The sequence below is a fragment of the Porites lutea genome, chromosome 2 (genome assembly GCF_958299795.1).
Source record: "Porites lutea chromosome 2, jaPorLute2.1, whole genome shotgun sequence".
NCBI classification, from domain to species: Eukaryota; Metazoa; Cnidaria; class Anthozoa; order Scleractinia; family Poritidae; genus Porites; species Porites lutea.
Window position 1 is genome coordinate 48,701,902 of NC_133202.1, and position 70,146 is coordinate 48,772,047.

Consider the following 70,146-nt stretch of genomic DNA (forward strand, 5'->3'; position numbering starts at 1 on the left):
GATAAGTGATTTTAGATGTTTTAAATTAATTACTTAAATGTTTGTTGTCAAATTATCAAAAAAAGACACTTCAATATAAAGTTTTTGCTACAAACCAGCTCACAGTATGTTACAGAGATGTATTGAAATACTCTACTTTTATGGTTTTATTTTTTGGAAAAAGAAATGCAGGAACCATTGATTTTTTGTCCCTTATATTATGAAATAATGCATTTTAAAGACCAAGAGAAAATTTACCCTTTTGGTTGCTTCTAACTCAGATTTTGTCTCTGCTAATGTAATACTAAACCAACACCCTTGATATTAGCCCTTGATATTGTGCCACAGATGGAACTAAACTCTGGGTCAAGTCCATCTGCAAAACAGTGGCAAAATCCTAGTTCTGGGCCCCCTGTGTGTGTATCAGGATTAGAGAACATGCCAGGACTGGACCGTTAAAAATGCCATTGTCCATTTGCCAATCATGTTGAAGGGGAACTCAAAATGCTGGTAATTCATTTAGTGCATCAGGGCCCAGAACAAGGATATTAGAGCTGCTTCACGAATGTTACTAACCACGGTTAGAATACACCTGCAACACAAGCTACCTTGATATTTAACGTTCAAAATATTAGGTAGCTGAGATTGTTGAAAATTTGGAAGACTAATGTAGATGTCTTCAAGACTGAATTAACTTATGCTACAACATTGTGTCCCTAGAGAGGTAGTGTTATCAGATTGTGATTTTGTATATGTTGTAGTTCATTTTTATTTCAGTTAATTTTTATTTTTCCATCGTTTCTGGGTATGGTTATGTATGCTAATGAATTTAAAACAAAGGGAAACCAAAAATTAACTGAAATTAAAAATTAACTGCAACATATTGACACTAACATGTAACTCACCTAAATGTCACCTTTTTCTCCTTAAGTCGCCTAAAGTCGCCTTAAATCGCCTAAAATCGCCTTAAATCGCCTTAAGTCGCGCAACATTTTGACCAAATTTTCCTAAAGTCGCCTTAAATCGCCTTAAGTCGCCTAAAATTACGGCGACTTAAGGTCCCAGAGTAGGCCTACACTCGGGGAATGGCGAAGTGACCGGTTAATACAGGGTGGCCGCCTAATACAGGTTGCAAGAAACACAGTTCAAAGAGTTTGATCTCCAGTGCTGATCAGATCAGACGTTTGACCTCACATAGAAACAGTCATTTCCGGCTTTTTAGTGATTTGCGAAAATAAACAAGGAAATCAATTGTTGTACCTCGTGTGTTCAGTACATTATTTGAAACTGTATGAACAAGTAATTGACACCGTGTGACCATTTAATACAGGTCAAGAGAATAGAAAAGTCCCGTTGGGACTTCGCAAATGGTGACAGCGACCGCTTAATAGAGGTGACCGCTTAATAGAGGTCGAAATTACAGTACATAAAGGGAAGTAATTTTCGGGACTTTTAAAACTGACCGCTTAATAGAGGGTGACCGCTTAATACGGTGCCGCTTAATACGTTGTTCGACTGTATAATCATAGGGTACCCACGCTCTTCTTTTAAACTGCAAATGGAAATTAAATAAGAGAGACAATCTTTCCCGTTTTGTCCTATTCTTGAATCTACTGTGATGCCAAGTGAAATGGAAGTTGTTTTACGAGGCGAAAACTATGTTCAAGTCGACGGTTTAACCGTTGTTCATTTCACAATGCTTTACGTGGTTTGGCTCTCATTTCACTGTTAAAGTCACGCGCCCCGCCTTTTCTCTTTAAATCCATCTAGTTCTTATCTCATCCAGCGCGATTGCAAACCACGACGTTATTATAAGGGATTGAGACCAGACAAGAAAAGACTCTTTTGTGGTAAACAAACCATCCGTCAGCCCACAAACGGAGTAACCGATTGGTCAATTGCACAGCTGTAAATAGTTACGCGTCGCAACTAACTGCAAACAATATTGCGAAAGGATATCTTACAGAAGGAAACTGCCGTAAATTTCCTCAAGGGTAACGAATTCAAGGCAATCATACCAGATATAAAGAAAGTGTAATGTTCTATTTATAAATCGTTTCAGGTTACTCCGGCTCGTGTGCTTAGGTTTCGCGTGCAGTAACTTCGCAAAGAAAAATAAGAGACTGCTCGCAGTCTAGTCGTGCATAAAGCATTGTGTTATCAACAACGGTTAAAGCGTCGACTTTTCCCTGCTAGCATAGGAGTCTCACGACGATCATTTTTGCGTCGTCGTGAGAGACCTCTGCTAGCAGGGAACGTCGACTTGAACATAGTTTTCGCATCGTAAAACAAAATTCATTTCACTTCGCACCACAGCAGATTCAAGAATAAAACTAAAAAGGTAAAATCATATCTCTTATAATTGCCATTTGCAGTTTACAAGTAAGAGCGTGGGTTTCCTATGCCGGTATAATACACTGCCCCTTTGATGAACCTCCTATTGCTGTCGTCTCTCCCAAGTCTTGCCCTCTGTTTTCAGCCTCGTTCCACCTTTTGTTTGACTGCTCGCGCGCACTTGAATACGCAAAAATACGGTACGGGCTGTTTTGCAGTCTGTTATATGTATTTACAGATGTACAACTTAAAACCTAAATTTTCTTTCTCTTGATCAAAATTTTACTGAAATTTACCCCGATATCTCGAATTATCCGCTACCTCGAACTGTATTTCGTTCCCCTTGAGACTTCAAGTTACCGGGGTTCCACTGTATTTCAAGCGGCAAGCGCTTATTATGTTCGTCTGAAATGTCGACGACTTATATTACGGACTATTATTTAGTGAGTTCGAAAAGCCTTTAAACGTTTCTTGACCAAGTTAAAGAAATCACTCCTCTGGAGTATAAAGAGAGTATTTTTTTGTAAAATTAAAAAGCAAGAATTTTGAATGCTTTTAATTCTAAAATCGAGAGTACGAGATGTGCGTCAAAAAGGCCTGTGAGGGATTTGGAGGAAAAAATATGCATGTTTCTCAAGACGTGTAGGAACAAGAATCGTAAAAACTCACCTCCTTGAATGACTGCAACTATTGCCAAAGCTGTGAACGGGAGAAAGTTCATTTTTCACTGGAATCTTAATAACACGTTTGCTGATAAAATGTAGTATGTAGTCGATGAACCGACTGGACGCTCGACAGGGCGCTGGCTAACTCAGACTTTTTTAAAAAAGAGCGTGCTTGACATGTGCATTTTCATGTCAGCCAATCGTCTCTTAGTATAGTGACAATAGCATCTGTCTTACTGTCAAGTTTTTAGGCAAGTTGGAACCAGATCAGGTTTGCAGCCCAGGAGGGGGGGTTTGGGGGGGGGGGGGGGAGAGGGGCGGCTGCAGGGTACTCCCTTTTCGTTGGAGTTCTAATCTCGGTAATGATGACATCTGTCTTTGCAAACAGGTTAGCCTGCATAGCAAGCGTTTCCGCGCGAGTTCGTCGAGAAAGTTGCACCCGCTCTAACTTTCGCGCTATAACTCGACTGGAAACGCTTGCTACGCAGGCTATAAACAGGTATATGTTGCGTTTTGTGACCAGCCTCAGGTCAGGTCTGTAAACGGGTGGGGGAAATTACATTTTTCAGGGGCACCCAACGAGAATATAGCTCAAACCACTTAAACATAGCATTGTGAAACGTATTTTAGTATTTAAACGGTAGATATAGGCATATTTTTATCCCCTAAAAATTTTTCATCTGTTCGGATTTCCTAGCTGAAAGTCTAGTGATCCGAAAATTATAGGGATCAAAACTTACCTTTTCGAAAATTTCAGCCAGAAAAAAGGCACCCGAAAATTCTAGGTGACCTTTTCAGGGTAAAAATCCGTTAAAAATAGGCAATTTTACAATGTTTTAGATGTTCGAAAATCCTAGGAGAGGCAGGCAAGCAAGACATTTTACAACAATTGTTCCGAAATTCTAGATCTCAAATCGTCTTCCGAACAGATATTGTCCGAAAATTGTCGTTGGGTGCCCCCCATTTTTAGCTCATGGATGACGTAGTCATGCTGGGGGTTTTTGAAGGCACTCGAATGGCACTCGATCACTCACTCAGGCCCGTTTCAAACGTCGTGCTACTGCCGTGCCGAACTCAGTTGCTCTAATTAAATTCGACTTTACCATGGCAGCAGCGCGACGTTTGAAACCAAGTCGAGCTACTGCCGTAGCAAGGTTTACACGGGGCTACACGGCGGTGGCTCGACTTGGTTTCAAACGTCGTGCTACCGCCGTGCCGCACTCAATTCATAAATTAGAAAACATTAGAATACATTTAAAAGTTTGCTAAACTGTTTCTTTATTTTTATGTTTTGTTTTCGACAACAGGTTCTGGCTGCTTACAAAAGTGGAGCTTTCGTGCATTCGAAATATTATACCCCGTTCTAGAAAACGCCTCTGAAATGGATACCCCATTCTAAATCAGGAGCTTCAAAATCACGACCCCTTTGGGCGGAACATACCCGTATAGGTAATGTATGGGAGTACCCCCCCCCGGGGTCAAGCTACAGTCGAGCTAGCGTAGCACGGCAGTAGCACAACGTTTACACTTTACTCTTACCTCCCCTACTTAGTATTACTTTTGTTCCAAGATCCTTTTATGCATATGTTTTACATATTCTAGAGGGTACTAGACGTTGAAATAATTGAGCGCGGATCATTATTTCCCGATATTACTTGATACGGGAGAAGATGCGATCGACATGAGTGTGAAAGAGCTATCGAAGCCTGACGATGGGATTTCGTTCAGCGAAAAGCAAATGAGCCAAAAAACCTTGGCTTCAAAAAACGGTCATCGAATTGTACAAGGTCGGGGATCAACAGCAAAAAATGGGGTGGGATCAGGGATCACAGCTCCGGGATCTGGGATCACAAGCCGTGGGATCCGGGGATCAGCATTACAGTAAGGGGATCACGGATCCGGTTTTCCGACATAACAACAAAGACCACAAAATTCTGAAATGCGCCTTAATTGGAGGAACCCGCCAACATTTCTCAATTCAGTTGTATTTTTGCTGTTCACATTTCGATCTGTACTAATGCAATCCGATCTGCTGGACTAGCTTGTCTGCAAAACGCCTGACTCAGACTCCTGACACCCCGACACAGCATGAATAGGTATTAGCCAATCAATTCACTTCACTTCGATATATATTTAAACTGGCCATTTCTGATAACAATATTCGTGACAAAAGAGAATTAAAAAAAAAGAGATTGTGTCGACAACAACAACAACCAGTACATAGTAAAATAACGTAGCAGAAAAAACAGTGGGCACGATTTTGGTAAACAAAAGGGTCTGAATGAATGAATGAATGAATGATACATGTAACTTTATTTATACACGGTCAAAAACATCTGTCTAACATTGAAAATTAATCAAAATTGTCAAAAACTGTTTTACATATTTGCCGTGTGGGAGTACTGTAAAGCCACCGAAATGATCCCCAACCCTGAAATGATCCCCAAGTCGACCCCGAAATGATCCGCATTTCTCTTCACGTCGACCCCGAAATGATCCCCAATTAATTTTAGGAATGGAATGGTATCCTAGAACCATGGATCGTGCAAAATGCACAACATCATAACATAAGTTTCACTAATAATCTTCACTTGCCCACATTCTTTAATGACATTAATTTGGGATCGATTTGAGTGCTAGTGTCAAAATGTATTTGGCACGCCCGGGGAATGGACTCCGCATATGAAAGGGGTGGGGATGCTCGTCGTCGATCTCGCTTAGGGAGTGTAAATTTCGGATTTTGTATTGGTCTCACTTAGGGTGTTCTGGGCAAAATGCCATCATATTTAGCCGCGAAGGTCTCGTTTAGGGTTGCACGCGAAAAAAAAAAAAAATATATATTTGATATGTATATCTTTAATTCGTTTTATTTACTCTATTCAGATAACCCAAGTTTTCTCACTTGTCTGTGTTTTAACATGGTCTCTTTTAGGGGTCAAAAAATGTTTGGGCCTCGCCCAGATCAGTCTCCTTTAGGGGCTTAATTCAAAATTTCCGACGAGCATCCCCACCCCCCAATTTTTTTAAGTCTTCAGCTGGACTGATGGGGTCGCCATTTTACGTGGTCATTCGAGCCACGCGAAGATACACCGAAGGAAAGAAAAATTGTCTGACCTTTATTCACGAAAAAAAGTGTTAAGACGGAATCCACCAGGATATTGAGTAACTTGATTTTCAGTTGACAGAAATCTTGTACGAGAATAATTTAAAGCATATTGCGTTCTTTCTTACATTTTTCAAGGGCTAAAGATGTAATAAATCATCTGTAGTAACACCAAAGAAAATTTCTTATGGTAGCACGAGAAAATGAATGTTAAATTTCACAAAATTACATCCTACACATGAAATTTTCAGAATTTTTCCTGTGTAATCACAATTCTTGTGAAATTTGACATTCATTTTCTCGGACTTCCTTGAGAAATTTTCTTTGGTGTTACTACAGATGATTTATTACATCCGTTAGTCCTTGAAAAATGCAAAAATGAATGCAATATTGTTTGAATTATTCTGATACAAGGTTTTTGTCCACTGAAAATTAAAATTACTCAATTTCCTGGTGGATTCCTCCTTAAAGTGTCTCTAAAAATCCTGCGTCTTAAAGCGTAACGAGTTAAGTTTATGTTTTAAGCCGGCTTGTCGATGTTTGCTTTCTTTCAAGATGAACTCGAGGCAAGAAAATCGCTCAAAGATTTCCTTTTTACAGGCAAAACTATAAATAAATTTATATTTTTCGGAACGTCTTTCTTTCTATTTGAGGGGAGGAAATTTCGAAAGGCTTTTTAAAGTTCTCCGAAGCTTAAGCTGTATCACGGGACCTACTTATATTGGAAGCCCTGTGGAAGCCTTTTTAAATACAGGAATACACCGTATAGGCTAAGAGGCGAGGGTTTGAATTTGGAATTACCTAACTTTAATCTTAAATTTAAGAAGAATTCTTTCACTTATTCATTAACTAAGTTATGGAACAGCTTGCCTTCTCAAGTGCGTCTTTCAAGTGATGCTAATGACTTCAGAAGCAAATTGCACGATTGCAGCTTTTTAGAAAGTGTCTTATAACGCACGATTGTAGCTTTTAACTGTTTTTAGAACGAGTATTATAGTTTTCCTTGTCACGTTTTTAGTATGTGGCTTTTTAGTCGGTTTTATCTTTTTATATTTCATGTTTTTATTACCAAGTTTTTTATATGTATATATTTATTGAGATGTTTTTAAAATTGAATAATATTATAACATAGCCGTAATTATTATAGATTTTATTTATACACGTTCGTATTTTGAACGAGTTTTTTTAGCTCTTTGACGTAACGTGTTAAAATAAATGATTAAATGATTGATTTGATCAAACCTGATAGGGTAGGTCAGATCATTGTCTCAAATCTTACAAACGTGCACAAACAAGCCGCATAAATTAAAATACGTTCGACTTCATGAAATTAGAAAAAAAAAACAACAACAACAAAGCAAAACCAAACAAACAAAGTAAACATCAGATACAAGAATTACTCAGGCTTTCCATTCAAGATGCAGCATCTGACAGCTATAAAGTAAGGCCAGAAACGCTCTAGACTTTGCAACCCTCTTGCGCATCAAGCAAGGTGGAAAACAAAAACGATTCCATCCGAAATAGGATTTTCAACTTTGACAAGCGGCGCATTTCTCAACCAATAAGCCGATAAACAAACCAGCCATGAATAACAGAAGACTCTTGATAGCAGCTGCATTTCATTTTGTACATCCAGTGGAAAAAGACAGTTCACAAGTTGACACAAAACTCTGTCAGCTTCAGCTGTCAAAGTAAGCAAGTTTCAAGATGATGCATAGATTTTGCGCATGAAATCACCTGTCCAATTTTGACCAATCAGGGCATAAAAGTTGGACGTAGAGCGTGACCAACACGTGACCATGGTGACAAAGTCAAAAGCAACACTCTTCCCTCCCTGTAACAGGTGGCTGAATTTTTGCTTGCGAGGTCAGTTTGAAATCAAAATTTTAATAGTGCGGCACATAAAAGAACTTATTTCATATGAATTAAAAAAATGAACTTTAGCCTGCGATCATTTGAAAAGAAGTAACTTGTCAGCGGATAACTCTAAAACAATACTCGAACTCGATGGGTCGATTCCGGAGCCCGCCATACGGTCAGGTGATACTGGTCAGCGGATACCCTGTTTTGACAGCTGTCAATTGATTTCCACATTTATGTGCAATATGAGTGCAATATCAGGTTGTTCCTGGGCTCCCAAACTAACTAGAAAGTGTAAGATTAAACATTGGTTTTCCTGAGGTGTGAACGGACGGTCGTTCGGTGTACGGTCACGCCATACCAAATTTTCTCGGATGGGTATGGTGCTGCGCACGCGCGCGTTTCGCTTTGCTATTATGCAGTTCTTTTGGCAGCCATCTGGAGGTCAGAAACTGTTCCGCGTGAAACTCACGGTCACTATTTTTCTCGCTCTTGTACAGCCACAATTCAATTACTGTAGCGCAGCTTAGGGACGTTGTAACAATGGCCACTCCCAGAAGCTTCAAAAACTACAGAACTGCGCTGCTCGTATACTAATTACGATGCTAGCTATGATAGATGAGCTCTTTAGTCACTCAATTGGCATAAACTAGGACTGCAACGTAAGGTCGATGTCGATTGATCTATTCTTACGAATAAGGCTCTTAATAATGAAACTCTTGAGCATCTGAGCTTAAAATTTATTAATCATATGGACTTAACGCCATCCTTACGTGAGAAATACCGTAAACAAACTGGCAGTACCGTTTCCCCGTACTGAAACCTTCCAAAAGAGTTTCAGATATTGTGGAACGCTCCGGTTGTGGAATAGTTTACCGGAACATTTTAATAAGGCAGGCGTCGTCACTGACAAGTTTCAAAACAAGTTTCGTTGGCACAATTTCCCAGAGTAGGGTGGTTTTTACACAGCGTCCTTGTAAAGCAGGAAGTTTTCTTTTTTACGATCAGTGTTAGCCAAATTTAAGTAAATTCGTTCTTTAATTCTATTGTATAATATCATAAGTTGCTGGGTTTTCTTTTTTTTCTATTCCTTTGTAATTGCCTGAAGGACTTTCCCGTGTCTAAATAAAGTTGTCTTATCTTATCTTACTAAAGCCACCCTTCAAGACAAATTTTTCCCCTTCTGCGCTAAACACTGATGTTGTCATGATAGAAATTATTCGGTTTTAGCTATTAGGGCAATGGTGCCTATTTCTCTTTCAGACATCAGATATCGGCCACCTTAAGGATCTGTCAGATTGGAAATAATCGTATGATAAACAATGATGTGTTATTGTTTTCTGCAACCAATGAGGAAAAACCTTACCAAAATTACTGTTGATTTCCCTGGAAGCATACAGCAGCACCTTCAAGCACCCTCTTATCCTGTTTCGTCAGTGGATACCTTAATGCCTAACTCGTCACATAAATCTGTGTATATGTATCCTTGGTGTAAACTATATTTCCTTTGTTTTAAACTCATTATTAAATATTACCATACCCCAAGAAAAAAACACATTTAACCTTTTAACCCTCGGACGTACACGCATGTCATTCCCCCACCGTGGTACAAGGGGGAGGGGGAGGATTGGTAGAACACCTGCCTTGGGTTTTTGAAAGCCTTTGATCTTCTTAACAACCGGAAGTATATTTTATGGGTGGTGGTGCTGCTGGAGACCTGTGCCGTCACCAAACGTGGTCGCCATCTTAGCTGCCATCTTGGAATTAACCAAGAATAAGAAATCAGGTAAAAAAGGTGGGAATTGGTAATTTTTCGAGCTACACATACAAAAAAATACATAAATAAGTATTTTGCATCATTTTATCCACAAGCTTTACTTTTATAATAGAAAGAAGTTAAAAAACTTGCATTGTCACTCAAAAATGACTTGACCACCAAGAGAGAATGGAATGAGGTACCTCATATTCTCTCTTGCTGACCACCTACTACTTGTGACGTCATATCTCGTAACCATAGTAATTGACCATCTTGTCTCAAAATACCCTCCAGGGTTAAACGAACAGCTACTGAAAACTTCAGGTGCTGTTGTTTGATCGTCTAGGGAAAAAAAGAAAAACTCAGAAAAACCTCAGAGAGGGGAGTGGCAACCACTCCGAGGGTTAAGCCAAGGATAAAAGTGAAAAACAACATTTCCATAGTCGAACCTTCACTATAACATAACTATAACCGCTACCTCTCCACAACGACTTTTTTTTTGTCCCGGCGAACAGTCCATACATTGGCTCTTGTTTAAACCCGGCTCTACAACGGCAACGGCCACTGTAGCGTGTCCCCAACGGCCAATATAACCTCTTGACAACGACAGTTTTTTCTGTGACTGATGAAAAAGTCAAGAAAGGTCATGAAATTTGATACGCATGGCACGTTGATGATTAATCGCGGCGATCGTAGTTTGATTGTGCTAGATTTATTCTGATGCAGCATAAATTGTCTACAATACTTATAGCGAATTATGCAGGCCCTACTCGTTTTGCCATGTTAACACATTTTGATTCAAAACATTTACTTTTTTGTGTGTATTTTATCTCTATATATCATTTATGATTGGATTACCATGGCATAAAATAGCCATGAACTCAGTTGGCACAATAATCATGTTCTACTCCCCTACCTCCCCATAACGACCACCTCTTCACAAGGGCCACTTCTTTCGCCCCTAAGTAGCCGTTGTGGAGAGGTTCGACTGTATATAAATATCCCGGGGGGGGGGGTACTCGCTATAATGGCCTATGCGGGGAGGCTCCGTCCGAAAGGGATACCATTCTCAGGCCTCAGGTATATGAAAGGGCGAGGGATTTTACTCGCTAAAGTGTACGAAAGGATGGGGAAATCTGTCATTTGGGTCTTTGAAAGGGCCCAATGGGCTAACAGATGAACTTTATGGCTTTATAAAGTCGTGAAAAGGTTTTACTTTTGTGATTGATTCCTATTTAAACGACAGTGCATTTACAGCAGTGAAAAGGGATGCAAAGTTCTAAACAAGGTATGAGGAAGGGGTACCATTTGTCAATAGAAAGTATACGAAAGAGGTACCTTTCTCGTGAAAAATGGTATATAAAAGGGTAAGGGGTTGGACCTCGGGCGAAGCCTCCCCGTGTGAAAATTTGTTGAGTATCCCCCGGGATAAAGATATAGTTACGCTAGGTACATGTCAAGACGGCGAGTATATTAACCAATGTTCTGTGGAGGGGCAAAAAGTTGACAACACTGTGGCCATAACTAGAAAACAACTGAAAGCGAGAGTATACGTGAAAGTGCACCTTCCAAAAGAAAAGCCCCGGACCTAGTTTAAGGATGGAGTGAAAATATTTCAAATACTTTGGTAAAGTTGGTCAAACTAATAGAGAATCAAAACTTCCTGTATGTAATTGTATATGTCACTGTGATATTCGCTCAAGTTTGCCCTTTTGTTTGTGTCAAGACGCACGTAGCTGTAACAGTAATGTATAAAACATATGCACGCATCAGTAGTGGGGAATCACAGTTATTGCTTTGTTCACGAAGAACCAATATGGCTAGTAATACGCAAGCTGGGTCGGTGATTTTTACGGTTTGTGCCTTGACTTGTAAGTAGATATATTTATATAGTACTCTAACAATGTTCAGGGGTTAGACCGGGCAGTTAAATGTATAAGCCTGTCTTTAATGATTGTGGATATTCGAAAAATTCCTTTGGTTACAATTCCTAAATAATTTGCGAAACGAATGTGATAATTGCCCTACAACATAATGAAACTCGAAAATCATGGCCAGTCAATGGATTTCCAATATCTCTTTTTCACAACACACCTGTATATGTAACTTAATTCCTTTACCGTCTATGTACATTTATGTATAAGAATTTCTGAATAAGATACAGCACCATTTTTCCCTTTTATAACACGTTATAGGAATTCCCAAACCGACTTACTAGATGTAACTTATTCGGCTGAAATCCAGCTTCAGGGTGCATAACATGTTCTTTGATCGGGTAAGCTTGATCAGCCATGCATATTTGGTATATAACAAGGGGTTAAAAATGTTTGAATTGATTTGACCATAAGACTATTGATTCAACGGTATGTTAAGTTTTTCTTTGTGCTATGTGCATCAAAGTTTAAGAGGAACTTGGGTTAAAATTATTCCATGTGGACGTTCCCAAGGATCAACATCTTCTTTAAGTTCTAACATCGTTGAAACGTTGTGGAATTACTATTTTGTTTTAATCAATGATGTTTCTTAAACTTGTTTGTTTAATAATCTCTAGCTATTTCTGTATCGTAAGTGAAACTATAGCACATAAAACAGTCATTATAGTTTTCGTTCACATTTTAAGTAAAAAAATAAACCTGCATATCTTTATCTATAAGGAATATGAGGTCACGTACTCTTGGAGGTTTGTGACGTCAGTGTCACAGTCGAAGAACAAGGAATATTAGTTCTGCGTTTAAACACGCAGCACTTGATACGATGTAACAAAGGAAATATTCGTAACCAGGGAACATTGCTGAGCTATTGCTTGCTGTTAAACCCAGCGCCGTACGTGCATACAACATGTTAGCCAGTTGATTGCGTATAATGTGCTAATAAAGATAATACTAACTACAAAATACAAAAATGTTCGAGAGCAGTAGCTTTGTTTCGGTCTGCTTAAATAGAACAAGAGATGTAATAAATAATTTCTGTCTCATATTGGCCCGGAATCGCCTCAGAGCTTGCTACTGAAGCGTCATTGATTTGATCATATCCAGTGAAGCGACAAACAAGCAAGGAATACTTAAACCTTAAAATAACTATAGGATGTAAACTTTCGAACAAAATCGAAAACGTTCCGTAAATCAGTTCATTGGTATATTTTAGGACATTCAAATATCTCGCTCAATAAGGAGATTAAGACAAATCAAATTTAAGCATCTTCGTTAACGAAGCTGAGAAAGCAGTTTGTTTTGTTCTGTTTGCTCAAAGTTCTTCTTTGATGTGTTAACGTATGCATATTATATTTATTTTTAGCAGGCACCAAATCAGTGCATAGCAATTTTAGCGCATTCTGATTGGCTACCGCAACTCGGAATATCCCTGGATATTCACTGTTTTGGGACGGGATTCAAAATGGCTTCTCGTTTCGCGACAATATAGAAAGAAAACTTTTAGCGGGAAATGAAGCAGCGGCACCAGCAAATATCAAGAAAGAGACAAAATTTGGCTTGATGTTTACTAGTCGGTAGAAAAAAAAATTTCTCACTGAATTAGTTTGCAACAAAATCATAAAAAATGATCTCCGACACACCGTGAATTGAAACGTAAACAAACTCTCACCGGCTAGAGCCCCGTTTCAAACGTCGTGCTATACTGCTGTGCAGGACTAAATTGATCGAACTAAATTCGACCTTAGCTCGGCAGTAGCGCGACGTTTGAAAGCAAGTCGTGCTGCCGTCCCGAATTCAGTTCATAAATTATGAATTCATTAGAATACATTTTAACAGTTTACTAAACCGCTTTTTATTTTTATGTTTTGTTTTCCACAACAGCTATTTTATTCGACTGAGTTAATTTGACGTCTGAAACCAAGCCGACTGTTACAGTCGTGTTAGAGTCGTGCTGAAGTCGAGCCAGCTTAGAACGGCAGTAGCACGACGTTTGAAAGAGGCCTAAGTGACGTCTTTTATTTACACAAAGTTTTTTTTTTTCATTTTTATCCAACTGATTTGGTAAATACGAAAACAACTATCCCCCTCAGGGTCGGTGAACAGCGCTAGATATATACCTCGACGCTTCCCATCTCGGTATATCCACCCACCACTATTCAACTCCCCTTCGGTGGATAGTTGTTTTGTTTTGTGTTTTTTTTTCTTGCTGAAGTTGGAGGCCAGTAAAAAATCAGTTAAACTGATCATGATCATTGATATGTGTAATAAAATGGCGAGGAGTGAAAGTAGGGAATAATTTGACGCGCGTTTTTAGGATTTGGACAAAATGCAAGTGAAATTATATCCCAGTTTTACAAGTATACCATTTAGCTGATTAGTCACCTATTAATATCTTGGGTGACACATATTTATCACATGTTTATCATATCTATCGAGAGCTCGACGCACTAAAAAGTTTAGAGCTTAAGTTTTTGGTAAAGGCCATCAGTTTTCAGAACTTTTTGACAAATAGCTGATAGAATTCTTCTTGATGTGCTCTTTCGTGTATTAAGGCTTTCTAAAGCGTCTTTTAATACCCTGATTTAAAACAGAACGTTGCCATGGCAATTTTGAAATTTCACACATGAAGACTTTTAATTTAACACTGTCACCCTTGATACATGTATTAATACTAGAATCGTTGCTTTAGGAAATTCTGGTCATATGAAAGGACCTATCGGGTATTAAATTGGGAGCTTAAGCAAGAGCGTTTTTGAGCGACGGACGTCAACCGGAACTGGACTTTTTGCATCATTGGGCAGCGGTTTGCTTGAAACACTCCGGTAAATCGCCCTTACAAATTTGTTATCTCAAGGCATGTAAAACGGGAGAAGACCTCACTTCCGGTTTACATGCGTCTTGTCGTACCAAAATCTCCTGCCGCTGCGATATTGAAAACCGAGAAGGGCCCTGGAGACGAGGTTAAGCCAAGAAAGCATAATCTGTGTGGCTAACTGTCTAAAATTTGAATGACAAATGCTACAAATCACACGTCATAGTTCGAACGAAAAGTTACACAGTTTCAGAATTAACGAAAAAAGTAAAAGTTGTCGGATTGTTGTTTTTCATTTACACTCCACGTAACAAGCCATTCGACTGGTCGATCGTATTACCAACTCAAAGTATTAAAAGTTCTGAAGATAATAACAACTGGGACATTCAAAACCAGTCTTTGGTCGTTTGGCGGGATTCAGTGTAATAGGGTGTACGTTTTTTCGATTTTATTTTCTTTAAACTAGGAAGGTAGTTCGTTCATGGTCCCCTTCTTCTACACGTTCTTGTGCAGTGGAACCCTGTTGACAAGGCAAATAACCTCAGAGGTACTCCCTATTATATTCTACAGGGGAAGTATCCACCCGAAAAATGTAATTTTAAAGGCTTCAGACTGAGACTTAAAACACACTGGGATTTGATCAAAATATTCCGAACACTGTATATTAGTAGCTGTTTCATTTTAATATATTAAGTCTTCAGAAGTAGTACCTTTATCAAAAATTGATAAAAAGGGGTGAAGTATTGGACCATGGGGCGTAGCCTTCCTATATAAAAATTTTCTCCGGTTAGACCTCCCTTCCCCTCTTATCAGGAGTAGGTGGAGGGGAAGGGGTTTCCCTCTGGGCCATAAAAAGTTTTGGCCGTAATAACGAGGCGGCAGTTTTTCTTTTTTGTGAGTTGGCACAGACACGCTCAGTTTAAAGGAATATATATTTTCCTTTTCAGTTGGTTTTCCTTTCAAAGATTAGTTTGCTGTTTTGCCAGGACAAATCAAAGTGATTCAATTAGGCAACAGTTGAAGTGGCCGTGTAGCAGGGTTCCGCTAATACTGAAAACATAAAGTCACGCCGTCTCATGTCGTTTCCTAGGATAAAACATTGAGAAACCACTTGCTATCTTCAAATTTTGCCTTTTCTTTTTCAGTTTTCTCAACTGTTTCAAGCCAAACGCTTTCTACAACCTTTAATCAAGTGTTTGATAGCCAAAGTAAGTAATACACTTTTACTCTGTACTTTATCATTACGGCTAAACTCATACACTCGTCTTACAACGAAAAAAACCAAACCAGCAATTATGCTCTACCTTGGGACTTTAACCCTGGGGCGTACAAGGGGGGATGTTCTTGGTCGTCTGTCAGTTAAGCCGTGATGTTATTGGCTGTGAAGACTTGTAATCAGTAGTTGGTGCGTTTCGATCCGCCTTTGGTCACAGTTAAACAGTAGTCGATTGTTAGTCAAATTTTCAGTTCTCCAGTCGTTCTCTCGTAGTTAGTTTTGCTTCATCTCGTCATTAAGTCGTTTGTACAGCGCTGGTAACTGTTGGCTACGATTCAGTGGCGTTTGTTCTGAGTTAGTAAACCAGCTTTCAACTGAATCTAGTAACTGATTTTATCGGTTTCAAATTCATCACTTTCCAGAATTTTATTTTAACGAAATACCGATCTCACTAATCCTAATAGTCAACTAAAAATGTTCTGATTAAATACGAACTATTGGTTTTCATTTTCCATGTGACAATTTTTTTAAAAGCTTCTACGGCCACCTCTGTACAACCAACAACAGCTTCTCAAAAAGCGATAGATCAAAGTAAGTTAAGATGACTGTAGTCTTATGACATATTTAGATGGGTTTCAGTTGGTTCTTAGTTTGACCTAGTTTTTTAGGCATCATTGTCTGGCTTAAGAGCACCTTCGTAAGGTTCATTGCCATCGACACGCTGCGTGCACGACGAATTTACAAACCTCGGCTTCGCGAGGCCTCATTTTTGACCTGGAGTTTGATACACATTTTTTTCAAAGTCTCAACCAACAACAGCTTCGCGAAAGCCAACTGTTAAAATTGAGTATATTATCTCTTTCTTGCAGTTAGGTGGTCATGGTTCATAGTATTTCACAATGTCGGCATCGGTTAAATGGGATCTGTCCATTTCAAAAAGAGTTTAAAGAACCCAGGAGTTAAAAGGACCCAGGATAATGCTTCATTAATATACGACTATTATATTTAATCTAAAATTTGATAATCTTTTTTAAAGCTTCTATGGTCACCACTGTACTTCCAACAAAAAGTTCTCTCAAGTCTTTCGATCAAAGTAAGTAGAATCATAATACTTTTAATGCTTTTATATAGGCTTGTTTTCTACTATTCCGTAACATTTCCCGGTTTGAAAGCACTATAATTTGCAATTCAACAAATTTTATGAATTGTAATTAGAACTTTTTCCTCTTAACTACCGATCTCATGCATTCTTATAGCACATTTATTTAAAGATGTTCTTGTGATACCAATTTTATTTGAAGTTTTTAAACGTAATTTGAAGACTCACCTTTTCAAAAAAGCCTTTTCTGATATAATGTTGTAATTTATAGACTAGATAATTATTCATTCGTGTAATTTGACTATATATTGTTATATATTTTTTGGATCTTTAATTGTAAGGCGCATTTGAAAACTGTGTAGTTGAATTTGCGCGGTATAAATAAATGTTATTATTATTATTATTATTATTAATTTTTAATTCAATTTTTTTTTTAAGCCTCAAAGGTCACCTCTGTACAACCAAAAACATCTTCTCAAAAGCTTTCCGATCAAAGTAAGTTGATTATTGTAGATGCGATTGATTTTTAGGTCACTATTGGTGACGTTAGAGGCCTCCAGCAGCGCCACCACCCATAAAATATACCTGTCATCTTATTGAGAAGATGAGGGGATTTTTACTGAAGACAAAATCTTTTCCAAATATTGCATCATATCAAAAAGTCAAGGGAGAGGTTCCATCAACCTCCCTCTTTTGTGCAACGGTGGGGGTATGACTTTACTTGTGCGTCCGAGGGTTAAGTTGATTTAGTTTTTAAAGCCTCTGCCATTACCAATGTGCAGCTAACAACAGCTTCACGAAAGTCTTCAGTTGGAAGTCCGTATGATTTTAAACCTTTGCAGTTTGGTTGTCTTGGCTTTTAGAATTTTGGTTTTAGGGTTCCCTGTCCAAATGTAAAATTAAAAGTTCATTTTTCAAGAGTTTAAAGGGACGCAGGAATCCCAAAATTAATGTATTGACGTTTCATTAATATTACTTACCGTTGTATTTGATCTAGAATTTGTTAAAGCTTCTACAGTCTCCTCGGTACAACCAATAACAGATTCTCAAAAGCCTTCCGATAGCGATCAAAGTAAGTAAATTATCGTAATAAGAGTTTGAAGGACCAAGGAGTCCAAAGTTTATAACAGAGATGTTTCAATAATATTTACCATTGTTTTTAATCTAAAATTTGATACTCATTTTTAAAGCATCTATGGTCACCTCAGCACAACCAACTACAGCTTCTCAAAAGCCTTCCGACCAAAGTAAGTTGATTATTTTGACCTTATGCAATTGCATGTCGATGGGTCTTGTTCCTACGTGTAGTTTAGTATTAGGTGTCATTGAGCTGTTTTAAGGCCTCCTCTTTAATTTTGACCGCGGTCGACGCGCTGCGCGCGCGACGAATCTTCGCGAGGCCTGAAATTTTATACATATTTTTTATAGCCTATACGGTCACCAGTGTACAACTAAATACTACAGCTTCGCGAAAACCTTCCGATGAAAATGATTATATTTTCATTCTTTTGCAATCGGTGCCGTCTTGGTGTCTTCGTTCTTAATATTTCGCAATATTGTTCGGTTTTAGAGTTTCCTGAATTTCCTCAGCAGATTTCAGAAGTTGATTTTTAAGAGTTTCAGTGACGTAGGAGTCAAAAGTTTATAACAAAAATGTTTCATTAATATTTACTGTTTTATTTACTGATATGAAATTTGATAATCCTTTTTTAAGCCTCTACGGTCACCATTGTACTACCAGCAACAGCTTCTCAAAAGCCTTCCGATCAAAGTGAGCATATTTTCAAACTTTTGCAGTAAGGAACGGTGAAATAGGCAAAAAAATCAAAACATGCAACTTGTTTTGCAACATTGCTGCAAAACTAGCTAAATGCGATGTTGGGCATTTTACCACTCACGAATCAAAAACCTATCCGGAAAAAATCAAATTGATGCAAGTTGCGAAAAAATGTTGCAGAAAGTAGAAAGTAGTTCTACTTCCTACAACAAAATCTCTACACGCTGCGCTGGTTTTGCAGCATGTGACGTAACTCCCATATATGGCGTGACTCCTGCGTAATATTAACCAATCAGAATTCGAAGTCAGTCTTCCCGTAACTTGCAACAACCTGATTTGTTTCAAGGCAGGTTTGAACGTGGATGGTAAAACGCGCAACACTGCTCTACACATCGCTCGGCAGCAATGTTGGAAAACGAGTTACACGTTTTTGTATCCGTTTTACGGTAGCCTTAGATGGTTATCAGGTTCTTAGTATTTGACAACATGACTTGCCCTTAGAGTTCTTTTTAATTTTCATCAATTTCCTGGCACTTACCCCGGTCTTTGATTTTTAATTTTCGTCAACTTCTTAACACATAACTCAGTCTTAAGGGCTCCCGGCTTTAATTCTCATCAATTTCTAGACGTTTATTAGTCAATTAATGCGGTTTTTGTGGGTTTGGTTCTTAGAACATAACATTTCCTGGTATATTCATGACACGCATTTTTAAAACTGATCAATTTCTAAAAAATATCCTCCTGCAGAAATTGACTCATGAATCTTAATAGAACATTTAACGATATTTTGTTAGTACTAAGTACTATTCTAATTTTGATTGTTTTAAAGCCTCTACGTTTACCTCTGTAAAACCATCAATTACTTCACAAAAGCCTTCCGATCAAAGTGAGTAAATTATTTTACTAGTTAGGTACTAGTTAAGCTTAATGATTGTCAACTTGGTATTTCTCGTCCTCGCGCGGTTTTAAGAGCCAGATTCTGTATTTTTTCACCAACTTTCTAAATTTGATTTTCATGAAGTAACAGAATCGGGTATCCTAATAATGCATTCGGCACGCAGCGATGAAACGAAGATTCCCAAGCATCTTTTTCAATTGTTTTTTTTTTTGATTAATTTCTTCTAAAGCCTCGCTCTACCGTAACCACTGTACAACTTGCATCAGCTTCTCGAAATCCCTTTGATCAAAGTGAGTGTATTTTTCTGGTTACACTTTCCAGTTTTGAGTTGTACTAAGTCAGTTATATTATCAGCGTTGTCGTATTTCGTAGTATTACTCAACCATTCCTTGGTTTCTCGCAACAATGTGAAAACGGAGGTCGCAAAGGGGCAAAGATGGTAAATGCCACATTTGCACACCCAAAAGCCCAGGGTTGTAAGTATGATGACAAATGTTCCATTTAATATCTTCGCCCCAGAATTACTCATCAGTTTTCACATTTTTGCGACATATTTGCCGAGAGCGGCAATTTTTCTTAGACTTTCAGAAGTCTATCAATTCATCCGCGATATAGGGATCCTAACTATGTGTTACTCATGTTCTAGCAATTCCTAGGGTTATGTTTAATCCAAAATTTGATTTTTTTTTAAAGCCTCTACTGCCACCACTGTAAAACCGACAACAGCTTCCCAAAGGTCTTCCCCTGACCCAAGTGAGTGTATCATCTGAGATTCCGATGCATTTCTAGTAGCGGAGCTCCACGCGCGCGAGCGGAGCCCCACACCTAAGAAAATTTGGTAATCTGTCCATCCGCCCATTCCTTCCGCACCACAGCGAAACCAATGTGAAATATCAAACTTTCTAGCTAACGTGGGAGCCTGTAACCTGTGTTTAACTTGATGTTAGACATCCTTATCATGGTCAATTGACAGCTGTCAAAACAGGGTATCCGCTGACGTGAGCTTCGCTTTTAGCTCTGGCTAAATCTATATATTACTATTGCACGGTTTACTAAGAAAACCGCGAAGACTTGAAAAATTTCAGGAAAGTTAATTGTTTACTGACCAATCACAATAAAGTTCAGACACGCGACCATACCTCAAAACCAAAAAACTAACTACCTTTGCTGTTTGCAGTTTAGTTCTCTCACGCCTTATTAGCTTTTTCCTCGCAACACAACATTCCATAAATATTTCTGATGGTTAACGGTCTTGTGAGTTTCACAGTAAAACAGGCACTACATCAATTTCAGGACTTTTATTTTATTCTCGTGAAGCACCAAACTCATCAATCCTATTACATTTAACTATGTTCCGAGAATAGGAAGTGTTATTATATATTTTTAATTGTGATGTTTTTAAAGCCTTTACAGCCTTTACAGTCACCTCTGTAAAACCAACAACAGCCATTCCAAAGCCTTCCAATCAAAGTAAGTAGGTTTTTATAACCTTACGCAGTTGCTTGTAATTGACTTGGTTCTTAGTTTAGTGTTATACATTATTTCGTGGCTTTAGAGCTCTGTGATTTTCACCAACCTAGATATTAATATTCATTATAAAATTTAGTCTAAAATTAAATTTGGTTTATTTTTAGAAGAGTCTACAGCTACCACTGCACAACCAACAACAGTTTCTCGAAAGCTATCTGATCAAAGTGAGTGTATATATTACCATTAATACTTATATGCATTTATGCGAGCTTCGTTCTTAGTGTTATTAGGCAACAAGGCCTACCAGAATCTTATTCTCAAAAAGTACCAAACTAATGAATCGTAACTGCACATTTAACCACGCTGTTCTTGTAATACCAAGTATCGTGTTCAATATTTGAAATTTAATGTGTTTATTTGTTGAAGCATTTACGGCCACCATGACTGTACAGCCGACAACAGCTTCTCGAAAGCCGTCCGATCAAAGTGAGTAGATTGTCATGCCTATACATTCTGATTGTCATGCCTATACAGTATTATTGTCTGGTTTTAAAACACTACTTAAATTCATGAATTTCCAGAATAATATTCTCATGAAGTACCAAACTCATGAATCCTAATATTAATGTTTTGGTATTATTTCTAATTTAAATCTAATGTCTTTAAAGCCGTTACAGTCACCTTTGTAGAACCAACAACAGTTTCCCCAAAGCCTTCCCATCAAAGTAAGTAGATTTTACTTTTACGCAGTCACTCGTTGATAAGATCTGTCTTTAAAGCATTGCACAACATTTGCCGGTTTTAGAGCTCTGTATTTTTCTCAAACGCAAAGATTTTGTTTTGATTCATGAAAAACGCGCGCAAGTATCCTAGTAATGTATTTCGTTACGTTCTGGCAATTGTATGGTTTAATGTTAATTTAAATATTTTATGTATGTTTTTAATGCCTCTACAGTAACCACTTTACAACCAATATCAGTTTCACGAAATCCTTTCGATCATGGTGAAAACGGAGTTCTCAAAATCATGCATTATTCTGATTGGTTCCGTTGAATCGTTGTGGCAGCTTCAAGTTCTTTTACAAGGTCATTTATTGCCTGTGAATGAGCTGAAACTTTTAAATTATACAACTTTCCTTTGAAACATGGGCTTAGTTTTATAAGCACTAGCTAATTCTGAGTTTAATACATTAAAACCTCTATGGTCACCTCTGTGAAAAGAGAAACAGCTTCTCAAAAGGCTTCCGATCAAAGTGACTCGATTGTTCTAATCCTATGCAGTCACATGTAAGTAAGCTTGGTCCTTGCTTAGTATTCCGGGTAATTGTGTTGTATAAGAGAGATTTTCACCAGCTTCTAGAATTTTATTTCCATGAAGTGATGGAAACCTACGTAAAAGTAAAACATTCTCTATCATGTGATAGTTGTATATAAGACCTGCGGAAATGAAAGTAAATGGAGAAGTGACCCTCGCAGTTGTGTTGTAATTAAACTAAAATTTGAAATTTCTTTAAAGCCTCTGTAGTCAACTCTGTACAAGCAACAACAGCTTCTACAACGCCTTCCGATAAAAGTGAGTAAATTTTTATACTTTTGCAGTTAGGTCTTAATGTTTCTAGTATTGCTCGGTTTTAAACTCCTTTTAAAAATAAGTTTGTTTCATGACGTTTAGCGCACATAAATCCTATTAATACATTTTAAACACGTTCCGAAAAAAAAAAAAAAACTAGACTAAAAAAAGTGTTATGCGCACTAGGTGAGGCGCATTACAAAACAAGGGAATTTATAATTTTAATTAATCCTAATATTACTTAATTTGAGTAGCTATGTTGTGGTAATACCAAGTATTTATTCTTATTTTTAATTTAATGTTTTTAAAGCCTCAACAGCAACCTCTGTAAAACCAACAACAGCTTTTCCAAAGCCTTCCAGCCAAAGTGAGTAGGTTTCAATTATAGTCGATCTCACGCAGTTTATACTTGTAATTCATTTGGTTCTGAGCTTAGTAGTACACATGATTTCGTGGTCTTAGAGCTCTGTAATTTTCACCAACATCGATTTTTTTGTTTTTATGAATATCGCGCAGCCGCACAGCCTAAAAATGCATTTAGTACGTTTTCGTTATATATCGTATTTGGCTAAATTTCCCAAAAAATTATATTTTTTTCAAAATCTCTTCAGTCACCACTGTGCAACCATCATCAGAGTCTCCAAAGCCTCTCGTTTAAGGTGAGGGAGGAATTCGCGGCATCCTGCGTTCTGATTGGTCCCGTTGAATCGTTGTGGCAACTTCGTTTACAAGTGTTGTTGTTATTTGTGAATGAGCGAAACATGGGCTTTATGAGCACTAACTAATTCTGAATTTGATTTATTTTTTAAAGCCTCTACGGTCATCTCTCTACAAACGACAAGCGCTTCTCGAACCCCTTCCGATGCAAGTGAGTATATTTTTACACTTTTTCAGTTAGGTTGTCCTATTTCTCAGTATTTTGAAATGTTGCTCGGTCATGTGCAGCTATGTGGGCTTGTTTCTTATTATTACGTAACATTGCCACTTTTAAAATCACTTAGTCTATTAAAATTCATCTATTTCCACTTTTGTATTCTCGTAAAATACATGAATAGATTTAACTTTGTCCTGGTAATAACACGTATTAGATTTTAAGGCTTAACAGTCATCACTGTACGTGACTGTATAACCAATAACAGCTTCTCTAAAAGCTTCCCGACAAAGTGAGTATACTCGCATTTTTATCTTTTGTCGTTTGGAGAGCTTCTGTAATTTGAACCAACATCCAGGATTTTCTTTTTACAAGAAGTACTAAACAAAGACATCCTGGATGCAGTTTTAGCACGTTTTGGCAATACATAGTATTTCACGTAATTTTAAAGTGTGATGCCGATGTTTTTAAAGCATCCACGGCCTTCACTCTACAACCAGCAACAGCTTCTCAAAAACCTTCCGATCAAAGTGAGTATGTCTTTTTGGTCCAGGTTTTCAACATCTTCTATCAAAACCCAGCATAACATTTTATCTTATAAAATTTACTTTTCTTAAAGCCTCTCCGGTCACTACTGTACAATCAACAACAGCTTCCCGAAATTTTCCCGATCAAAGTGAGTAAATCATTATGTCTATGCATTTTCATCATTACTATTCTTAGTACTATAATTATAAGTTTTAAAAAGGAACTACTAAAACAAACATCATCATTTCCAGAATTTTATTCTCATGAAGTACAGTGGAACTCAGTTAATATGCCTGGACACTATGGAGACATGAGATAGTGTCCTTATTATCCAGGAGTCTTGTGTTCAGTGGGTTTAAATGAAATATATGAGATTTTTCAGTGTCGGGACAATCGGAAGTGTCCATTATATACGGGTGTCCGTATTAAGCGGGTGTCATTAATCCTAATATTATATTTGACTAGCTGTGTTCTGGTAATACTAAGAAGTCATTCTTATTTTGAATTTCGATGTTTTTTAAGCCTTAACAGTGACCTCTGTAAAACCATCATCAACTTTTCTAAAGACTTCTAATCAAAGTAAGTAAGTTTTCATAGTCTTACGCAGTTACATATAATTGGACTTGGTTCTAATTATTACACATTATTTTGTGGTAGAGCTCTGTAATTTTCACCAACTTCGATATTTTGGTTTTTATGAATACCGCGCACAGCCTAATAATGCATTTTAGTACGCTTTCGTAATATCTTGTTTTGGGTTAACTTCAAAATTTTATATTTCTTTCAAGTCTCATCGGTCACCACTGTGCAACCAACTTCAGCCTCTCGAAAGCCGTTCGATCAAGGTGAGGATGTAATTTTGTAAATCCTGCATTCTGATTGTTCCAATCGCTCTGGCAACAGTTCGTTCACAAGTATTGTTGTTGTTGTTGTTTGTAAATGTGCGAAACATGGGCTTTATAAGCACTAGCTAACCGTCTGAATTTAATTTATTTTTTAAAGCCTCTACGGTCACCTCTCTACAAACAACAACCGCTTCTCGAACGCCTTCCGATAAAAGTGAGTATATTTTTACACTTTTTCAGTTAGGCAGTCATATTTCTTAGTATTTTGCAATATTGCTCGGTTTATATGCTGTTATGTGGGCTATATCATAAAGACTTTTGCTCTTGGGCCATCGTGGCTTGATAAGAAATAGAACTCAAACAGCGGTAATAAACATATTCAGCTTATTCATATTTTTATAAACTTGACGTTTCGTATGCTACTCAACATGCATTTTCAAAGGTACCGTTACAATTTTGAAAACTGTACATACATAATAGTAAACGGGACTGGGACCGAGATTAAGCACAAAAATTTTCAGTTAATCTATGAAAACAAACAGCTGATTAATAAAGCATCAGCTTCTCGCTACTGACCTTTACATTGAAAGCTGGCTTCAGTTCAGGTATAGGCAATGTTTCTTTGATTTATTGGGGCTGGTTCCTTATTACTACGCAACATTGCCCAGTTTTAAAATCACTTAGCAGTCTATTAAAATTCATCGATTTCCACATATGTGTATTCTCGTTTGTCATTAAGTACTGAACTCGTGAATCCTTAAGGAACCTTAAACTTCGTTCTGGAAATACCACGTATCATTTTTTTTTTAAATTTTGGTTTAACTACTTTTTAAAGCTTGGCAGTCATCGCTGTATAACCAATAACAGCTTCTTTTTAGAGAAGCTGTTGTTGGTTATACAGTGATGACTGCTAAGCTTTAAAAAGTAGTTAAACCAAAATATATAAATTTAAAAATGATACGTGGTAGTGAGTACATGGCATCTATTCCTGTTTTGAGAGCTCCTGTAATTGAAACCAACATCGAGGATTTTCTTTTTTCAAGAAGTAATACACAAAGGTATCCTGAATGCAGTTTTAGCAAGTTTTGGCAATACCTAGTGTTTCGTGTAATTTTAAAGTGTGATGCCGATTTTTTGAAGGATCTACGGCCATCACTGTACAACCACCAACAGCTTCTCGAAAACCTTCCGATCAAAGTGAGTATGTATTTTTGGTCCAGGTTATAGTATTTGTACTATTGCTTAGTGGTTTTAGTCTTCCTTTGATTTCCGTCCATGTTTTCAACATCTTCCATTAACACCCAGTGTAACACTTAATCTAATGAATTTTATTTTTGTTAAAGCATCTCCTGTCACCACTGTACAACCGACAACAGCTTCCCCAAGTTTTCCCGATCAAAGTGAGCATATTGTTATGTCTTGCCTTCTTATCGTATCATTACTATTCTTAGTATTATTGGAAGTTTTAAAAAAGAACTACTAAAACAAATATTATCATTTCCAGAATTTTATTCTTATGAAGTACAGTGGAACTCAGTTAATTCGGGTGACCATATTAAGCGGGTGTCTGTAGAGAGGGGTTCCACTGTACCAAAGTCATTAATACTAATATTGAATTTGACTGGCTGTGTTCTGGTAATATTAAGTATTGCTTCTTATTTTGAATTTGATGTTTTTTAAGCCTTAACAGTAACCTCCGTAAAACCAACATCAGCTTTTCCAAAGACCTCCAATCAAAGTAAGTAGGCTTTTATAGTCTTACACAGTCACATGTAATTAGACTTAGTTCTTTTCTTAGTATTAAACATTATTTTGTGGTTTTAGAGCTCTTTAATTTTGACCAACTTCAATATTTTTGTTTTATTTTATGAATACCGCACGCAGCCTATTAATGCATTTTGGTACGTTTTCGTAATATATTATATTTGATTGAATTTCAAAATTTTATATATTTCTTTTAAGTCTCTTCGGTCACCACTGTGCAACCAACTTCATCCTCTCGAAAGCCTTTCGATCAAGGTGAGGGCAGAATTCTCGAAATCCTGCATTCTGATTGGTCCCGTTGAATCGTTGGGGCAGCAGTTCGTTTACAAAATAAGTTTTGTTGTTGTTGTTGTTTTTAAATGTGCGAAACATGGGCTTTATGAGCACAAACTAACTCTGAGTTTAATTTATTTTTTAAAGCCTCTACGGTCACCTCTCTACAAACAACAACCGCTTCTCGAACGCCTTCCGATAAAAGTGAGTATATTTTTACGCTATTTCAGTTATACAGTCTTATTTCGTAGTATTTTGCAATATTGCTCGGTTTAAGAGCTCTTACTGTTTAGTTTTATCTAATAAACAGAAATTTACCTACATGATGTACAGATTACACTATGCAATATTTTAGAAGTTTCAATTAATACCCATTATAAGACTTACGAACTTCTACTCGTATGCAGTGAGATGCAGGTACTGAGCTTGGTCTCAGCTTAGTATTCCGGGCAATTGTCAAGTTAATAGTAATTGTAATTTGAAAATTTTAATTTGCCTACATGCGAAGCACTTAGGAATTCTTATGAACTCGTTAAAACGTGTCCGTGCGTTCCAGATCGAATTGGAATTTGGACTGAAGTGTTAGTTTTTGAGGAGAAAGGGAAAACGGGAGTACCCGGAGCAAAACCTCTCGGAGGCCGGGAGAGAACCAACAAAAAAATCAACCCAAATATGGTTTCGACGTCGGGATTTGAAGCCGGGGCCTCATTGGTGGGAGACGAGTGCTCTCATCTCTGCGACATCCTTACTCCCTTGCACCCTTTCGCTGTTTAAGAGATCCTGTGATTCTCACCAACCTCGACACGATTTTATTTTCATGAAGTACCCAGCACAGGTATCCTTACAAAGCATTTCGGCACGTTTCGGTGATACCAAGTGTCTTCCCTTCATTTTCAATTCTTCAGTCTGTCTTTACTTTGCAGCCCGCCACCAGCCTAAAAATAGCCAGGATATTTCCAATCAGTTTGATGGAAAGGATAGTTAATCTGCATGCTGAAAAAAAACAACTCCGAGTGCAATTCGCAATCCTTCGACTTTATTCTTTTTTTTTCTTACATTCTATACATTCTGCTGGCTTTAAAATCCTTATTATTTTTTAAAAGTCAAAACAATTTACTAGTTGAGCTATTGGAGTTCCTAATAAAAAGCTAGGAGAGTAGCGGAAAAGCATCTCGCGATCATCTTGTTAGAGGACAAAGTATCGATTTGCTTAAATTAAATTATCTTTGAATCGTGGGAACAATAAGCTAACACTTTACTCAGAGAGTCAAAGGACGCGACATGCGTCGGCATCTTTTGTAAGCGCGCAAATAGTCACGGGAACAACGGTTTAACGCCGACGCTTTTCAATAGGCGCCATTCCATAGTGAGTATGTTGTTGTAGCCAGCGTGTCCAGTTTTAATACTTGTTATAATGTTTTCTGGCCCTTTTTTTCTTAGTTTTACATTACGCAATATTTCTCGGCTTAAGATCTCCCTTAATTTCTTCGTCAACTTCCAGATGGTTCATGATTTACAGGACAAAGAAAACCTAAGTATAAATACATAGATGAAAAAAAAAATTAATTGTTTCCGTTACAAGATAATTTAACCAAACAACAAAAACAAGAAACAAAACAACAAACAACAATAACAAAAACATTGAAAAATTGCAACAAAAAGCAGGAAATAAAAGAAATGTCAAAAACAATTAGATAATAAAAGTGATAAATGAGATAGAACTAGCTATTTACAAATTCAATTAGTGATTGGAAAGAAGTAGTTTGACAAGTCGCTTCTTAAACATGTTGACTGAATCAGTAGATTTAACATTATCACTGATGCCATTCCAAAGCCACTCTCTGTAGGAGAAGGACCGCTGACTGACGGCATCTCGGAAGGTACAGCTGACAACTCTGTCATGTGCTTCTCGTGTGAATTTGGCTTCGTCGGCTGAATTTCTCGGCCATGTAATTATGAACGAGATTGTTTATACATTTGAACGTCATTACAGCGTCATTCAAGCATACTTTGTCACTAACAGGTAGCCAGTTTTCAAGATTTAATTCCTTGTGAAATATGATCGAAATTTTGAGACCAGGTACGATTCGTGCTACTAAGTTCTGGACTGACTGTAGTTTCTTGATGTTGCGTTTGCTGGTATTGGACCCGAGACGAAGAGCAATAATAGAGTTTGCTGAAAACAAGGGAACTCTAATAGGAGTCAAACATGTTCCATCAGTTTATAGTCATGTTATAATTAAACTAAAATTTGAAATTCCTTTAAATCCTCTACAGTCACCTCTGTACTAAAAGCCTCTACAGTCACCTCTGTACAAAAAGCCTCTACAGTCACCTCTGTACAAAAAGCCTCTACAGTTACCTCTGTAGAAACAACAACTTCCTCAATGCCTTCCGTTAAAAGTGAGTAAATTTTTATTCTTTTGTAGTTAGGTATTGGTTTATAGTATTGCTCGATTTTAGAACTCCTCTGATGCCAACCAATTTCAAGAAGTTTATATTCACGACGTTCAGAACGCCTTTAAACACCTTTTAGAAAAAGCTAGTAAAATTTATATTTGTTGTAAAATTTGTTATTTTTTAAGCCTCTACGGTCACCACGGTACACTCCCCAACAACAGTGTCTCGTAAGCCTTCCGATCAAAGTAAGTATATACATACACGCATTTTGGATCTATTTGAGGTTGGTTACGTTGTCAGTATTACGCATCTTGTAGCGTGGTTTTAGAGCAGTCAGTAATTTTCACCAAATTCCAGAATTTCATTTTCATTACCGCACGTGGCCTTATACCAAGTATTGCAATTGACTTTAAAAGTGTTTTGAACAATATTGATCAAAATAAGGCTTACTCTACGGTTTTCTCCACTTCGCCGCTTGTAGCGTAGCATTTATGTTCAACAAAAAGCCCGGTTGCTCGAACCATTCTATTTGCCTGGTTGTGCTGTTTCTCATTGTAAACCATTGTAAGTGTGCTCAGTCACTTACGTCAAGTTATAAAGAGACACAGAAGTCATACACAAGTCCTTAGCAAGCTAAGCCACATCTTCTTTCAAATCCTACGGCGAGAGGCCATAGGAGTTACTTCATGTCTTCCCCCCCCTAGTACTTTACAGAAGAGTGAAGAAAATAAAATGAACTTACCTGCACGGCAGAGTAGGAAGTCAACTTCATCGGTAATACCTTTCCGAAATTTGCTGAGCCCGTAAGTTTGCAGGTAGTAGAAACATGACGATTACATTCACTAAGAAAGAATAATTTCGTTTCACCGTCCAAGCAACGTAGATTTAACCTTCGATCAGGCAGTCGTTTTTCCCATTATCTATGAGAAGTGAGGGACAAAGGATTTTATTTTTACCGGAAATTGTTTAGGTGGAATCGATTAACACCGCTGACCAGGACTGGTTGCATATTGACGGGGATGTCAAAGAGTGGCTACTAGTTCAACTTTCTAAGCTTTTGGACTTGAGGTTTCGGATTTTAATACGTAGATAATTCCGATGCTTGGCTTAATGACTAAAAAATATTGAGGTTTAACTCTTTTCGGGGCGACTGGTGGCATCTGATGAAGAAATACGCCGTAAATGCGAAGTGGAAGCGTGCGTATTATGGGGCTTGGCTTGCTAACGGACTTGTGTATGACTTCTGTTTCACTTTATAACTTGCTGTAAGTGACTGAGTAGACTTACAATCAGGGGTTTGCAATGGGAAACAGCACAACCGGGCACGTACATGGAATAGTTTCGTACAACTGGGTTTTTTGTTGAATATTAATGCTACGCTACAAGCGGTGAAGTGGAAAAAACCGTAACGTAAGCCTTATCTTAAAACACTGAAAACCAGTTATAATTTTTTTTTTACCAGATAATGACTCGGTGCATAATATTCTTTGATACTGAAGGTAGTTTTAGTGTTTTAGATATTTTTTGGCGAGTAGATAGATTGTCAACTGCGATGAAATATACAAAAACTGAAATTTGGGGTTTGTTTGTTAATTGCCCTTGGAAAAACTTTGCTTGACTGACAGAGAATTGCTCTTAAACTTGGTTTATTGTTTAAGGTTCTACGGTCACATCTGTAAAGCCAACAACATCCTCCCAAAAGCCTTCTGCTCAGAGTAAGTAAATTTTTATAGTCTTATGAAGTTACATGTAGGTTAGCTTGGTTCTTACCAGGGGGTTCCTTAGCTTAGTATGTCTTAAAATTGCTCATGATAGAGGGCATTTAAATTTGTTAACTTTAAGATTATAATTCATGAAGTGTAGAAGACAGGAAACCTTATTTCAGTAACTTCAAGTACAGTATTATATATCTTAACTAGACTCAGCTCAGAAACTCAGCTCTTACCCTGACCTGACAGCCACCCCGCCCCCCCCCACCCCCCCCGAGGAGGTGGGTTAAGGGAATGTTTTCATTGGCCAATCGGCCTCAGAAATTTAAAGAATTTGGCATGACAAACTAGAAGCAGGCACATGATTAGTGAATTGATTCTCCAGAGGGACTAACGGATAATACCACACTTTTGCAGCACCCTCCCTTGCTAGGGATTTACATGGAGACCCCTTCCCACCCTATGGCAAGTTAGCTCAGGGACTGAGCTTGACTATGAGACCAACCAGGACACCAAGCCCCCTAAGAAAATGCTCACCATAGTGACCAGAAACCTGGCTATCGCCAGGTTCCTGTGCGAATATTCTGGGCCTTTTGGAGGCGCGTTTTCAAAAATTCGGCAAGATATATTTTTTCAACAACACCGCCATTACTTTTTTGGAAACACTATCATCTGTATAAAATTAAGTTTAAAAACTGCTATGATTTTGTTCGTATGGAATTTAAATGGAGCTGTTTTAGTTGACATTTAACAAGACTCATTATTGTTAATTCTGAGGAAAAATTTAGGTGGTTCAAATAGCCCGTCAACCCAACTAAACGTTAACCACAATAAATGAAATTTGGGGGGACTATAAGAGCTAAAGAAAAAAAAAAAGACATTTTTGACATCCTCTTAAGTTCTAAATGCACGTGTCGTCACATTTGTAGCCTGCGAAAACATCCTAGCTCCTTGCCGCTAGGGGCGTTTCACGCGGAGGAACGTCTGCAACTCAGCGGCAGAAATTCCATACTGGTGACGCAAATCAATGTTTACGTAATAAATCCGGTACTCATGGGGTTCCAAATATAAATTTGTCCAATTTTACCTGTCTTCTAATCGATTTTGGTAAAATGTTGTGTTCATCTGCCAACGAGCTCGTCAAAACACAAATGCCTCTTCTAGAAAAGAGTATATTCCACAAATATTGACTGTTTTGCTCGAGATTCTTCGCGTTAACATTTGACCTTTGTAGCCTTTTGTCTTTTGTCTGTCATTCCTAAACAATAGCTAAAACAATGTGACTACTCCGTCGACCAATCAGCGCCTCTGACCGGATTCCGGACAAATTTTACGTCATAATTATAGAATTTCTGTCGCTGAGTCGCAGACGTTCCTCCGCGTGAAACGTCCCCAGTAGCGGAGAGCGAGGAGAAACGGATGTTTTCGCAGGCTATCACTTTTCATACAATGAGGTTTTATCTTTTAACTTTATGCTTATTTTCACAGCTACTATTGTCAGCACCAAACAGCCAATAACAGCTTCTCCAAAGCCTCCCATTCAAAGTGAGTTTCAGTTCCGTGTGATGGGGACAACTTAATCTTTTCGTAACAGTTCGTTAAAAATTCGTAGTATTTCTAAGACACGAACTAATGCCTTGTTATTTCGTAACCCTTGTGTTTCTTGTGTCCCTTTTTGCCATCCTCCTTGCTGTGTTTCTGCTCTGCCAGCATAGCCGTGCTTTTGCTCACCTAAATTTGGCGTTCACCAGAAAGACTCGAATGAATTGAGTAAGATATTTGTTGAGCATGCTCTGCATGTTGCTAAGATACAGTTTCGAACCTAGGCCTAATAGTCGCGCGCTTGGTACAGCGGGTTTGTTTTTGATCATCGGTTTATTAAACGGATGCTCGCGCTCGCAACCAGTTTGACGAGAGAGAACAATATTGACTAGTCCAGAAGTTCATTTCACGGTGACTTCAAAGGTTTGACGTGATTAATTAAGGCAGAGCCTACTTTTCTGGGTGGTAAATGGTAAACCCCCTATAGGGTGAGTTCAATGCCACTAGAGGCGGTACTACAGTCACATTTGCTCGAAAACGGGGCAATGATACACGCAGTACTAAAACCGTCCGAGGAAATCGACATAAAGTTGTTAGCCTTTTGAAAGCCCTGCTTAAACGGGATAGAGTGTACACCTTACTCGATTTTCCATTCAAGTTATTGGAGAAATTACGACAATCCTTGTTGAAACGTTCCTCAAATGATCTCGGTATAACCTTTCTTTGGTTTGCTTTCACAGGAACTTGTAACCTTTGCTTCGCAGACGGAGGAACCTTAGCTGAGAACCTTGATATTTGTAATAAGATACAAACTGTTCATACTTGTTCGACAAACGAATTCCTCAACTTAGGATCCACTCACTGTTACACTGCTGCGTTGACATACAAGCTGAAGTATAAGAAGCACTCTAACTTGGCAGTTAGAAGTCAATTTTTCTCGAGCATGAATCGCACTTTAATTGTACGAGGGTGCGCAAACTGCACAGGTATAGTACTAAAAGCGAAGAAACGTTAGTTAGATCGTCTTTCAGGGGCACCCAACAACTGTTTTCTGTAAAATTTCTGTTCGTAGAAGCAAACATTGCCTAGACTTTTCTATTACTTTAGAACGGCTAAACATTTCTAGATGATCATTCCATTCAGGTACAATTTTCGAAGCTTATCTAATAAATAATTTCTTAAATATGGGGTTACGATTGTCTTGCGATTTTGAAACATGTTTTAAATCGCTACGACATTTTTCGAGTCGTGAACTTCTTTCGTACGGATGTGGTGGGTTTAATTTACACGACACGATCTGTCGTTAAGTAAGTCGCTTGCGATAGTCGTAGGTAAAACTCAGATCGTGTAAATCTTCCTTAAGAAATAAACTCGGTACAACTGGGAAATCTACACCATCCAGACAATTACGATTCTATCTCAGTAAGGGTCGCCATTGGAATTCGAACTTCATATATCTTTCTGTGTGTTTGACATTATATTTAAAAATAGATTATTGGAATTGTCGTCAGTGGTTTAAGAAATTAAATGTGACTTTGAAATAAACGACGCCCTTGAAAAAACACCAATCAGAAATGTATAAAATGTTATTAACGCTCCGGGGGAGGGGAGGAGGGGTACTTAGATTAATTTTTGCTGGTTATCAGGTGTCGCTGGCCTCTCAGAGCCGCTATCCCCGTTATAGTCTATTCTGTGGCCGGTTATAGACCCCATCTTTGTCACTTTTGGGCAAATATGTAATTTCCCCGATCCCAACTTAGACACTTTTTATTTTTATGAATTGACCCATTTTTTAGATTGACTAGAGAATACTTTACTTTTCATCTACAGCACAAACAATCTCGACTGGTACTTTTCCTAGCCGTAAATATGAAGCGGAACTGTCTTACCCCAAAAAGTCCGTACGACCCCATTCTAGTAAGTCTATTGAAAATGCGACCCCATCCAGCGGCACAGTCCCATTAGCCTCTCATAAGAGAGTACTCCCCCCGGATTAACGCTGCGGCGTTTAAAATAATAACTTTAATTCTATCATTTCTTTGGTAAAGACCAAACAGTTTCCTGCAGAGCAAGATTTAACTCCATGTTCAACCAAGCGTCAAACCCTGTCCGCTTTTCCTTCCTGGACTGTGTGATCAAGTATTGTATTGGTAACAACTGCAACAACCAGCGTGTCTCTTCCTTTGAAGACAAGACACCAGAATCCTGTAAGTAACACTACATGGCAGCAGATTTGCCCATCCATTTCTGAATGATAAAATGTAGACCATTAGAGTCATTTCCTTTGTACAAGACATCTTTCAGTTACGTTAGATGGCAACTTTTAGTAAAAACGCTGTCTGCATGGCCTCTCTCCTTTTTTGATAGAAATCGTTTTTCAATAGAATATTGATTCATTCATGGCATTTTGTGTTCCTCTGTTTTATCCTCTACTTCAGCGTAGAAAGTACTTTTTTGAGAAAATAGTTAAGTTCAGCTTTTTGTGACAGTTTCTTTGAGTTCTTTATTTTCTCGCTGTCTCGTGTTCCCTTTTTTAAGAGTTTTAAATTAACTGATCTTAGTTAACTATGAGAATTGATTGCTGCGCTTTGAAACGAAAAAAAAAAAAAAAATCTCAGTGTTAAGGCCTGTTTACATGGAGTTGGGGGACCCGAGATAGGTGAGGTAACATTAGGTGGGTCACCCCACCTATCATGTAAACGTGATCAAGTTAGAATGATAGATTATATGGACAGGCGGGTTACCTTACCTACATGGGGTCCCCCGCCTCCATGTAAAGAGGCTGTTAGAGGAATGAAATAATAACAATGGCCCAACAAGAAGAAAGCATTAGTTTTCCAGCAACCAGTCACCAAATCCTTATTGAGCCTTCTTTTTATTAAGTGAATGTTCGAGCAGTAGTCTAAGAAACTGCCGAAATAGATAACGGAGACAAATTCTGGATATAAGTGGATGGGTATTGTTCGTCGCATTCTTCTTGTGGGGGAAAGTTTCAAACAGCCGAGTCGTTGGTGCCGTCCTGGGCATTCTCCCCAGGGGCGGATCCAGGAATTTTGATTGGGAGTTCAAAACTTTGGTTCAGATCATAGGAGGGTACCCAAAATCAATTACATTTTTGAATATCCCTGGAATTTAGTTTAGTGGCTTAATGCACCTCGCGTTTCATTAAAAAAATAAGCCAGCCAAAAAATGATATACGATCTTGTCAATGAAGAATGTCAGTCTCAAACAAGCGGCAGGTCTGACAGAGGAGTCCGGACCCTCGGACCCTCCCCCTGGATCCACCACTGCTTCCTTCACATCATATAGCTGAGCTGAAATCCAGGCCGGTTCATTAATTTTGATTACCATCTTAGGTGTTTAATGTACTTGAATGATCGACTCCTTTTTGCGTACGTAGTCAATAGGCCATTTGCAATAAGAGGTCATGTGACATTGTTTTTATGAAAATGAAAGTTATTTGATGTTGTATGAAAAACTACCAGCGGGTCATATCTTAAACAAAATAATAGTGATTTGGTTTTTGAAACCCGCGCCATTCGTGATTCGTAGCTGGTCACGTGACCAAACTGTGGCTTTTAAATTTATAAATTACCTCTTTCTGAACACAAATTTTGCTCTTAAACTTCAAAGAAAATGTTGAAAAGATGATGTGGTAACGTTTACAGCATATCTGAGCGTAACTATCAAGCGTTTAACAAGATATAAGTAACAAGTAGTTTTGGCCGCCATGTTGGAAGGCAAGAGTATGCCCTCCAACATGGCGACCAGTACAAATACTTTGTTGAAAAATCAAAGTGCCATGAAATATCTCTCTTAAATACGTTTTCTCTTAAATGTCGGGTGTAAGATAATTTTTATGTGCTCTGTAAATTTTTGGCTTCAGCAATATTCCAACTCATTGTTTAAAGAAAGCATTGGTCACGTGACCTCTTAGTGCAAGTGGCCTATTGGACACCTGTTCATGGATTTAGTACTGCGTACCTTTCGCGATTGTCTACCCATAATTTCGCCCAAGATTCTTTGCAGATTTTAAGACCAAAATACAGGGTGCTACCTTTATTTAGATTTTTGTTTTGGTTTCATATAGTTATACTGAAGGTTTTGAATATTAGTTTCTTTTATGTGTAACATATTTCTAATTAATGTATAAAAAAGTTTATGTATGTTTGTGTGTGTAATGGCGGTCACAGGGCATAGGGGTTCTCCAAGGGAGGCTCTAGTTATAGTAAGGTAATTAGTTTGTCTTTTCCTTTGTTGTTAGGTCCGCTTGATGACGAGGCTTTTCCTACCCCACGTAAACCATCATCTGAAGAACAGAAACAGGCTTTACAAATGTCACTTTCCGGGACAACTGAGGTGAGTGTTCATACTCTTCTTATGCATGGGAATGGAGCGGGATCAGGAAGTACAAGAAGTACAGTAAAAAAATAAGCTTTGTTGGCTCTTCTTTGACAGTTTGCATGGCGTAACCAAATTGAAAAAACGTTTAAAGAAGCAATTGCGTTGGCTACTACAGAGTATTGTACAGAAAACAAGACCAGCTGTGCTTTAAAGGATAGACGCAGGTAAGGTCTTTTAAAATAATTGGCACAAATGCATGCATTTACAATGGTACAAAACATATGCAGCAGGTCGAAGGCAAGGCAATTTTGTCCATCCATGAACTGGGTCAGTGAGATTTTTTTGTAACAACTAAAACAGTACTTTAAACTAACTTCGCCGAAATTTTCGCTGTTTCCCTTCAGACAAAAGCTAGGCAACAAACCGAGGCAACTGGATGGGTATTCGCCTTATTGGACAAAAGGTTGTTTTTGGAAAAACTTTCTTTTGTCGAAAAGATATTTTTTCTTCGGGAAAAATTTCGTGGTTGAAACATCTTTCACTAGAATTCCTTCTGTCTCTTCCTGCGTTGCGTGACACTGGAGGGGCCAGAACTGGACTAAATAATCCGGCGTTCTGAATTACTGATTAAAGAAAAAGAACGAATCTATCTCAGCTAACTTTTTCGTTGAGCTATTAGGAAAAAGACTTGCGTAAAAAAATGGTTTTGACCCTCCAGAACTAAGTGCTGTGAGCCAAAGAAAGATGCACGCTTTCATAAACTAACGAAATGAATAAAAAAGGACAGGAAACAATCAGGGAAGTTTTCGTCTGATAGTGGTTAACAGACTGTAACCTTGTTTAAATTTCTTTTTTTTCATGGTCAATTTCCGTATCATGACTTTAAATAGGTGAGGTTTTAATAAGAAATTGACATTTTTGTTAATTGCACCTCACTGTCATGTCACTGTTGTTGATATTCAATTCAGACAGAAGGAAGGTGTTATCCACCTCGGCCTTTGGCCTCGGTGGATAACACCCTCCTCGATCTGCTTAATTCTTATCCTACGAAAGCCGAATTCATTAATTGCGAAATATTAATAATGATAATGATAATGATAATGATAATAAACTATGAAACTAAAATGTTTTTTTGTTGTTTTGGTTTTGTTTTTTTCAGGCGAAGCCCTTCCTCAGGCGTTAATTACACCGCTGACCAGGTTCACCTTCTGCCCGGTTACCCAAATAGTAACTTGCCCGGTTTCCTTACGGTGGCCTTTTACGTGCAGCAGCCACCAGGCCTATCCATTGGAAACTCGTCAGTGCTACCGCGAGATACCTTGCTTGCTATTGTACTAACTTTCAAGTCTAAACTGGAGGGCGCTATTGGGGTCAATATATCAGATGTAGAATATTGGTTGAAACCTTCAACTACACCAGGGATATCCCCATCACCACCTGTAAATACAGATAGTAAAGTCTGGAAGTGGATAGTGATCGGTGTCGGAGCTTTCCTTATCTTAGTGCTATTTGGGGTCTTATTCAAGTGGTAAGATATATGTTACTGATGTACATAACCCAAGCACTAATATGCATAGGGGAATATCACAAATGACAGGAAAAACGACGTGGGCGTTTCTGAGGACTCTACTCCAATATAACATCAAAAGGGTATGCTCGTCGGCAAATAAGAATCAAGCCCCTAGATATAAAGGAGACCTGGCTCAGCTCAGGTTTCTCATCATTAAAGGACACTCGATGACGGCGTTTGTTTTTTATAAGATATTTATTTACCCACAGCCCTAAGCTTAGCATCCCACGAAGACGTTCTTTCGGTAACGAGGAGGTTCGTTGTGGGGGGTTGGTGACGCGTGACAAGGCCCTCACAACAACCGCGTGAGTACCCTTAGCTATATTTTTGCTAATAATAAACACTTTATCGACCATCGCGCTGCTGTGGACACCTGACGTAATTGAAAATAGTCGCTATCTTATTTTTTTGTTTTTTACTTATTCAAATGCCAAATAGGTCGTCAAAAAACATAGGGGGGCACGTATGAAATGTTGAGATTAAAGCGCTTTTGATATTATTTTTTTCCGGCGATCTTGAGTATTCTTTAGAGAAGAGACAGGTCCTATTTTGATAGTGTTTGTCAATCTTTTTCTTACTAGCTGGAGACGCAAAAAGAATTCACGAGAGAGACCACGCTGGATTTTTGCTTTCGACAAGCCGAGGAAGTCTATGAAAAATTACAGCAACGCAAACCGGGAGGTTAATCGTGCCGCTGATAGTGCTTTGTAGTTACCCAAGAAAAACATCGTGAGATAAAGAAGCTTACTGCGTTGCACGGAAAGCAAGTTAAATGATTAATATTAATAATAGAAAGAGCAGAATAGGGTATCCGACCATCTCGGCAATTACAATGCAGCTGTATTCTGCTTACACTCCGTTTACCACGAAACACATGAACGAACTGATGACAAAAATCTAATCCAACTAAAAAAAAAAAGAAACGCTCATTCTATCGTTGGTAATTCCTTGTAAGGTCAAGATCGCACGACAAGGGATGATCGAAGATTTCCGTTGTTGTTATTGTTCATATGCTGTATCAAAACTGGTCCCCTTTATTTATTATGAGCTGTGTATATAGTATATATAATATATACATGAGTACATCTGTAGCGATGCATATGGACAGGCCATTTTTCAACTTCAAATTGAAGCTAAGCGATAACGTGCATCTTTACTCATGTAGAAACTCGGTTTAACAACAAGGGACACGAGAGAGGGACATTAGTTATAATATAATTAATTTATTCAGGCAAAAACCTACAAAATGTACATTGAATTAGCTGGATATTTAACCAGCCGACATTTATTGTAAAATGTTTGCTACCTCGACGTCAATTCAGCTTTTTTAATTGTTGTAAGAGATCAAATTTTAATGTTTCTTCCAAAGAGCTATTAAAATGCAAAAAGAAAAAGGAACCCAGTAGTAATGAAATTTGACTTTACAAGGCCTCTTCATACCCTGACTCTGATTAAATATATCCAGGAAACGCCGAGAGTGAAGGATCTTCCCCCTTCTTTTCTTCCCTCATTCGCCCTCTCTGTCCGCCAGTCTTTTCTATCTTTTTTTTTTTCTCCTTTCCTCGTCCTATACTCACAATAGTCTGTGCGGCTGGGCGGACGGGCGTACGTTGACGTCATAGCCAAATTTTCTCGCTACGATAGGTTTCCAATTTCCAATTGAGCAATGGGGAAGCTCCGCTATAAAACGTTTTCGGTGAACACCCCCACCCCAATAAGTCCGTCCCTACTTTTCCGATGGATCCTGCATAAAATTGTGGACACAGCAGTAATGCCATTTTCCCCGTTATTTTAATACATCAATCTTTTACATGAGATATGTTTTCCCTGCAATAATCCCTTCTAATCTGACTAAAAGAGAGTATCATTCAAAATGGTTTTCATTCCGTTGGATTGTTGTCTGCAAAACAAGAAAAATACAAATAAAAAGTTAGTATGAAGGGAAAAAACTTCAAACCGCTTTTGTGGTTTTATTGGATTAGTTTAACGAATCTTTCTGTAATCTTTGCCGATTTTTTCTCATAGAGAAGATAGTTTATATTCTCCGATAGCAAATACTGCAAAGAGAGACTTCACAGCATGGAATTTAAGATTCACTTAGGCATGTTAGAGATATCTGTCATCTAAATCATATTATTAGATAAAAAGATTAAGTTAATAAAATGTGCAGAGGAATTGCATTGCATACTTCTTAGTCCGGCAATTATGAAATCTTGTTTGATGTGACCGTTAAATTAAAGTCTCTTTATTTATTCTTTTATCTGCTATTTATTCGGTATGTAGCTCTAAATCAGAACATTGAGATCAAAGGAAGTTGGCTTTTAACAGACCATGCAGACAAACTCCTTTTTGGCTGACTAACATGTTTTTTAGGTTAGTTTAATTTGCACTTTTTTTCCGTTCCATACGTGATATCAGTTTGAAGTTTTTTCAAATGGGGGAGGGATGTAACTGGGCTCTAGTGTATCCTTTGCCTCAATTTTACCGAATGGTACCAGCCACTCTCTCTTACGAAATCCCGGATTTGCCTCCGTAAATTGGGAGTCTATAAAAGTAATCCTATGACGTGTGACCATTCAACTGGAACTTCTTCATGTCGACCAGCAGTACTTCTAAATATAAGCATTTACTCAGAATATGTAGTGCTGCAGTACTAATTTTAAATTTGAAGAATATGCTTAGAATGAAACCCCAGGCTGAGATTTTAGAAAGGATATAATTTTGTGTTTTGAAAATCTGTAAATAGGATACTATTAATAATATGTTTTTAACTTACTCCTTTCTTTAAACGTCAAAACTTGTATTTAATCTAAAATGGAAATGTTATAATCTATACTTGAAGAATATAAATACAAGAATGTTTTCGGCCTAAAAATCGGCAGAAAAATAAGAATGTTTAGCTTGGCCCGGTAAAACAATATTTTTATATATATAAAAAAGAGAGTGTACTAAAGTTTATGAAGAAAACTAAGCACTTAAGCTGCTTACCTTATTTTATACGCTGCCAGGATCGTACTGTGAATCAGTTGCAAAATCCGGATCATATGGCGAGTCCTCCAAGGTGTTTCCAGGGTCAAAATCAAGTTCCTCGTCAATTGGATAGTTTTCATCATACGGTCTCCCGCTTCCAGGATCCATATCAGGTTTAAACTTGCGCCCGGAAATCAGCGCGGAGATAACCAAAAGGAGCAAAACTGGTCTCATCATAGCCATGTGTTATCCCTTTAAAACTGAGAGAAGTTTCCTTTTTAGAAGTGGATCAAATGCAATTTTCTCCTCGTCAGAGGGTAAGCCATGGTTGGATCTCTTATTTAGAGCGGCACTTAAACGAGCAATACTGTATCAATGTTTTTCATTGACATCGAGAATGTAATTACGTAATTTAAATGCTTCGAACTGAGCCAGCACTTTTTATAATTGCTCTTAGAACAGAAGCTGAGTTTTAAACGAGTCCAGGATGTTGTTTCACTTGCTCTGATTGACTTTGCTGATTGACCTTTACCCTAGGCTCAAGACACCATATGTCACCACAGTTGCTCATTTTTCAGTTAAGGTTGCTCTACAAGTTAAGTTAAATTTAGTCATTTTTTTACTTGTATTTTGATATCTTTTCTTTGTATGTTACAAATTTTCTTCTTATTTAGGATGTAGGCGTTAGTTGTTTTAAAACATTTAGCGGATTAGGAATTAAGAAATAAGCTGGTAAGAAGAACAAAACAGTCATTTCTGTGCTTTGAAAACGAACTGAAATCATGTGAAATGCTTTATGAATCGAGTGTCTTATACTACTTGCAATCTAAGTCGGATTTATAACTAAATTTAATTCATAAGTTTATGACTTACCTCAATTCAATTTCTTAGTAGTTTTCATCGGCTGCAAAAATACGAATGAGCTAAGTGAGGATTATTGCCCGTGTTATATTTGTCTCACTATGATTCCTTGGATACGAAGCATTTTCTACGAAGCATTTTAATTGAGCAAGGAATATCTCTCTATTGAATCGGTTCAAAATTGTATGCAAAGCGAAGAAAGAAAACAATTTATTTTAAAGATGCCGCCCTTGTGAGCACCAACATTTTATAACTGGAGATACGTTCTTTTTTTCTGTTCAGAATAGCGATGTTGGTAGTAAGAAAAATACAAAACGTTCCTTTATTCCAGATCAGATTATTTTGATGATTGCTAAAGACATCAAAGAAAGAAGAAAGGTACGGGAGAGCAAAAAAACTTAAAACAGCTTCGGTGTTGAAACTGAGTCTTGGTGTGAAGAAACTGAAGATCGGCGTTTTTCATAGGTTCAAATATGACTTCGTTGTGTCAAACAAAGACATTCTTCGCAACAGTTAACAACTGAAAATCGCTAGGCTAGCCAGTGAAGCTTGCTTTGGAAAAAAAGAAACAGCGTTCCTTATATATCGACTCTATTTGAAACATCATTTGATATTATTTTGACAAACATCTTGACAAATCGTAAGAATTCAATAAAATTGCTTATTACTAATATTTACATGAAAGAAAGAAGAAAAGACACTCAGTTTAGAGAAAAAATATAAAAATATTCAACGTAGCCGGAATAACTACAATCGCTTCGAAAAAGTTTTGGTGTGAGTTGGTGTGTTTTAATACTTATGATTTCCTTAATATTTAACCCATTAATTCTCTCCCAACGTGGCCAAAGTGAAATCTTAGATCATTTTATTAAGCAGAAACTCTACTAAAGAAGTTCCATATAAAAGTTAACCCCACAGAATTTCGTTCACTAAGATTCAAATGTTAGAATGATAAATTATTTCACCATAATTGGGTCTCAAGGAGTGAAAGGGGATACAATTAAGAATTGCCATAGTATGGCTAAAACATTCTTTCGCGACAATTGACAAACAAATTTTGGTAACCCATCTAATGAGAAACACAGCTAATGAGACATATTGGGAGTGTTTTCAGTTTTGTTCGTCACAATCTCACCAACTGCGAGATCAATTCATTTACAAACATAGCGAGTGGTTTTCGGAAGAGCTTAATCGTGCCAGCGATATAAATCTCAATCGGCAGAAAAACCGGCAGTCTTTTTGTTGTGGTATGAACAAGAAATTTCCTGTTGAGTTCAATTCATTAAAACTTTTACTAGAGTAATTTTCAAGCGTGACAGTCATAACTGTGCGTATTTGGTGCTTATGAAAGTTTCGCTACATTTCTTAGCATGTAAATTCAATGTTACCATAGATAGAAACAATATAATACAAAAATAAAATAAAATAAAATAAAATGAAAAAAAATATACATATCTGGAAGTTTGTCTTGTATTAAAAATCAAATATCAAGATCTTAACGAATAGAAGTTAATGAACTTTACAGGAATTTAAAATAAAATTTCAAATGAGTCTATTATATGATTTCTCTTTATACTAGCAACGATCTGCTTTTTTTCCTTGCTAGTTTTTGTCTGCGGTTTGTTTCTTTGTTCTTTCTCATAGATCATATGAACTGCCCGAAAAATTAATGGATAAACATCGATTATACATAGAATCCACAGAGTCCTAAAGTTTGATGTCATAAAAATAATTTTTTAATAAAACGGGGACAAGTTGAAGCAGGTTTGTCGAGATCACAGATGAGAAACTGATCGAATACGTAGATGGACAAGAAAATATGAATACAAAGAGGAAAACCGAGTACGACGTCCAGTTATTTAAGAATTTCATTCAGACAAATCCTGGCTTGCTTGAGCTTTCACTACAAGTTCTGTACGACCACTTATGGATCCACAAGTTTGAGAGGTTTTCTTTCTAGCATCTAGGGATATCTGAACAAACCAAACTACGCAGCTTCACAATTTTTACTGACGCTGTGTTTTAAATTACAGTAGCTACTCTCAAAGCAAAACAAAAGGTACTAAAAGCCAAGGGATTGGAAAACTAGCTTAGGATATCGAATAGCCTAACAGACGGGGAAATTGAAAAAACTGTATGCTTCCAAATGCCTAAGTTAGTTGGCCTTTTCGTCTAATTAAAACTCCTTCTTTGTCTTGAAATAACTCGGCCTTGTAAACGATTGATACAAATTTACAACTGACCGCGGTAAGCTTTTAATTCTGTAATAAATTTCAGACCTTTGTTTTTGAAATAAAGAACAAAGTATCTTTTGTTTTATTGTGAGGATTTTACATAATAACATGAAAATTAGATGGTCGCTTGGAGATACGAAATTTCTCTTCTCGTGTTGAAAATATTTCACTCGTTCGCTCACAGCCGGCCCCGGGATGAGTCGTCGATATTCGACTTAAGAGGAGTTAGAAAATATGTAATTTTTCAAATAAATACATCTTAACTGTTATTTCTTTGTGAATAACGTGTCGTGGTTTATTTTCCAATAGAATTTCCTCTGTTTCTTATCGAATTTGACACTCTTACGTTATGATATATAAAAGAAAATTCCATAATTCACAAAAAAAGTTAATAATAACAACAACGACAATAATAGTAATGATGATGATGATGATAATAATAATAATAATAATAATAATAATAATAATAATAATAATAATAATAATTCTATGATGTTATCACTAGAAGTCCCTGACTAACTGGTGTGGCACTCGGTAGATACACATCCTCTTACTAGATATTAGTAAAATAAGTCAGGGGTTTGCATGTGGACCGACATCATAGACGTGCAGTATTAGCGAGATACAAAAAGTGATTAAAAACTAGTGCTTTCTTGATTGTAAGCCACATGCTATCTGTCGATATAATATATTTCTGAGAATTTGTTACTGTTTGAAGCAGCTCAAGGGCTGGCTAAATGACTTAACTATAACAATTTAATTTAAAGTATGATTAACTTTGGGATGCCACGTGATGAGTAACGAGACCACTCTTCCTAAAAAAACTGAATGCATGTTGTGATTAGTCTTTTGCGCTTGACTTATCACTTGCTCATGTCATTAAGAACTAAGGTACTAGTCATGTAGCACCTTAAAGCCGAGATTCCGATTGTGGTTGATGTTGGTGCCAAGTCGATACTCCCTCCAGATGATTTTTTTGTAGGACTGGTCGTGATGTTCGTTGGGTGTCCGGTTACGGTTGCAGTGGTGGACACTGATGTTGCTCGTGTTGGCGTATCGTTACAGGGGTCATCCTGGCAGCAGTAGCCATCACAAGTATGTACCCTGCCACCTCCCGAGCTTAGCGAGGCATTTATATTCCCACAGACCTGATTATCGTTTTCTGGGGTACAAACGGATTAGACAGTGCAGTTTAGAAGGTTTGCCTCAAGATCGCCATGGGAGGGATGGTGCAGTGAAACAAGCAAGGAAAAGCAGGAATCATAGGACTGATTTCCAATGCCACCAATACATTCGATCACGCTGGATACATTGCTGCACCTGGTTATCCCCGCAGAACCACCGGGAGCGCTGAAGTCGAGTGGCTCACATGAATAGCATCTTATTACCAAAAAAAGGAAATTGTTTAGTGATCTAATTTAAGTCAAAAATCGACAGCAGACGAAAACAAAACAAAACAACAAACATACTCTTCAATATATTTCCACATATCACATCATCTCTTTAAAACAAATACAATCGCGAGCCAATAAAGAAACAAACGATACTCATGGTGAGGTACCAATTATTCCTTCTTATTTTCTGGCGAATCAATGGAGTGTTAAAACATTGGTAAACGTGTCATGAAAGATATTGTTTCGCCCCATGTAAGGTAATCCAAGAGAGTCTTGGATTCCGGATTCCACGCTGTGGATTCCGGATTCCATGCCTGTGGATTCCGGATTCCACATCCGTGGATTCCGGATTCCATAAGTGGCTGGATTCCAGATTTCAAAATTCTATTTTCTGGTTTTCAACGTTTCCTTTGTACTTTGTTTTCACCAAAAAAGCTTGTTCTTTTTTTACCCGAAGTGTACATTGTCTTATATAAAATATAAGTATAAAATATAATTCTTGGCCTTACCCGAGAGGATTATGAATATAGGAGCGGTTTCTGAAGTCCACTGAGTCCACATCGTTGAAGAAATACTAACGAGGAAGGGCTATTCTTATTTTAATAATAACAACGGCGTCAACAATAACAAAAGAGGTACACATTGCCAAAATCAGTGCTTTTCAGGTTCAAACATAATTCGTCTCCGAATTGTTTAATTGCCACACAGAAATGTAAAACTTCAGTTACAGCTTACCAACAAATAGCGTGAAGATAGTCCAATTACTATACTACAAGCTACGCAGGCAACGGAAACGTTTATCTCAGAATAAACCGTGTCGTTCTCCGTCCTGATAAACTAACTCCCAGCAGTCTTATCGGGAGGGATACTTCTCCCTCATCCTCTGCAGTTGGTGGTGCAGTTTCATTCTCATTGTCATCATCGTCACCGTAGTCCCCATTAGCAATTCGACAGAGCCTGTTATCCTCCTCTGTTGTTAAAATGATGTCTGATCCATCGGAGGAAAAGTCGAGTACTCGGGTTAGAATGCACTTGGGGGAATTTCCATTACAGACATCACCGGAGGTGTATGTTAGTGAATCACTTGTTTGGTTTAGCCACTTTAGGGATACTCTTTGCTGCACAAAATTTCCACCATTCACTTCTATTTGTACATCCTCCAGAAGAACTGCTAACCAGAAGGGTGAGATCTCTCTTCTACGGTTGTGTCTTACTGCCAATATGTCGTCTTTCTGGTAAATGGTTTGCACCCGTACAGCCGTACTCCGCAATGCCACATTAGCATCCACAACTTGGCAGGCTGTTGTTACGTCTTCGCTTTCCTCTAATGAGGCTGTGATGGTAGTGGGACACATACTAAGGGCATAAGGAAGGGTGCCAGTTAGCTCTTTCGTTTTTGAGCGGACATTTTCCTGTCTTACGCCTCTTCCATACTCCTTAGCAAATTCTCGCATCACAGTTTCTCGCCTTGTGTCTTCTTCTTTGCTACCTGTTCCTTCAGTGATTGCTGACAGCTTGTTTGGTCGCGTCTTGATGTTTGGGGGTTCACCTTTGATAATTTTCTCCGGATACTATGAATTGGGCCCAGTGAAATATGAGAAATCCTTCTGGTAAATGCCCAGCATATCGTCTTCCACGCAGCGCGCTCTTCTGTAAGCATAGTTAGCCACTGTAGGCATGTCGTGGTCTGCTCGCATTCCACGCCCAAAGTTGTCACACTTTCGAAACAGATCCTGTCCAGAAGGTGACTATGCCCAATCTCCGTTAGCGTGTTGGTAAGGCTGGTCAGCGATTCTAGCACTATGAGGAAGGACTGTCGGGTGCATCGAGGTATGGTCATGTCGGGACCGTCGGTATTTCGCTTGCCCGTCCTCTCCAGGGCTTCCTGTTCGTGGTTAGAGAGAAATGCAACCAACTCCTCGACAGATTTCACATGATCTTCAAATGTACGTGGTAGGTCTTCTTCTTTGGCTTTCTTGTCGAGTCGGAACACGTTTGCATATTGGGCCATCTTACTTTGCAGGGGGATCAGTCCCTTTGCTGACGTCAACATTCTTATTGCTACGTTACCGGTATCGCATACGAAAACAGTGTTTCGATATACGCATAAAGCAGTAGGCTTGTTCCATCGACTTTGGACACCATCACGATGGCCTGCAGTTTCTCCACACACTTTTGTTAGGGTTTCTTTACCCCCAAGCATCTCTTCTTCCTTCAAACTGAACAGTGCGTGTTCTTTGCTGGAGGACAAGAACACGGTTCCACCATCTGTCACTGCAATACCCATGAGGCCTGGAATATTCGAAATTGTTCTGAGTTTCAATCGTCCTCTCACTTAACAAAGATGAATACATGAACCATTCCCGTCTCCAACTAACAAGTATTGCTCGTCACGTGTTAAGGCTAATGAAGTTAATAAACTAGATCGATCAAAACAAAACAATTCATCTAACTGGCCGACGCAGTTAGTTTCCTCATCGTCTACAACACCAGAAATTGAAAAAATCTTGCCAAGACCAACGTCTGACACAAACAGTTCAACGCTACCCTTTGCAGACGCACATATGGCAAATGGTGACACCAGATCCGGTACATTACCTTCAGAAATAAGGGAAAGATCGTGTACATGGACTTTACGGATACGTCTACCGGCGCAATCTTCTTTCTCACTTTGGCTTTCTTCGGCGCTCCCTTGTACAATCTGGGAAGCGTGACAGAAAAGCGTTCGCAAATTGACTACTCTAACTCTTCCGTTTCCTTGGTCACAAACGTACAGCTTCCCGCTCTCTTTCACCGCAATACCAGCTGGGTTTCTAAATCTGGCCTTGTTGCCATATCCATTAGTGTACCCGGGCTCACCACCACCAACAGCGATTAATGTGACATTTGCTGGACAGTACATGTCAACCATGAAGACTGCATAGAGACGTCTATCGGTAATAAACAGCCTGCTATGCTTTGGGGAGAATGCTAATCCTACCGGGTAGCTTAAAAGAGAGGCCCCGTTCTTTTTCCAGTGCTTGAATTCCAGTTCTGGAACTAATGTTGTGCTCACTCTTTCATCTGGAATGGAATCTTGAATCGCTTTCCGGTGAATCTCCACTGCTGTTTCTACATCCATCCGATCGTTTCGAACTGCTTTCAATGAAACTGATTTCTTGATGTCTTCGTATTCTCTACGTAGCACCAAAAGCAGCCTTACATTCACTAGGTATCCATCAATATCAATCCAATGCCAAAACTCTGCAGAACGCACTGACTTGATGTTGTGTGGGCAGTCAGGAATAGGGACTTGGTAGGGGTACTTCGCCCTGTCTGCTAGCATGGAATTCATAAAGCTCTTTTGCTTGGGATCGCAGTCAGTGGACCAAACCAATAGGAACAGTCTTGTGCATACTTTATCTTCTCTCATGCACAAACTACAAGGGCGAAGAAGACCTTTTCAAGCAATTTCCGGAGCTCTACGGTGAAGTAAATTCGATAATTTACTTTGGATTCACTTTGGTATGTTCGTTTCATTGATCAAATGCTCTATTTAATTAGCATGTCTGTAAATGGTATGGAAACGCTGTCACCTTCCAATATAATTTTGATCACAGAAACGCTTCAGTAAGTGTTTGCACAACCACCGCTTTTTGAGCAGAAAACACGAATAGAACAAACAACGACAACTCCACAGACCTTGAACTAATCTTTTCTTTCTCCGCTTTTCTCTCTTTCTTTCTTGGACTCCTGTACATAAATTTGCGTTGCAAGATAGTTAGCTCATAATTCTGAACATGATAGAAACAGACAGATATAGCTGCTCGAAGTTTTAGATTACTGTTTCACACATTCTGATCTATTCAAAACCACGCCGCCAAAACATTTCCATCACAAAGTCACAAACACCGAATTTATAGACGTATGTACCTTTCCGACTCATGCTTTTTCTTGTGCTTTCCCATGCTGACAAAGATTGATAACGATCGATTGAGAAAAAATTCAAAGTGATCTCTCGAGATGTCTGATTTCGACTGATTGAATCTGGACTGAATGAAAGACACCACGTCGACACCACGTGCAGCATGTCGTTCTTTGAGTGACACTGATGACATGTGCCTGAAAGAAGCCAGTAACTGCAACCACCGCGACTACTGATACTACGGCCAAGAATAAGGATACTTTATATTATTATTCTTTTGACGTTACCTGAAATCCAAAAATTAGTTCCAATTGCGCCCAAACAGGAAAAGAATCTAAACCTCCGACTCCAAAAGCGCAACGGGGAAAAAGGTCGAAAGGGTGTCTTATAAAGAGCGATAATATACAGTAATATGAATCACTCCCTGGGATTCTGTCACGTCATTATAATGTGACCATTGTGTCAAATTGATACCCGATATGTCACAATGACAAGGGATGTTCCTGCGAGTGAAACACGCGTGAACATGCCTGTTGCGCGTCCTTGCGACATGAGATTTTCACGCAACAGTCGCTAAAGGAAAAGAAGAGGCCCTGGAACCATCACAACAGAGTGGATTCCAGCAACCTGGATTCTGGATTACAATGCTTGGATTCCGGATTCCATTAGCTGGATTCCGGATTCCAAAGCCGTGGATTCCGGATTCCACAGACCAAAATTACCTGGATTCCGGATTCCGGATTACCTTACATGGGGCGATATTGTTCATCGTGGATAATTTGCATTAAGGGTTCCGTTTTTCGTTTGTCTCACGATTGTCACTTTGATATTGATAGTCGCGACGTTTCGACCGAGCTAGGCCGCGTACTACAGGTCTCATTAGGAGATAGTGTCGATTTACTGAGTAGGACTATTTGTACCACTATGGTTGTTAGGGATTGGTGTATCGCGAACCTCTTTCATGGTTGGCGGTTCGTGGTACAAATAACTCTACTTTGAGTATTCGACACTCCTGTAGTACGTTGTCGAAACGTCGCAATCAATATCTAAGAGTGACAATCGTGAGACAAACTGACGACAAACGACACCCTTGCTTTATACTGGAAAATGTGTTTACGTAGTCACCTTAACAATAGCGATTGTCTGTCAGTAGGATCATATAGGTGATCCAATTGCGGTTTATATCGTGGGCTTTTTCGTTGGACTCCGCCTTGAACTTTTGCCACGCAAAGAGAACCCTACCTTGTTATTATACGTCCAATTCTACTTTCATTAAAGGCAGAAAAAGATAGGAATCTAGGCATAGAATGCACTGAAATTTGCCAAGTAGAAAACAAGTTGTAATATCGTTCCTGAGCTTTCCTGACTGACCCCCTTTTAATTTCACAAGCCATTGCATCTGGCAGCTTCATGGCGGAAATCGAGATTGCTTAGCATTTTGTTCCCCGGAAACACAATTCATAGGGTAAAAATTCATTCATAGGAAAACAAAACATAGGGTACATCTTTCTTTATCCTCTAACGTTTCAAGGAGAAAGAAACCTACTTTCGGCTACTCTCACCGCTCCTCTGCTCGTTTTGGCCGCTCATGCTTTGCGGCTAAAGGTTTGTGACATAGCTGTATGCTATCTTTGAGCACCTCATTCTTGAAATGAGCTACCGTTTTGCTTCATAATCCAAAGTTATTTCTGAACAAACTGTGTATAGTGTCTACTAGCCTGGTTTTTAAACTTACATATAGCGCTGTTATTATGGTCAGCAGTACCTTAGGGTAAAGAGTAAAGTTCAAAGCGTCAACAACTTGAACCTGGATCAGACAAGGATCATCCGATCGGCAGCCCAATGTTATCCAGGTTTATTTGCTCAACGTTCTAAAACTTAAGCTTTTAATGTTAGCTAACTTTCTAAGCCAGTGCGTCACTCTCAAAGGAAGAGGCACCGAATCGGTCATTCAACATTTCAGTTGTCTTGGTTTCCCCCCTGTTTAGAGTTGCTTTAAAACAAAACCAAATTTCCTTCCTGGTTGATTCTGTAGAAACCTACCTCCATGAATTGCAAATACTAGTGAAACTGTTGTTAGGATTATGAAGCTTTTCATCTTGTACCGCAGGATATTTAGGAAACAAATGCAACACGGAATTTATATCAACCACGCCTAAGTAACAGCCTAGGAAGCTTGAAAGCTCTTGTTATGCGCGCCAAATGAAGCAGCAGCTGCGGGTTTTAGAATTAACTAATCAGGTGGAAACTATGTGAAACACTGCATAAATATCTATCCAGTTGCCTTTGCCAAAAAAAAGCAGTGTTTTGATCACTAACTGGCCAAAAGAATAAAACAAAACAAACTCAAACTGATGTTTACTAGTAGAGCGCTATGTAATAAAATGCCAAATCACGTACTGGACTGAGTAGCTCCCAATTTTTAAGCATGCGCAGGGAGCAAAATTAGTGTGTAGGACAAACAGGTTTACCTGACAATTCGATTTTTACCTTTCACCTCCGTTCCCTCCTCTTTCGTTTTTCTTTTAAATCTCACTCATGTAGGTATCTTTAAACCGATATATTCAGGATCCCCTGCACAAGCTGTTTACGAACTTCGAATATGGTGACTTGCAAAAATAAAGCGAAATTCGCCGATTTCTTTGATTTTTGCGAACATTCGAAGAAAGCTCACCACCAAATTTGGTTCAAGCGCCCGCGAATTTCCAATTGCGCTGTCATCTTGGAAAAATTTCGCATTCCATAGAAGCGAAATTTCGCGTTGCCAAAATTTCGCCAGAGCGAAAATTCGCATTAGCAAAATTTCGTCAGAACGAAAATTCGCTCCCGCCTCTTTTGCTTTTCTTCTGAATAGCATTCATGTGGGTTAAATGGTTTAAAAGATGTTTTTTCCCTGCACACGTTGTTTTCGAAGGTTGAAACGGATACACCACAAGTGCTACAAGGGAATTGGTTACACACGGTCAATCACGGTTGAACGTGTTCTAGCCTAAAAAGGTTGACCGTTCGCCAAGGCGATAAAACAGCCAAAGCAATAAAATAATCCCATACAAAATTAAGAGGCTCGTTAAAGCACTGAAAATCTGGGCAACAGGGAAGAACCACTTGTAGAAGCAAATTGCTGAATAAATTGTTGCGGTTTTTTAAATTTATCTTCTGAAAGACAATTAGAAGGGGAGTACAACGCTAAAAACTGTTTCTCGCTACGACGCGTAGAAGTCGAGTTATGGGACTTGATATATTTTAGTGCGCCCTCCGAACCATACCTTTACTGATAACATAAACCTTTTTTAATTGCTCAAACTCTTTCTTTTTAAATTTTTGTTTTTTGACTCAAAAACGCTAATTGTAGGCAAAACAAATAAAGATCGCGTGACATTTTAATGTCGTAACAAAACTGTTTCTTGTTATTTGTGCAGTTAGGAATTCCCTTTCTCAAAATTTTCTTTTTCCTTTAGCTTTCAACAATAAAGACGTGTTATGTTTATATTAAATAGCAATCATCATGGTGACACGACAATAAAACGCTTAAATTTCGACTTATTTTACAAGGGGTACCCCATTTTTGTGGCACGAATTATTCAAATTCAAAATGTCATATCTCAGCTCATATTTGAGATACAAAAAATTTTGTTTTTCAGCTTTCAACTCCCCTTGAATGGCTCTTTCAAAATTGAATAAATATTCTTAAGTTTAAGGTTTACGTATGAATGACGTCAGCAATTGTGACGTCATATTTTGACATTTTGATGCCAAAATATATTCCAATTTGCTTGGTTGAATATTGCCAACTTTCCGGCCAAGTTTGATCAGGAAAGAGTTAGAGTCAACAAAGTTATTGTAAATTAACCATAATTTAGGACACTTAAGCCTCGGAAGTACATTAAAATTCACACCTCCATCGTGGTACAAGGAGGGGGGTGGGGGCGTTGATGGAACCCCTCCTAAGAGTTTTTGATATGCTGTAGTGTTTCGAAACGATTTTGCCTTCAGGGTAAAGCCTTTGATCTTCGCAACAAGATGAGGTATATTTTATGGGTGGTGACACTGCAGGAGGCCTTCGACCTCACTAATTATAGTCGCCATCTTGGCCGCTAATTTGGATTTTTCCAAGAATAAGAAATCAGGTAAAAATCGCAGGAAATGGTATTTTTTTGTGCTTGATATGTAAAATAACACATAACTAAGTATTTTGCATCATTTTACCGACAATCTTTACTTTTACTGTTTAAAGTTGAGAAAACATGCATTTTCACTCAAAAATGGCTTGACCACCTACTAATTATGACGTCATATCTCGTAACCATAGTAACTGACCATCACTAAGCTCGTCTCAAAATTTGTGCGAGGGATAAACAAGCAGATACTGAAAACGTCAGGTTCTGATGTTGTACGTCTAGGAAAAAAACTTAGAAAAACCTCTGAGGGTAGATTATAGTCAACTTGGGGGAGGTTTGGCCCCGGCGTGACGAGGTAAGTAAAGTCCAGTCACAGTAGTCACTATTCACAATGATTCAAATGTAAATGGTTTCATAAACTTATACTGTTTCATCTCATTTGTAACTCTTGCCCTCTGTTCCGTCGTCCACACAACGGAATGTCTGGTTTTAGATGGCTGAGTATACAATAGCTTTGAAGCTGCATCTATGTACTCTTCGTCACTTGCTACCCCCAGAAAACTGCAAAGTTTTCGCAAATTTTCTTGAGGATTTGTAATAATTTCGTGGCTGTAGATGTCTATAACTTCAAAGTCCTCATGGTGGTGCAGTTTTTGAGCTGATTCTATGAGTTTAAAATGGCTTGTAATAACCGAGTCCAATAAGATGGAATCATTCACCTGCAAGACAAAAATATAGTCCCTAAGTAGCAGCGAATTGTATATAGACACATAACCATAGGTAATAAAGTGCATTTAAGCTAAAATGATTGACGACCTGCAACTTAACATTGCTACTTAGTTGACTTGTCAGGTATACCATAATTCCATCAAGTGACTGCACACAACTCACTTTGACTCGAAGACCACTGGCACTGGTTGTCGGAGACGCTAATTACCGTCGGTATCAGGCAGGAGTGATTATTAGGGAGCTTAAGAAAAAAGGACGGCGACGGTTACGGAAACGTCACTTAAAAAGTGAATTCGCGCTGCTTCAGGCTTTATCGCGCATACTGCATTTCCTGTCGTTCAATTCGGACTTGAATGCTAAAAGACTGTATCGAAGTTCAGAAAAAGAAAAAGAAAGGCGTTGTCTTGTGTTCGTGTCCTCCACAAAACGTGAAATTAGGCGTTTTGATGTAGTAGTCGTGCAGCGACGGCAAAGAAATGTATAAAAAGAGTGATGCACGTGCAGAGTTGTTGTTTTGTTAATCTAAACCTATGGCTTTTTTGCCGTTCTCGTAGGAACAGCAAAGAAATGTACAAAAAAGAGTAATGCATGTGCTTATTAAAATAAGCAAAACAACAACTCTAGTAAGGTGAAAAACCTTACATTGCTTTTTGACGTTCTCGTTGCCGTGGCCGTCTTCGGATCTTAAGGTCTCTATTGTACAAGTGTATGTTATTTATTATAATAACTTACTTTGAAACTTCCTCCTCGAGCACTATCCCTGGTATGCAGTTGTCTGAGTACCTTTGTTGCGATGTTGTCGAATGGATTCCTAATAACGTGAATGAATTTCAACGGGATTTTAAGAGTCCTCTGAATTTCCTCCAAAACATGAAAGTTTTCGGATTTGAATAAAAGATGGCTTGTTCCAGTTCCCTTTTTGTCCCCGATAACCTTTGAAGTACACACACACAAAATAAAATAAAAAGTAAATTGGAACTACTTGAAAATGTAAGTATTAAATGGTAACCAGTTTTTTGGTTTAAACTTGTGATTGGATGCAAAAATACGTTTTATTAAAAGATTGAGGGCTTTTACGGGCAATAAAATGAAAGGTGATTAGCAGCTCCTTTTTCTACAAGAGTGTTATTTCAATCTGTACTGAATAGAAGATGGCTTGTTCCAGTTCCCTTTTTGTCCCCGATAACCTTTGAAGTACACACACACAAAATAAAATAAAAAGTAAATTGGAACTACTTGAAAATGTAAGTATTAAATGGTAACCAGTTTTTTGGTTTAAACTTGTGATTGGATGCAAAAATACGTTTTATTAAAAGATTGAGGGCTTTTACGGGCAATAAAATGAAAGGTGATTAGCAGCTCCTTTTTCTACAAGAGTGTTATTTCAATCTGTACTGAATAAAAGATGGCTTGTTCCAGTTCCCTTTTTGTCCCCGATAACCTTTGAAGTCAGCACACGCAAAATAAAATAAAAAGTAAATTTGAACTACATGAAAATGTAAGTATTAAAAGGTAACCGGTTTTTTGGTTAAAACTGGTGATTCGATGCAAAAAATACGTTTTATTAAACGTTTGAGGGCTGTTACGGGCGATAAAATGAAAGGTAATTAGCAGCTCCTTCTTCTACAAGAGTGTTATTTCAATCTGTACTTCTTGTGCAATTGTTTACTCTTCCTCCGCTAGCTTAGTTACACTCTGTTGCAAAACAAAGTCATGTTTCATTTTGATGAATGTCAATGTCTTTGAAAAATGAATATTTTGATTCCAGTGGTCACCTTATCAAAGGTAGGTAGTTAAGCATTACGTCCATCGTAAAGCTTCCGCACGTACAATGTGGGAGATTGTGGGCGAAAGCGTCTGGCAGAGTAAAAAATAATGAGCAATTTGCAGACCGTAAACAGTTTATGACCCTTGTTGTTAACCTCGTTGGGTATTTGGAAAAAATTAGCGTTCGATAGTTTCTGAAGTTCGTTTAACTGTCACTTGCTACTCTCGATCTCCACCGCTATAAAATGGTGGCCCCTCGTATTTAAATATTCAGCCACCGTTTTTTTTGGCTTCAGAAAGTGGCGTGTTTGCTCTCACTTATTTACCTTTAGTTTTTCCTTGAACTTTCCTTGCCACTGACCAGGTACATGATAAGAATAACCGTGGAGGCAGTTAGAGGCTCTATTACCGAACATTGCTTGTTCCCTTGAAAGTGCATGAAGGTCAAAAAACAGTCGATTCTTCAGCATTTCGCTGTCACCTTTGCTATTGTTTTTGTAATAATTCCATTTACTTAGCACTCTAAATTCGTGTGGGATCATAATATTGGGATGTGCATCTAAGATGGCACCAACCAGGCTATGGCCACTGCGCGCGCAGCCGATGAACAGTACAAATGTTTCGACGCCTCCGTATAACGTTTTGAGCTCCTCTTCAAAAACTGTTCCAGGTTTCTTTGCTAAAAATGGAAGTTTAGATAGGAAAAGAATAGAGAATAAATAATAATAAAAATCAAAAGGAACCTAAAGTGGAAGGTTGAAAAAGGATCTTTTTTCATCCTCAAAGATCCATTTGGAAACAATTATTGGATGAGGTTTTGTGATATCCAGAATAATAAGGTCAAGGTAACACTTAGTGCGACCTTGATTATTCGAGATATCACAGAAACCGAATCTAATAATTATTTTACCGTTCATTCCTTTGAAGAAAATAACGACAAACACACCATTGCACGAAACACAGTTTGATATTGCCCTTGGAAATCATGCATTGCGTGCGGAACCTACGGATTAGTTAGTAACTAGTGCTAGTAGATAACTAACCAATCTGTACGTTGAACTACTTTCCAAAATTAACTGAAGGCTCTTAGCCAGTGAGAAGACGACCAACATAGGGGAATGAACGATGGCAGTTCATGCCATCGTCATCGTCATCATCGTTTTATACCAACACTACTGTCATGATAACCGTCACAATCGTTATCGTAATTTTCTTAATCGAAATCATCGACGTTAGCATCCTCGCAGACGTCACTGTCTACTTAGGTAAAAACAAAACAAAACAAAAACAAAACTGGAAATAAAACACACACACACACATGTATTTATACCAACCTCGAGTTTTAGAAGGGCTGTGTTGCCATACATTTTCTGATTGAAAGTAAAGTTTGTTAATCAGCAACAAAAATATTGACAGGACAAGTAAGGCTAGTGTGATCCCTTCGAGGTTTCGTGAAGACTTCATAACCACATAATCATATGTCAGGCGAACATGCAACTATCCTGCAAACAGAAGTAATTACCTGTGCGTTCAACCAAGATGAAAGCAGTTAAGAAATACAAGTATCCCACTCGTTTGTATTAAAAGGCGTCCATGAGAAAATTGTATTAAAGAGGCTCTAATTAGTTGCACAGAGTTTGCCAAGTCGGCAAATGTCATTTTAAGTTTCAAGCCACGGAACAAACTTTTCTTTAATTCTTCCTAAAAAGGCTTAAATAGCATACTACAAAATGAATTATTGTACAATTCTACAATCACCACTCATTTTGTTCACACGTGAAATAAGCATATTGAAACTCTGAAAGATGCCCTGCCGAAATTTCAGGATCATTACCCGCGACCCCAGTAGTTGCGCCCAATAAAAAAAAACAAAACAAAACAAGCAACCAAACAAATTTAAAACAAAAACAAAAAACAATTAAAGTTGACCATCACACACCCGGCGTCGGAAAGTATCGGTAATTGAATGATTTGTTATTCACTTGAATTTGATACTCCTCCAGAACTGTGATGCATAGCCAATATTATTTCACTTTAAGATGAATGGCCAATCGCTTCCCTTTGTCATGCCAAAAGAGAATAATAACAATGCATCATCCATGGCAGTCTCTACAGTGGACATTTAAATTTATTCCACCTTCGGATTTTCTCCGAGGAAACATAAAACTCCATTAGAATTTAGATTAAGCGTTCTGGGAGTCTTTCCGAACAACTTCAAATCATTTAGTGAATTCAATCATCTTATTTCGTCCCTACTAACAGAGCGCAGCTTGACCGTTCGTTCCGTAAGCTAAGCAGGTAAGCCACAATTCCTTGATTCGCTCTGATCAAAAGCATAAATCTTAAAACGTAAACTTTGCCCTAATTTATAAGCCACGATTGCGCAACACAAATTTCATTCTTACTTGCCAATGATGCTTGTTTAATTCATAGCAAAGCTCTAATGTATAATAAAAAGGTTTGACGTGAGTTATCTTAAGATAATAATGGAGCTGTAATTAATACACTAATGAGACAAAAAGAATATGCATCTATCTCCGACTAACTTTATACTTATGGATCTCCTGATGCAATCCGATGTACATACCTCAGTGGTGTGTCAGAGAGATGAAACACAAATACAAATTGCGTACCAGTCATTCTAAGTTTTAATACAAAAGAAAGTTTTTTTTTATGTTGTTTGTGTCTTGTTTTATCTGAAGAAAGAAAAGGATACCCTTTCTGTTCGTATAGTGTTTCAGTTCACTTTAAAAACGACCTAGCCGTCAAAAGGATAAACTAGAAGTTAATCAATCATTTGTTCACTTCACCTCAAAACCTCAATTGACAAGACAATCTTAAGTTAAAGTCTTGATAGTCGCACAGTTCACAGTTGGGAAGGTGCTGCTTGTCGGTGAAGGTCTGATGAGTGAATTCAGTTTTCCCTTTGTAATGTCATGTTGAGTACTAAGATCTCCTTAGAGACGAATAGTGTCTTCGAAAAATCTAGTCTAGAGAGCTGTGGCACACAGTGACAAAAACATCACTGCACTACTAGCCTTAATTTAGTGCAAACTACAATAAAAATGTAAATTTATCTTTGTTGTTTATTGCAAGAGTAGGACAATCGATCGTATATTGTGAATTATTCTTTAAGTTTTTATTCCAGAATACGGACAATAATCAAATGTTAATAGAAGTCTTTGTTCAGAGACGTGCATTCCTGAAATGCGTATGGCAACCCAACCACGTTGCTTAGCGGACTATGTGTTTTCGAAGTCTTTCCTCCGACTAACTGAACATCTTATTTTTTTTTCTTTTTCACGAAGTACTAAAATAATTGTCTTACTTAAGTAGCCTGCTTTGTTTGGAGGATTATAGTGTACCTAGGGAGTGGGGAGAAGCACTCCTAGAATGAAGCAGATCCTGACATTCCGCCAGCTTTGTAGGCCCTTACTAAAGACGCTTGTTAATAGCATTGTCTGATAAAACCAAGTCGACAAAAATTCGCTCAAGTCTTTTCAGAACTTCAATTTCGAGAACGCTAACTTATGTCATATGAAGGCGAAGTTTTGTGGTATGACTATTCAAACAAAACTGTCTTCTGAACTATGTTTAAGTGGTTCCGGTTGTCACAAGGAAAGCGTCAGTGGCCTCTTAGGAAATGAAACTCCCAAGACCTATCTAAGATAAATCATCTTGAAATAACCGCTCGTTTAGAGGCCGATTGAAATAACGTAAGGGTGGCCCTGAAACATTTGGTGGGGAGTGTGCAAGATTTATCGGTTCAGTTTTGTAAGTTGCTTGATCTTGTTTTCTTTTATCTTTTGAGATATTCTCCTTCTTTAATTTGAATGCTATTAAAACAATTGATCTTTTTTAAAAAGGTTTACTTTATTTATCATTTCTGCGCTTCACATTGAAAGAAAATAGACCGAAAAAAGGTCCATCACTCAATTTCCACTAAGCCAGACGTTTATAATTACACCTCCATTTGAAGAGGGCTCTAGTTTATTTATCTTTGAGATAAATAACAATCATCATCATTAGCATCATGTCTCGTCTCTTCAGTATGCGTATAAGTCCTCAGATAAATAACAATAGAGAAACGTTCAAAACTAAAACTCAAAAAAATTGCCTATTAGAGTCAGTGAATATCACCATGCCAGTGTGCAAGGGTCACTACACCGACTAATATGCAGACTTCTCGTAGTTTGGTACAATTTTCTTTCCCCACAAACAGGTGAAGATAGTTGGATCATAGGCACCATCCGCGCAGCATTTGAGTACAGCGCCATAAGGTCTTGGGTTGAGCTTTGATCCGCAGCAAATGCCTGTATAGGGATCGTAAGGCACACCAGCACAGAATTTATAAATCTGGTTGTGGCTACAGAAATGCGTCTTGGAGTTGTATGGCGAATGGCCACAGCATGCTGAATCTTTGCCACCAACACGTAGCTGCACTGATCCGTTGCAACACAAGGCATTGGCAGGGTTGTAAGGCTTTAAGCCACCACATAATGAGGTGACAGTGGAGTTGTTGCAGAAATATTTGGTGGAGTCATAGCTTTCCTTGCCACAGCACTTTGCGTTTTGTCCCCCTTGTTTTGGAACCAATGTGTTAGCACAACACTTCTCGGTATTCAAGTCGTACAGTTTGCCATTACACAGTGGTACTATCTTTCCACCGGTGCAGAAGAATTTTTGGCTGGCATAAGCGTTCTTGCCGCAACATTCTGTACGTACTCCCCCGTAAAGGGGATTTAGCTTGTTGTCGCAGCAGGTGAATTTGGTGATATTGTACCTGTTCTTGTTGCACAGGTTGTAAATCTTGCCTTGCTCGCAGAAGTAGTAACGGGAATCGTAGCTTTTTGTTGCACAGCACTTTGCAAATTGCTCTCCATCTCTGGTTACCGCCTTTTTTTCACAGCAGATGAAGGATACAGGATTGTAATCAAGTCCACCACAACGCGGATGTATCTTGCCACCGTTGCAGAAAGACTTGGAATTATCATAGCTTTGGGTCAAGCAGCACTGGGCGTGAAGGCCGCCTTTCCGGGGCTGGACTGTTCCATCACAGCACATGTGTGATGCATGTACGTAAGGGGCGCCACCGCATTTAGAAATTATCTTTCCGCTGTAACAGAAGTGAGAGCCGGAATCGTAGCTTTCCTTAAAGCAGCACTTAGAGTTAATTCCTCCTTTCTTTAGAACCACGATGCCATTACAGCACTGCGAATCATCTGGCGAATACGAAAGTGCACCACATTTCTGGTAAATCTTGACGCCATAGCAGAATTGAGTGTTGCCGTTGTAAAGGTTGCTGGAGCAGCACTTTGCATATGATAAGGGGACGACACCGTAGGCAGCCAGTTTACCAGCACAGCAAGTAGATTTGACAGGATTATAGGGAAGACCGCCACACAGATGAACCACTGCTTTGTTATGACAGAAGAAATAACGGCTGTAAAATAAAGAGAGACCAGTGAGTAAAGAATAATTAGTATAATTTAGATTCTCTAACACCGACGCTGTAGGCCGCATGTGGTTAACGGTTCGCATTTTTGCATTGTAACTGCAGATAATAGGGATGACCATCATAATAATGATGATGCTGACGAAGATGATTATGATAGTATGAATGAAAAGATGGACGAGAACACACAATAAAAAATGGTCCAGCAAAACATGAAGACGAGAAATCTGGACAGTAAATAAAGCACATCGCTCTAAGAGGCCATTTACCAACATGCCTGAAATGGCTCAAAGCAATTACGGTATTAGATAGCATGATTCCTCTACTCTGGAGATCGGAACTTCCGTGTCTGTGGAATGGACACGGTTTCTGATGAAGGAAAACGATAACACGTATTTCGACTCGGCTTGCTATTTACCTGTCATAGCTCTTTTGACCGCAGCATCTCGTGTTATTCCCTCCATGACGTAATACCAGTGTTTTATCACAACATACAAATGAGGCAGGATCGTAGCTTTTATATTGACACTTCTTATAGATTGATCCCCCATAGCAGAACGAGGTTTGTGAGTTATAAGCCAGATAGCCGCAGCACTGGGAACTAGGACCATAACTTTGAATGATTTTGCCACCACAGCATAGTTGGCTAGAAAACAGAAATAGAATAAAACCTTGAAATGGCGCGTCTAGAACATTCAAAACAATTAACAATTGTCTAAATGCTACAAGTTTTGAACTGACTCTGCATGGCTCCAGTTAGAGGTCCAGAGCCCTGGAGCCTAGAGGTATCGTGTTTCTTTCTGAACCAAAAATGAGTAACAATGAAGTCTTGACAAAGACTTGCACTTAACCATTTCTTCTGATTGCCTATTGAACAATCCCTTATGCCTAGATCTGGTTTAAGAAACCTCTAAAACATATTTATCTTTTTTTTTTTTATCTTGGAAACCTACTTCAGTCGAACTTCCACTACCGGTCACCTCTCCACAAAATCCTCTTTTTTGCTGGACAGTCCATATATTGAATCTTGAATATTCTTCCCAAAGGTGGCCGTTGTGGGCAGGAAGCAGTAAAATAGGGAACAGTCAATCATTTATCAATAGAGGCTAACGAAACATGCATGCACCAGCCATAGACCACGGTTCAAAAGTTTTATCCACACCTTTTATGGTTTTTTTACAAGTTATTCTTACCTGGCAGGATTGTATAATTTTCCTGTGCATTTGTGTATAACTGTTTTGTTATTGTGGCAGAAGTAGTCATTGGAATCATAGTTCACTGATCCACAGCAGCGTGAATTCTTACCGCCAACCAAATGTAACACCTTATTGTTACAGCACGACTGACTGTGAGGATCATAAGACTGACCCCCACATTTATCGTAAACAACATCGCGGTAACAGAAATAGTAGTGTGTGCTGTAGACTTTCTTAGCGCAACAGCTGGCAAACTTGAGGGGAACATTACCAAGTGGAATAGAACTGCCAGAACAGCAAAGATCCCCAAGTGGGTTGTATGAGCTGTGGGCGCAAAGAGCGTAGAGTCTATTGTTTTTGCAGAAGAACTTGTCGGGGTGATAACTCTTCTGTCCACAGCAGCGTGAGTTGGAACCAGCTCGCTCCACAAGGAGTGAGGTACAACACTGATGAGTGTCCGGGTTGTACGAGTGCTTTTGACACCGGCCGTAGATGACGTTATTGTAGCAGAAGTTCACAAGGGAGTTGTAGGAAACATTTCCACAGCACTTGGAGTTGAGCCCTCCAACGCGTTTCTGTTGTGTCCCAAGACAACAGAGAGTGTTTTTTGGGTCGTAGATCTTTCCTCCACAGAGGGAGTAAACGATAGACTTAAGGCAGAAATACTTGGTATCATCGTAGCTCAGTTTTCCGCAACATTTGGCATTTCTTCCCCCGACACGTGACGTAACGTATCCGTTGCAGCACATGAAACTGTAAGGATTGTATTCTGTCTTACTGCAGAGCGCGTACACTTTACCAGAATGACAGAAATGGGTCAATGAGTTGTAGCTATACCTCGAGCAACATCGAGCAGCAGCTCCACCCAGCCGGGATACCAAATAGTTGTTACAGCAGAGTTGAGTAGTGGGATTGTAGTCGTTGGCTTTGCACTTTTGGTAAACGTGGCTACCGTGGCAAAAGAAGGACGCAGAATTGTAGCTATATGCCCCACAACACTTCGCGTTGTAGCCACCCACTCGAGGAATGACCTTAGCCAGGCAGCAATGTTGACGGATGGGGTTATAAGATCTTTTACCGCACAGGCTAGTCAAGAAAAAGAGTTTGTTAGTTTCTTCAGTGGTCCAAACACAGATTTTAGAATATACACGAGTGTCACAGCTAATATTAACTGATAGACGCAAAACCGGGTAATAACAATTGATAGAATAAGACAGTAGAAGGGTCGAGAAATTATATCATTGTAGAAACCAATTTTCCGGTTTACTACAGTTTTCCCAGATAAATGGTCAGTGAATGGTAGGTATACCATGGTATTGTAAGTCGACCTCTTTTAATATTAATACTTTCTTTCACGAAAAAATATGTTTACTTTTCTTATTCAACCAGTATCAACCAGTAATTCATTCGAAACCATGTCAGTGGGATTGCCGTTTTTGGCATATGCTTAGACTCAGTCAATTGCGACTGGTCCGTGCGATCTTAAAGTTAAAAAAAGCACTGATTATGTTTTCAAAGGAATCAGGACTGAATAAGCTTATCAAGGGCTTACCTGTAGATTTTTTTACCATAGCAAAACGACGACAATCGACTATAGCACTTGGTAGCACAACAACTTGCGTATTTGCCTCCGATTCGTTTAACAACGACGCCATGACAACAGATGTCGCTGACGGGGCTATAACTCTTCTTCCCACATAAAGGAATGATTTTACCACCATGACAGAAGTATCGCTTTGAGTCATAGCTCCTGCCCAGACAGCATGCGGTGTAACTTCCGCCGACTTTTTCAGCAACGTGGTTTGCGCAGCAAAGGTACTTTGTAGGGTCATAAGGGGACTTACCGCACTTTTTGTACACCTTACTGTTGAAACAAAACTGGGAGCGTGAATCATACACACTGCTATAGCAACAGCCTGCATAGTTACCGTAGCCACTGCGAGAAATAACCGCATTGTTACAACAGAAGGATTTCTGGAGGTTGTAAGGGTTTCCTCCGCACTTTTTGTAGATTTTATTTCCGTAGCAGAAGTAGGAGCGTGAATCGTAGCTCTTAATTCCACAGCACTTGCCCTGCTTTGCTCCGTATTGAGGACACACCATTCCACCGCAACACATGAAGTGATCGGGATTGTAAACATGTTTGTTGCATTTGGGGATAATGACACCCTTATGACAGAAGCTTCCGGAAGAGTCGTAAGCTTTAGTGGCACAGCACCGAGCGTATAGTCGTCCTGGCCGAGAGTAAAAGTTGTTTTGGCAGCATATGTATTGTTGGGGATTGTAGGCTTTTTTGTGACAAAGAGGGTAGATGTAGCTACTATGGCAGAAGTACCTGTTGATAATGAAGAGTAAATGTTAGATAAAATTTTGTTTCTTGAGGAAAAAATATTATCACTATTACAGTCAACTCCCTTTCTAACGCACACTGTTGTGACCTTGAGTTCGTGTCCTCAAAAGCGAGAATCCGTAATAACGGGAGTTTATTCAGTCAAACATCTGTAAAATATGTTTGTCTGGGACTTAGTTGCTGTCCGTATTATCGGGGTGTTCGCAAGGCGACAGTTAGCTGTAGTAGTCATGCGTAAAAACGTTTCTTAAAAACATTTAAGAAATTTTTAAAAAAAATAAAAAATATACGACGTTCCGACTTTCCCGGATGTCATTATCAAGTAAAAAAATATACAGTATGAAAGTTCTATAAATACAAGAAAAACAATAATTCCTTAAAAAGAAAAGTGACATATAAAAATATGGTACAAGTTAAACAAAGACTTTAACACTACATGATGAAGTCACTTTGAGTGTTAAGGCTAGGCCTCAGTTCTTTGATGAATAACATACTTTCTATTTTGCATTTTCCCAAGTTGGGGGGAGGGGGAGGGTCTGACTAGTGATTTGACTTAGGGATGATGAGGATAGGTGGACAATCGGCTATAGCCCCTTAAGAAGAAACAAAATGCGAAAACCGCGGTGATAAACATATATGATGCAGACGGCCAAAATAAAAACAAGAGTATCTATAGCTCCTTCCCCCAGGCCCCGCCTTCCCTAACCCAGAGTTGGACTGCATTTAAAAAAGTCATTAAGAATTCAAACGAAATATCCCAAAATACTACACTGACAGGATTCGCACTTACTTTCCGCCATCGTAGCTCCTGTCTTTACAGCATTTTGAGAGCTGCCCACCATCACGAGGCCTGATTTTGTCTTGGCAACATATAAAGGAGCTGGGATTGTAAGGGCTTTTTTGGCACTTTCCATACACCTTTTTGTCATGGCAAAAGTATTTTCCACTGTCGTAACTTTTCGTGCTACAACAAGTGCTGTAGTGTCCACCAACTCGCAGATTTATTTTCCCAGCGCAGCACTGATGAGTGGTTGGGTTGTACTTGCTTTTTCCACAAAAGGCGTAGATGAGCCGGTTATAACAGAAGAAAAAGCGAGAGTCATACGTTTGCAAGCCACAGCATTGTGCATGGCTGCCGCCAATGCGTCTGACCACGTGACCATCACAGCACTTAAAGTAGAAATCTAGAAACAGAAACAGAAGCAAAAATTCCTTAAAAGAACGGCACACGGTAAGTCATTTTTGAGCAACACGCTACTCTTTCTACTCGAGAAAGATTGTTACATCTCTTTGACACGTTTTCCACTCATTCGTGACACTGGTTGATTCCATATAAAAGGTACAATAATGTTATCTTCCTGAAGGGCAGTTTTTAACATTAAAAAATGTACTACGTTCACACGGACGCGTCTATTATATATGGACTATTATTTTAATTCAGGTTGAATTAAAATAATAGACTTAAGTTGTTTCTTCGGGCGAATCTATTTCGATCTTCTTTTCTTTTTCCTTTCTCTTTTATAGCCCGTTTTCTTGCCCATTTTTGCGTCTCTCTTTCGCATTGGCTCACTACCTTTCCAGGAAAGGGACCAATATCATCTCGGCAAGGAGTAGTAGGTGATTACCAATATTGGCAATAGATGTTCGGACTGGCCTGAATTCGCAAAACTGAATACGTTGCTTACTATCTTTAGTTAGTAGTTTAAAATGAAAGCTAAAATGAAAAAAACAAAAAACAAAACAAAAACAGAAGACCAAAGCGGTTATCAAGGGTTTAAAAGAAAATAGAAGATGCACTTTGTCTTGTTATTGTCAGTTATGTAGTTCAAGAAATTTTTTTTCTTTTGTTTAAATGGTCGTTATGACATTACTAATTTGTTCCACACTTTTTATATTGGTTTTTGGCACATGAACAATTAAGAAAACTACAACAACAACAAAATGTGATATAGAAGTATTAAATCTGAATGGATGTAAAATAAACGAGACTTCTTGATAAAAAAAAAAAAACGTTTTCCATGTAAGCCTTGGGATAGAGTACTAAAGTTTTTTTTTAAAAGTAGCTGTTACAATAGCTAGGACATTCACTTTTTATACATGTTAGCTTTGAAATTAAATTTTATCATGTAATTGTGTGCTTTAAAGGAAATTGCGAAGAACACCTATTGACTGCAACTGTCTACGTTTATTATATTTCAAACCTAACTGAATTATTTTGCAACTCCCCCGCCTCCTAGCCCATTACCCACTAGCCCACTCTCCCGCTTCCCCTAGCCCACTCCCCCCTCAAGCCCACTCCCCCGTTTTATGGAGGGGGTTTAACACAGCTGATCAATATTAAAAGCTTCAATAGCAAAAAAGAATACTTGACTTAATCTCGTAATATAGCATACTGAGCCTATATTAGGTAGATTGTAACGTGAGCAACAACTGGCTACCATTTTCCAACAGCTAACAATGCATTATTTTCATACGATATTATTATCTCATTAAATTGGGGCTGACGGTAGCTTTCTGGCTAAATAATCTCAAACAGTAAAAAGTTTTTGTCATTTGAGAAAGGTATAATCTATTTTCTTTTCTTTTACCATATTAAGCAGTACCATGACATGTCATGTTCCTTTCAAACAATATCCGTGTTACATTTTATTCCACAGACGCTATAATATTTTTAGATCAGCCTCTCTTAAATCTCTTAAATCTCAGATCAGCCTCTCTGAATTCCATATAAAATTAATGCAACTTATGTTTGTCAGCAAGGTTAATCTGAACGATTTCCCGCAGGGATTGTAACGATTTCAGAAGTCTTTAGTGTGTCTTTAAGTATAAAGATATGAGATTGATCATTTACTCAGATGATCGATATCATACGATCGCCGTACAGTTGAGTGCGGTCGGTTGTAACATTTTTTTTTATCAGTATCCTTATAATTGAAAAAATCGCTTACGGGACGTTCTTAAATAACGTTCAGGCATTTTGGAAATAAACCAGTTGCACTGACTTCGTGCGGATAAAAAAAGAAGAAGTGAACAAGAAGGTTAAAGATAGTAAACTTAATACCTCTGAGGAAGAAGAAAAAAGACAGTGAAATTCTTTTTTGCTAAGTTCTACATCGAACATTTAGTTCCCTGTGTTCTGTTTTCCTTAAACACAAAAATGGGTAGGCTTCGCTTCTAGCGCTTTCGTAATGTCTTCCCTGAATCGCAAATTAACAAACTTTGCGTTAAAATTTGGAGGAAACACTTTTCTCTAAAATGTTCTTACTTTTTAACTTTTACGCTTACAAAGTAAGTGCAATTTAACGTACATACGTTACAAAATTATTCCCACTAATTTTACCCGCGATATACTAATTAAAGCTTACGTAGAATTTAGAAAAAAAAAATTAACACACTGCAAAATTCAATGACTGCTGTACAGAAGATAAAACATGAGCAATAAAATTCATTAGAATTACCTAAATTTCTGTATTTACTCAAAAGCTGGCTCCCTTTCGCTCCTGATGCATCTCTAATGCCAAGGAAGAAGCATATGGAAATCGTAAGCACACAAATCGACCTCATTCTGTTTGAATTGGGAAGTGGATGAATGTTTTTTCAACAGTCTGTAACATATTTATACCTTTACGGGACACTATCTACGTGGAGACACTTGAGTGCTCCAAAACTGCCTCTTAGGTTAAACAAAAGCCCTAGAAAATGGACGTAATAACCTGATGCAAAATTAGTAGCACAAATTGCTAATTATCAGGGACAATCCGTTAGTTGCATTATTTCTTAATGTTTAAGCTAAGAGTGACTCTATGCTCAATATAACAAAGCAACAAAAACCAACATTTTACTTTTAAGCGTGATTCAACGAAAAAAGGAAAATCTTTAAAAAGCCTATATCGAACATAGGGGTGAGAAGGAAATGAGTAAGCCTTTTTCTCGGCTGTAAATATTCTTAAAAGACTGACGTTTTTAGGTTCTAGAACGTTAACTCGAGGGTAAGTCTCATAAGTGTAATAACCTTTGTCTCAAACGCGCCCATAACACAAAGGAGATCTCAAGGAGAAGGAATACAGAGGGGGTGGGGTTGATTTTTTCACCTTTTTTGGTATCTTGCCTATCCAGTCCGTGTATTTTTAACGCTTTTCTACTATGCTGGGAGAGAAACGAGAAAGCGCAAAAATCAACATTCAATTTTTAAGATATTGCATAATTTGACACATTTTTCAAAGTTTGTTTCAAGTTTTTTTTCTTTGCGTCGTCGTGTGGGATGCAAAGTGGTCTGACGACGTCAAAAACAAAACAAACTGCAATTTTAAGTGGAAATCCTTAGAGAAATCGCTGATTTAAAATTACATTGAAAGACTAAAGGTGCTTATGAGGAAAAAAATGAGGAAGTGGTTATGTAGGCGCACAAATATCACTGAGAAATATTTCAGTGAAAAATGAATTGACAATACTGACAGTTAAAGACGAACATGGACACACGAATGTTGTTGTTGCTATTTCTTTTTCTAAATTTAATTCAAAGACATCATATACTGGGTAGATTTTTAAGGGAGGTCAATTTAATTAGTTTTTATACAGCACTGCTAGAAATTTGGGACACTGCTAATTGGAAATGCAATGTGAATTTACATTCATAAAACAGTTAATATTGGAAAAGATAACATGTTTATTATGACGCGAAAGTCGAACAAAACAAGCATAAGTCCCTACAGGAAGCTAACATTCCATGACCTCATAAAATGCTATGCCTTGTCTTTTTTTCCAGGCTTCAAATGCCAATATCAGTGGTAATGTCATACGGGTGTGAGTCTTCTTCCCACGAACCTTATATTTTCCACCTGAACGGCTAAATC

The 70,146-nt window shown here is 38.3% G+C and overlaps 7 protein-coding genes, 3 long non-coding RNA genes and 1 pseudogene across 11 annotated transcripts in view; 6 read left to right on the forward strand and 5 right to left on the reverse strand.

The window, feature by feature from the left end:
* The window catches only part of LOC140927138 (uncharacterized), an 11,155-nt gene extending 8,033 nt beyond the window's left edge, over positions 1-3,122 (reverse strand). The window contains exon 1 of the mRNA XM_073376789.1: positions 2,983-3,122. Within this exon, the coding sequence (XP_073232890.1) occupies positions 2,983-3,034 (52 nt within the window). The 5' untranslated portion in view covers positions 3,035-3,122. The remainder of the gene's footprint in view (positions 1-2,982) is intronic.
* Positions 3,123-11,212: 8,090 nt separating this feature from the next.
* On the forward strand, positions 11,213-17,864 carry LOC140927139 (uncharacterized). 2 transcript variants are annotated; one of them, XM_073376792.1, is made up of 6 exons: positions 11,224-11,568; positions 15,586-15,648; positions 16,191-16,247; positions 16,693-16,749; positions 17,194-17,250; positions 17,753-17,864. In XM_073376792.1, exons 1-6 carry the CDS (start codon positions 11,445-11,447, stop codon positions 17,833-17,835), a joined length of 441 nt encoding a protein of 146 aa, XP_073232893.1. In that variant the 5' UTR covers positions 11,224-11,444; the 3' UTR covers positions 17,836-17,864. The 2 variants fall into 2 exon arrangements, with proteins under 2 accessions (XP_073232894.1, XP_073232893.1); XM_073376793.1 differs by lacking the exon at positions 17,194-17,250 and having other exon boundaries at positions 11,213-11,568.
* A 2,280-nt stretch (positions 17,865-20,144) lies between these two features.
* LOC140927140 (uncharacterized) lies at positions 20,145-21,124 on the forward strand. The gene is made up of 3 exons (XR_012164534.1): positions 20,145-20,183; positions 20,844-20,900; positions 21,065-21,124. It is a non-coding gene; the product is annotated as an uncharacterized lncRNA (long non-coding RNA).
* Positions 21,125-22,403: 1,279 nt separating this feature from the next.
* Positions 22,404-23,337, forward strand: LOC140927282 (uncharacterized). Its single transcript, XR_012164556.1, has 3 exons — positions 22,404-22,472; positions 22,780-22,836; positions 23,281-23,337. It is a non-coding gene; the product is annotated as an uncharacterized lncRNA (long non-coding RNA).
* Positions 23,338-23,516: 179 nt separating this feature from the next.
* Positions 23,517-30,923, forward strand: LOC140926328 (uncharacterized). Its single transcript, XM_073376082.1, has 11 exons — positions 23,517-23,540; positions 23,699-23,870; positions 23,960-24,016; positions 24,391-24,447; positions 24,657-24,713; positions 24,871-24,927; positions 25,854-25,910; positions 26,898-26,954; positions 29,028-29,153; positions 29,336-29,395; positions 30,809-30,923. Exons 1-11 carry the CDS (start codon positions 23,517-23,519, stop codon positions 30,871-30,873), a joined length of 789 nt encoding a protein of 262 aa, XP_073232183.1. The 3' UTR covers positions 30,874-30,923.
* Positions 30,924-32,249: 1,326 nt separating this feature from the next.
* LOC140928906 (uncharacterized skeletal organic matrix protein 2-like) lies at positions 32,250-37,819 on the forward strand. The gene is made up of 4 exons (XM_073378707.1): positions 32,250-32,404; positions 33,142-33,387; positions 34,450-34,608; positions 36,666-37,819. The coding sequence occupies exons 1-4, from the start codon at positions 32,332-32,334 to the stop codon at positions 36,833-36,835; spliced, it is 648 nt and encodes a 215-aa protein (XP_073234808.1). The 5' UTR covers positions 32,250-32,331; the 3' UTR covers positions 36,836-37,819.
* On the forward strand, positions 36,878-39,511 carry LOC140926330 (uncharacterized; the record flags this gene model as incomplete). The annotated part of the gene is made up of 3 exons (XM_073376083.1): positions 36,878-36,969; positions 37,899-38,273; positions 38,897-39,511. Coding segments are annotated over 3 exons (597 nt in total), but the record flags the coding sequence as incomplete, so codon positions are not given.
* A 576-nt stretch (positions 39,512-40,087) lies between these two features.
* LOC140928907 (uncharacterized) lies at positions 40,088-41,549 on the reverse strand. The gene is made up of 2 exons (XR_012164678.1): positions 41,304-41,549; positions 40,088-40,215 (listed from the first exon to the last, which is right to left on the reverse strand). It is a non-coding gene; the product is annotated as an uncharacterized lncRNA (long non-coding RNA).
* Positions 41,550-46,021: 4,472 nt separating this feature from the next.
* LOC140927141 (uncharacterized) lies at positions 46,022-48,078 on the reverse strand (annotated as a pseudogene).
* Positions 48,079-54,112: 6,034 nt separating this feature from the next.
* LOC140926331 (uncharacterized) lies at positions 54,113-57,659 on the reverse strand. The gene is made up of 4 exons (XM_073376084.1): positions 57,623-57,659; positions 56,619-56,971; positions 55,258-55,458; positions 54,113-54,515 (listed from the first exon to the last, which is right to left on the reverse strand). The coding sequence occupies exons 1-4, from the start codon at positions 57,657-57,659 to the stop codon at positions 54,183-54,185; spliced, it is 924 nt and encodes a 307-aa protein (XP_073232185.1). The 3' UTR covers positions 54,113-54,182.
* A 2,487-nt stretch (positions 57,660-60,146) lies between these two features.
* Positions 60,147-68,883, reverse strand: LOC140928908 (uncharacterized). Its single transcript, XM_073378708.1, has 6 exons — positions 68,752-68,883; positions 66,084-66,477; positions 64,496-65,278; positions 62,941-64,029; positions 62,166-62,393; positions 60,147-61,735 (listed from the first exon to the last, which is right to left on the reverse strand). The coding sequence occupies exons 1-6, from the start codon at positions 68,855-68,857 to the stop codon at positions 60,463-60,465; spliced, it is 3,873 nt and encodes a 1,290-aa protein (XP_073234809.1). The 5' UTR covers positions 68,858-68,883; the 3' UTR covers positions 60,147-60,462.
* Positions 68,884-70,146: the final 1,263 nt, after the last annotated feature.

Coding starts and splice junctions, on each gene's coding strand:
- LOC140927139 (XM_073376792.1), top strand. CDS start 11,445: ATGTATAAAACATATGCACGCATCAGTAGTGGGGAATCACAGTTATTG. Junction 16,750..17,193: donor TCTCAAGTCTTTCGATCAAA/GTAAGTAGAATC, acceptor TTTTTTTTTAAG/CCTCAAAGGTCACCTCTGTA. Junction 17,251..17,752: donor TCAAAAGCTTTCCGATCAAA/GTAAGTTGATTA, acceptor TATTTGATCTAG/AATTTGTTAAAGCTTCTACA.
- LOC140926328 (XM_073376082.1), top strand. CDS start 23,517: ATGAATAGATTTAACTTTGTCCTG. Junction 26,955..29,027: donor TCGAACGCCTTCCGATAAAA/GTGAGTATATTT, acceptor AATCCTCTACAG/TCACCTCTGTACTAAAAGCC. Junction 29,154..29,335: donor CTCAATGCCTTCCGTTAAAA/GTGAGTAAATTT, acceptor TTATTTTTTAAG/CCTCTACGGTCACCACGGTA.
- LOC140928906 (XM_073378707.1), top strand. CDS start 32,332: ATGCTTATTTTCACAGCTACTATTGTCAGCACCAAACAGCCAATAACA. Junction 32,405..33,141: donor TCCAAAGCCTCCCATTCAAA/GTGAGTTTCAGT, acceptor TTGCTTTCACAG/GAACTTGTAACCTTTGCTTC. Junction 34,609..36,665: donor AGACAAGACACCAGAATCCT/GTAAGTAACACT, acceptor CTTTGTTGTTAG/GTCCGCTTGATGACGAGGCT.
- LOC140926331 (XM_073376084.1), bottom strand. CDS start 57,659: ATGTATGGCAACACAGCCCTTCTAAAACTCGAGGTTG. Junction 55,459..56,618: donor AGTTCAAGGAAAAACTAAAG/GTAAATAAGTGA, acceptor TGTACTTCAAAG/GTTATCGGGGACAAAAAGGG. Junction 54,516..55,257: donor CTCGAGGAGGAAGTTTCAAA/GTAAGTTATTAT, acceptor TTTGTCTTGCAG/GTGAATGATTCCATCTTATT.
- LOC140928908 (XM_073378708.1), bottom strand. CDS start 68,857: ATGAGGTCGATTTGTGTGCTTACGATTTCCATATGCTTCTTCCTTGGC. Junction 66,478..68,751: donor GAGTAAATACAGAAATTTAG/GTAATTCTAATG, acceptor TTCTGTTTCTAG/ATTTCTACTTTAAGTGCTGT. Junction 64,030..64,495: donor TATGGTAAAAAAATCTACAG/GTAAGCCCTTGA, acceptor TTTCTTGACTAG/CCTGTGCGGTAAAAGATCTT.